General features: G+C 32.3%; 2 protein-coding genes across 3 annotated transcripts; both read right to left on the reverse strand.

The window, feature by feature from the left end:
- Positions 1–1,411: 1,411 nt before the first annotated feature.
- On the reverse strand, positions 1,412–8,499 carry LOC132628865 (protein DETOXIFICATION 18-like). Its single transcript, XM_060344624.1, has 7 exons — positions 6,699–8,499; positions 5,583–6,130; positions 4,603–4,689; positions 4,433–4,489; positions 3,277–3,515; positions 2,412–2,530; positions 1,412–1,663 (listed from the first exon to the last, which is right to left on the reverse strand). The coding sequence occupies exons 1-7, from the start codon at positions 6,966–6,968 to the stop codon at positions 1,532–1,534; spliced, it is 1,452 nt and encodes a 483-aa protein (XP_060200607.1). The 5' UTR covers positions 6,969–8,499; the 3' UTR covers positions 1,412–1,531.
- A 28,203-nt stretch (positions 8,500–36,702) lies between these two features.
- On the reverse strand, positions 36,703–48,063 carry LOC132628871 (protein DETOXIFICATION 18-like). 2 transcript variants are annotated; one of them, XM_060344629.1, is made up of 7 exons: positions 47,673–48,063; positions 42,722–43,269; positions 41,761–41,847; positions 41,616–41,672; positions 38,932–39,170; positions 38,066–38,184; positions 36,703–36,978 (listed from the first exon to the last, which is right to left on the reverse strand). In XM_060344629.1, the coding sequence occupies exons 1-7, from the start codon at positions 47,940–47,942 to the stop codon at positions 36,883–36,885; spliced, it is 1,416 nt and encodes a 471-aa protein (XP_060200612.1). In that variant the 5' UTR covers positions 47,943–48,063; the 3' UTR covers positions 36,703–36,882. The 2 variants fall into 2 exon arrangements, 1 of the variants encoding a protein (XP_060200612.1); XR_009578127.1 differs by having other exon boundaries at positions 36,949–36,978; positions 38,066–38,211.
- Positions 48,064–72,089: the final 24,026 nt, after the last annotated feature.

Below are 72,089 nucleotides of genomic sequence, written 5' to 3' on the forward strand. Positions count from 1 at the left end.
CATATGACAATTTTAAATTATATTTTTTTCACTTGCACTGGTATAACGATATTCAACATTTTCGAATAAGAAAGATAACATTTTATCAGTTTTATATCATTAAAATGATTCGAGAAATTACTACTATTTCGTTAAGTGTATTTAAGACATATTATTTTTCGGTAATCTGTGTGTAACTTCTTAATTAGATATTGAAGTCATATAAACATAATATTGCTCAAGTGGAAATGGAAACAAAAGTTCAATATTGTTTTCAACCACAGGCAAATGGTTTTGGATTTTTTTAGGTTTAAATAATCTATTACTCTTTTTGACATTTAAAACAGGATATGTGGGTCCCATGTCCCTATTGCTCTTACATAGAAGATGTGATCTCAATTTAGTTCAAGCATACGTGACAGATGTTGTACCGTGTTTGGTCTATTCTTTTGCTCGGTGTACAACTACTCTATGCTTCTTGTTTAAAATTTATGATTGTACCTTGGTCGTTCTTAATGTATTAAAATATTCTTTGAATTTTGTTATTTTAAATTCACCATACAAGATATTTGAATAATCAATTTACTAAATATAAAAAGAGTCATTCATTTTAGGACAGACTAAAACGAAAAGTAAGACACTTAAATTAGAATGGAGGGAGTATTTTTTTTTTCCTAAAATAAAAGTAAGCAGGGTAGCATAATATGTTTTTATATTATCCACTTTTTAGAATAGTATAATAATATTTAAATAATACTCGGATAAACAAAAGTGATGAATTATTTTCCAAAAAAATAGAAAATCCAAAATAAGAACTTATATTTGTAACTTTAAGTTAATTCAATTCATTTTTCCTTAAAATGCATCAATTTTGTAGGCTGCGAAAATTTCCTGAATGAAGTGACGGTAATAAAAGAAAAAAAAATATCAACTAAATTTATAGATATAATAGTATACAAGCTAATTATATATGTTGAGAAATTTCAAAAGGCTATATGTCTGAGCAGCCATCACTTTCATGTGACATCAGCAGCTATAGTGCCTTTTGGGCATTGAAAGAAAGCTCAAACTTTTGTTGGATTTACAAAAATGTACAGCTGCATTTATTGTAAAAAAGTACAAAAGTAGGGGTAAAATGAAACTTTAGAAAAAGGCTTGCTAGTCAATCAATTAACAGTATAAGGGTTCAATGGAAATTACACGAAAAATCCCAGTCAACACAGGAAAACGTTAAGTCCCTACAACAAACGCTGCAATACAGCTCAGCAAGATAAACCTGTAATTCCAAAAATAACCCTAATGCAAGCACACGTGTTTACGTGGGGCCCACATAATCAGAGGAAGTTGTCCAATCACTTTTTGCCTAAACAGGCGTGTTGACGGAGTACTGCTATTAAAGAATAGTGGTAATAGTAAAGTAATAAAGTTGATGTAAAGAAAAGTAAAGTAAAGTAATACTAGTATTTGAAATCTCAAAAGAAAAGACCATGCACATAATTAATAATGATAACTAGTGTCGCCCAATAAGAAAGTGATTCTTATGAAGTCATGCTTAAGCTAGAAGTTCATTTTCTCTATTACTCTTCGTTGAGTCCTCTACTTTTTCCCATCTGATCCACAATGTCAGTAGCAATAAGCCAGAAGCTTGGCAAGCTAGACCACATATCAAGCCCATCCATAAACCCTGCATCATATTTTTTTCAAAAAACAACAAAGGATTAATTTTAGACATGATAATTTTTCGGCGAAACGTTATGGAAAAAAAAAATCAGATGTAAAAAGATCATATCATAGAGAAAAGAACAAGAAGCCTAATAGTAAATTGTTTTCACTCTCTTTACTCTAACTTGGGCTTACTACGGCGTTAGCTGCAAATAAATATATTGAAATCCAAAGGATATGTTAAATCAACTAGTTAAATTCGCCGAATGGTTACGTGATACCCTCTCTGTTCACTTTTACTTGTCCACTATTCTTAAAATAGAATTTTATTTTTATTTGTCATTTTTCACATATCAAGATAAGACAAGTTCTTTTTTTCTATTTTACCCTTAATATTAATTACTCATTTTAAATCATTTTTCAAAACCAATACCATTATATACCAATTAATATGGACATCATGGTAAAATACACACTTTATTTATTATTTCTTAAACAACATGAAAAATATAAAAATAAGTAAAAGTGAACAGAGGGAGTACTAGCATAGAGGCAGATGAAGCCTATCTTCAACAGGTTCAACAGAACTCACTATCAACTTTCGATATGCAACATAGATATATATGTTAAAACAACAAAATGTTCAACAAATTTTGGATTCTTAACTCATAGTTTCAAAATACAAGGAGTTTAATATAGAAAAATTTAAATTCGGAAATCCGTCTTTTAATAAACGGGCAAAAACAAAACATGGCATGCACTTGAATTACCTGAGCTAGTAGGTTGAGCTTGAAAGCAAGGAGGCCAGCCATTGGCATGCCAATGAAATAGAACGTTGCCAAGTTGATGCACATAGCCCAATGTTGCCATCCACATCCCCTAGCCACCCCTAATGATCAATTCATTTACTATCTCTCTTTTAGAAAGGTCGTGTTGAATGAAAAGATTAATACTTTTGTTTTATTTTATATAGCGGTGTTTAACTGAACAGGAAGTTTAAGAATGATAGATTTTTAGAACTTGCGATTTTAATCTTGCCATTTAGTTGTGTGGCCAAAAAATCATATCATTTAAAATAAAAATAAAAAATAGATTTTCTTTCTTTCTAAATTTATAATTCTTTATAAAATAAAACAAATCAAAAAAATTGTCACATAAAGGGTGTATTTGGTATGAGGAAAAATATTTTCCATGGAACATTTATCCCAAAAAATATTTTGCTGGAAAATAGGTCATTTTCTTACTCATTTTCTAGTTTTCAATAAATAAAAAATATTGCTCTGAAAGTATTTATACATAATCTACGCAGACTCTACGAGTGGGAATGAGGAGCGGTCTGTGGACTGTGGGTGGTGGATGTGAGGACTATAGGGTGGGGTGGGGCCCGTTAGGACGAGTGAAATGTCACTCATGAAACTTTTTTTCCCTATTTCAACCGATAAGTCATTTTTCTCATTTTAAGGAACTTATTTTTTAAGAGAAAATATTTTTCAAAAGCTTAAATCAACCAAACATGAAAATATTGGAAAATAATTTTTACTGGAAGACATTTCTCCATACCAAACACATCCAAAATGGAATGAGAGTATATGATATGTGCAGGATATCATGCAATTACAACAACAAAAATCTGACCTGATAAAATTCCTTGAAAGAAATCCAGTGCAAATGAGACTAAGAGAAGTGGCATCATTGTGGCAAACTTGTTTATTATTTCTGTGCTATTACTAAAGAGGCCAGCCCAGACATTATGACCAAAAAATAGAGCCAAATCAACTATAAGAGCAAAAAGAACGGATAGCTTGAGAGTAACAACCATAGCATGCTTAGCTTTGCCAGGATTTCCAGCTCCTAACTCATTTGCTACCCTAGTGCTACACATAAATTTTAAAATGCACATTTGGTATTAGTAAAAAACTGAGGGATAATAAAAAATATATAAAAAAAAACCAGTGTAAGTAATATACATTGATATTGCAAAAAATTCTATACTTTCATTGCAATTTAACTGGTCGTTACTTAATTTCTCAAGTTATCATATCAGACTTGATATACAACGTGACCTATTATTGTAAATCAACTTAAAATAATAATAACATATCCAGTGTAATATCATAAGTGAAGATTATTGTAAATCAACTTGATAATGTAAAAGTACTCTACATTGTCCGTAGTGACAGAGCCACATGTAAGACAAGGATTCAATTAAATTCCCTTCATTCCCAAATTACACTCTGCAGTAGGTTAAAATCAAATTCTTTTGTGTACAAATAAATTTTAGAATCCTTTTGAAATAAACAAAACTTTGAGGTGTGGTTTGATTAAAGAATAAATTATCCCGAGACTATAATACGAGAATATATAAAATAATGATGTGATTTTAGTGGATATATTTTTATTGGTAGATGATTGGTTTATTGAACTAAAAATGGGATATATATCATATAATACAAAACATGTGTTTGGTTTAAATTAGATAAATTAGGATAAAACTATTATGTCCAATTGTAACCATGTCTTTCTTGAAAACCTTAGGGAGAAAATCTTGGAGAATTGTAACTGTGTTATTTTGTTGTTTTATTCCGAGATCAATAATTCCAGGATTGTTATCCTGCATAGAGTGTGGTACAAAAATAATACCATAATGATGGTAGTCCATAAACAATTCAGGGATTGATAATCCCGAGATAAAATTTGTGCCAAACATGAAATAAAATAATCCTACAATTTAAACCATAAGTATAATCTCTTATACTGCCAACCAAACAACCCCTTAGAGTAGTCACATTACCTTGCAGCTGCACTCAGACCATAAGACATATAGTAGGCAATGGCTTCAGTATTAACACTGTAAAGTCACAACCCAAAATACTTAGTGTGAGTTAGCCTTTAAGAATGTGAAAATGTGATGGTTAAAAGCAAATGAAAATGTGATGGTTAAAAGCAAAGAAGCTTAATTACCTGATTGCAATCACAGAAGTAGTTGTTTTCGAATTCGGCATCAAACCAGCCAATAGCACAAGAAGCTCAAAAGCCCAGTACTCCAAACTGTATACATCAAATTGGGAGAATTATGGGTTCGAATCGGGCGAACATAGGATCAAGCAAGCCTTGATTTGCCTAAATAGAATTCATATCTCATTCGTCTAGTCAAGAAAGAAGGGGAAATGGACTCCGCCTATTCTAGTACAATTACGTTCAAAGGGTAGACTAGAAATCTCTAGTAAATCTTGCACGTAATCTAGAAAAAGTACATGACATAGTCCACGGATTGACGACTTACCAATTCAATGACTTTGGCAATAGACATTATGATCACTTACAATACACAAACTCTACGGAGAAAAGGGTTAAAGGTAGGAGCATTTTCAATATAATAAAGTACATTACATGGTCCAAGGATTGACAACTTACCAATGCAGGGACTTTGGTGGTAGACATTTAGATCACTTATAATACACGAACTCTAAGATGGAAGTGGTGGGTGTGGAGCGTTTCAACATAATTGTTTTCTTTAATTTGACTTGGATCGCAATGGGTTTTGCTAGTGTAAATAAATGAACTTTAGGCCTAACTCAACAATCGAAAATCTAGTTCATGATGTGAGGATTGACCAATACCATACGTAGAAACTAATTTTCCATTCCACAGAATGTGGGACTTCTAACACCTTACACCTCTTGCATGCTCCAGACATCTGGAGCATGGATCGGGCAGTATAACATGTGAACCCAACATCGGGTAAACCAAGAATTGGAATTAGTCTAACTCTAATATCATGTGAAGAAATAGACAATGGGTCAAACTCAATCCCAAAAGCTAGTTTATGAGAAGAGGATTTTTCAAAATTGTATAAGGAGACCACAACTCATTTCCTCAATTTATTGGAACTTAATTAACAACTAGAATAACAAAATTAAGAGATATACGAGGTTACTCACCACACCATGGCAGCAGAGGGCAATGACAACTTCAAGTTTGTAACGACATGATGAAACGGCTCGAATGAGAGACCGTCCCTCCAGATATGCCTAAATCTCTCCGAAAAAAGCACGTATATACCCAACGTGAGGACCGATATCCAAAGCGAAATCGAAGCAGCTAATGGTGCTCCTTTAAAACCAAGACTTGTCCAATGAACCAAGCCATAGGCAAGGCCAATGTGAACAACTAAAGTGGCAACTGAACACACAACAAGAGGCATTATAATTGACTGAGCTTGAAGAAACCTCAAAATATTTTGTAAAAAACCATGTCCAAACAATCCTGGTATTAGGAACTTCAAGAATACCCCTGCTTCTTTAGCTATTTCAGGATCTTGATGAAGTAAAATCAGAATTCTATCAGAATAGCACCAAATTATAGCGATTACTGTAGAAAAGAAGAATGATATGATGCATGATGTTTGAAGATGTATCCCCAGCATCCTGTACATCTTTGCTCCATAACCTTGGCCACATAATGTCTCAAGTGCGCCACTTAGGCCAACCTATATAGATTAATTATTGCATGCATCAACATAATGGAGTAAAATAGTCAAATATTATATGTTAGTGTAAAGAATTTCTCACCCAATCAAATTACCCAAAAGATATCTATAAATAACCCTCTTTAGAAAAAATAAAAATAAAACGCATCCCGTTTAGCAAGGTCCGGGTAAGGGCCGCACCGGAAGGGGTGTGATGGAGACGTTCCTTAAAATGTGGGACTAGTAATCTTGATAAGAAGACAAGTTACCTATTACAATATGTTAAAATGACCCGATGAAGTAAAAAGTCCTTAGAAATACGATGTATATATAACTTAAACTCATACTCCAAAGTTATGTACATCGTCAATGTAAAGAATTTCACACTATGAGGTCACTCAAATGATATCTACGGGCAAGTCTCCTTATGACATGAGATTTTCAATCTTGAAAATAAGATAAGTTTTTCTGTTACAACAGATTAAAATTATAAAATTTCTTACACTAAGATATATATATAACAATGAAATTCATAATATACACGTATGGAAGTTATTGGAACTCTTATAGGAGGAAATTAGGTACGTACCATGAAAGAGATACCAGAGACCACAGCCCAAGAATTACCAAGATTTGAGGCAGCAAGTTCAAGTTTGCCAAGATGACCAGCAAACATAACAGAGACAATGTTGATGAAGTAGAAACAAGTAGTCACCACAATCATTGGCAAAGAGAACAATATCTGATTCTTGGCTTCTTCAACATCTATTACCTTATCAATCAAACACCACCTGTTTGTGTCCGATGATGCTGGTGGCAACATGGGACTTTTGAGACTACTTGATGTTGAGCTATCCATAGCCCTATTCTATCTCTAACTCTACTATGATCGCTCCTGTTAGGAATTAGGAGTACTATTCTTGTTCACTTCATTCTGTACCAGTTATATTAATGAAAGCTTATCTCTATATATTGACTATGCATTGTTATTTTTTTTTTTGGTACTATAGTGTAATTTAAGTTGTTGAGGAGTAAATTCTTACCTACCATAATAAAAATAATAATAATACTCGTGTAAAATGTTTTACACAATTTTATAACAATTATCTGTTGTAATTGATAACTTGTCTTATCGTGTAAAAAAAAGTTATATCATTGGTGCTGATAAGTTAAACTATACTATATACACTAATGATGTAAGTAATTTAGATACTTTTCGGTCATCTTCACTTGTCATGTCAAGTAACATATCTTATTTTTGGGATTATAAATTTCATATTTTTATGGAGAGTCACCTACTAATATCTTTTGGATGATCCGATAGTTGTATCATATTGTCGATATATATATATATATACTTAAAACTCACTATAAATAGAAAAATTGAATTTAAGTTATATACACTGACAGTGTTGTTAGCCTATGGGCTTAGTCAAAGGCCCATATTGTAACAACTGTGTTTTACTAAATATAATTAGCTGATATGTAGCATTAATTACGTTGCATAATTAGCTAGGGTTGAGTAAATATACGTGTATAAATGTACTACCTATTCTATGGTGAATAATATTCAGAAAGTGTGAAATACATATTACTTTACAATTCTATCATGGTATCAAAAGTCTAAGGTGACTCTTTTTGTTCTTGTTTTTTTTTTTTTTTTTTTCTCGATCAGTTTCCTGCCCGTCTCTAGAACTTGCTTCCATGCTCTGGGTTCCTGTTTTTTCTCTTGATTCAGTAGTTCCTGCTCCTAGTTATTATTTTCATTGATCTTGTTCATGATGGAATCAAAGCTCTCCTCATCATCTGAGTTGGTGATGACCAAGCTCACCGGTAAGAACTTTGTAGGCTGGGAGTTTCACTTTAGGGTGTTTATCCAAGGGAAAGGTATCTTTGGATTTCTCGACGGTTCGTCCAAAATGCCAACTGATGCAACAAATAAGGAGGCTTGGATTGCATCCAATGCTAAGGTAATTAGATGGATGGTAAGCTGTGTGTCCGAAGACATTGTTGCAGGTAGGGGTGTACATAGACCCGGTTGGTTCGGTTTTTTTAAACACCAAACCAAACCAATTGCATCGGGTTTTTTAATTTATACACCAAACCAAACCAATAAAATTCGAGTTTTTCAACCTCGGATTTTTTCGGGTTATTCGGTTTTCTCGGGTTTTTCGGGTTTTTTTTTGAAATAGTCTTGATACAAAATATATAACTTTTACTTCAAATATTTCTTTAGTCCTAGTAAGATATAACTATATAATTAAGGTGTTTCATAAGAAAATAACACAAAATGCGAGAAGAGTGATAACATTGTAATAAAATATTCAACAAAAGATAATAAAATCGTATAAAATAAATATTGCTAATTAATAAGCAATAAAGAAAATGACCATAATCTAAAAGTACTTAGTCATGCTAAAATAAGTACGACTAATAAGTATTAATTACATGACAAGAAAAAAAACTTAAGTTATGTATTTTCACTCTCTAAACTAATTATACAAAACTAAAGAATAGATATCCAACATTATTTTCATTCCTAGTGGTAAATTGAATTTCTTTTGTTAGTATTAGTGTTGAGTTGGTTTTGGTGGACTTTAGATGAGTTACTAACATCTATAAGATATAAAACTTATTGACATTCAAAATTCTAAGTTCAAGCTTGAATAATATTATAATAGATAAAAACTACGAAAAAATTAAGAAATATTTATGAATTACATTACAAATAAATATTTTTATGTATAAAATATTTTAAAAATTGAATACATGTAATGTCTGGTTGGTTTGGTTCGGTTTGACTTTTTTTTAGCTAAAATCAAACCAAACCAATTATGATCGGGTTTTTTTTTTCAACACCAAACCAAATCAAACCAAATCACTAATTGAGTTTTTTTCTCGGTTTGACTCGGTTTATCGGTTTGGTGCGGTTTGTCGGTTTACTTTGTACACCCCTAGCTGCAGGGTCTCGGATGTATGAGTTATCGATAACAGTTCGATTTTGAACAGCCCTAGGAAATATGATGAAATCACGTGAAGACGTATGGTGGACAAAATAATTGTTTTTTATATCGTAATATTATTGGAAAAAGTTATCTAAGCAAAAATTACTTTCTAAAATGTAGAAATCCACGTAAATTAGAGTCCAAAGTCCAAGAAACATAAAATCTATCACATTATGGTCAATTAACTTGCTTATCGATCTCCTTGAGACTAATAGCCTGTTTAACAAGTTTATTTTTCTCCAAAAGTGTTTTTTAATAAGTGCTTATTTTTTAAAATTGAGGTGTTTGGCCAAGCTTTTGGAGAAAATAAGTGCTTTCGGGGAGTAGCAGAAGCTAAAAAAATAGCTTTTGCCCAAAAGCACTATTTTTTTGAAAAGCACTTTTTAGAAAAATACACTTAAAACCACTTATTAAAAGCTTGTCAAACACTAATTGCTGCTCGAAAGTGATTTATTAATTAATTGGCCAAACACATTATTTTTGCCAAAAATATTTTTTTGAAAAACACTTTTGGAAAATACACTTTGCAAATTAAGTTGATTTCGGAAGCTTGGCCTAACGGGTTATTACTACTATGCAGCTAGTTTGTCTAAATCAACCTAACATTTTTTCTACACGTTTTTTTCAAGAAGTATAGTTTGGATTATTCATCTACCGGAAAGAGAAAGACAGAGGTAGGTGTAGTAGTAGTAATTTGTGAATCCCACATTTTTCACATTCATTTTCTGCTAATAGTCTTCAAAATCCACAAATTGGTGGAAAGAGAGGGACAAAATATAGAAATACTTTAACTGATTTTTTTTTTTCACTTGGAAGCTATATATAATAATCCTCAAACAACTATCGAATTCCTTTTCTTGTTAAGATAATTAGGAATGATTTAATTTAGTTAATAGTCATAGGTCTCCGGTGGAAATGATACTCGATATTATCACATTATTACTTGTCGATCTTGTATATTTGTGTGTCCGGACGTAACAGGCATAACAACTTTTTGGTGTCGTCGCGGGGACTTAGAAATTAACTATTTTTTTAGATTAGACTTTTACTTTTTATCTATTCAAGCTTTAAATTTTAGTTTAGTTTAGTGTTATGTTACTTGTCTTAAAATGTAATTTGGAATGATAATTGGTCAAATGTTGGTTATTCATTTTAAGTGATCCTTGTCTAATTTTTAGAGGACCCTCTTTTTGGAAAAATTGTCCAAATCTTTTCATCATACAGAGCGGGTTGTGTGACCCTATTGGAACTTCTGTAAATGGTGTGTTGATCAGTGGCATAATTGTCCCACGTGTTGTTCTCTTTCCCCAAATAATTTTATGGTTATTCTAATAATGTTTGTTATTTTGTTAGGAGTAGCGATGTGGAGATTGCGAATAAAATATGGTAAAGCAAGGCTAGGATTAGAACTATATGGGGGTCCCCATGATGGACTTACGAACATGATGACGAGATAGTTTAAATAAGAAATAGTTGAGCTCATAAAAAAAGATCGACCAATTTAGCTTGGCTATTCAGAACTTTGAGTGAAATGGTTGAGGCGTCTTAGACCAAACAACCATTTATTGTGGATAGTAAATTTGAGGTTGGTGAGATAGAAGAAGAATTTCAGACTCAATTTGTGGAGCAAAATGAAATTCCAACCATTCAATTTCATATAGTAGTCGATATTGTTGAGATTGAAAAATAGTAGTATTAGAGTCAAGTGAGGAAGCGGATAACAGTCACTACACAGAATTATGTATTTAATGGCAAATTGGCAACTGAATTGGAGAAACATGATAAAAAAAAAAAAACACAGCAATTCCAAGAATTAGCAAAAGAAGACAAAGGAGTGGATAGAAAACCAGAAAGGCAAATTTGACTTACATTTCTAGGTCTTTGCGGAGGAGGTCATCCGACATGTGATTATAGGGAGTGCTGAAGTTGTACACAATTGGGTTCCCTAATAGTAGTTGATCCTGCCAATGCTTCACGGCATGATAATCTTGTATTCCACCGGAAACGTTTGAGGATGAAGAAGTAAAGTACTGATCTTAGTAACAGTTGTAACATCTTTTAGTGGCTTTTTGACTCTCCACTAAGAGCCCGTTTGGATTGGCTTACAGCTTAAAGCTGTTTGCAGCTTATAAGCTGAAAAAAATAAGTTGGGGTAGTTCAACTTATTTTTTTTTGGCTTATAAGCTATTTTCAGCTTATAAGCTGCTTTAGATAAACTAAGTCAAATGGGTCCAATTATTTTTTTGAGCTTATTTTAAGCATAAAATGACTTTAAGCTGGTCAGCCAAACATTCAAAAAAACTGAAAACAGCTTATAAGCCAACTTATAAGCCAATCCAAACGGGCTCTAACTGACTCTTTCTCCACTAATAATGAATATTGGTCTTTTTCCAAATAATTAAATGAGAAGAATGAGTAAAAAAGACCAAAAAAAAGGAGAGAAAAAAGATTAATATGAATAATGGTCATAGAGAGGTGTCACAATCACCTTGGTTATGCCTAACTTTATAATATATATTGATATTGAATTTTTCATAACTAAATTTATCTAGTCTTGTATCACATTATCATCTTTTATAATTTTCTTAGTGCTTAAATATAAATCAATAGAAAAGAAAAATTTAAAAATCCACTAAGCCCCCGACTAGTCTCGTTTAGTGGGAAAGGACGGGCCTAGCGGTTCGTCCCTCCTGTCCCATCCCACTAACATACCTACCGATCCTCCCTATACCTTTAAGAAATTGTCCTGTCCCACTAAAATCGTCCCTTTCTTACCCATTACAGACTTAGTCACAGACTCACAAGTGAGCCCAACAAGATGTACAAAACAGGCCCGCGCATTTTTGTCTCTATTTTGTGCTAGTCTTTAATTTCATTTTTTTGCACGGATTGTCCTTCAAAGGCGTTGGTCTTTAATTTTTGTCCTTCGCTTGAAAAAGTGATCAATAATAGTCCCAGGTTTTGAGTTCAAACAACACTCAGTGAAAAAAAAAATTCTCAAGGCAAGTCTTCGCAAAAAATCTATATTATAACACAGAATTTGCTTTAAAGCAGAGGTTTGTCTTATGACAATTTTTTTTTACCCTGCTAGAATTCTACAAAAGTTAAGCTTTAAGGCCTAATTTTGCAACGAAACTCTGCCTTATAATTTTTGTTTTTACTGAGTCGGGATTCAAATCCAGAACCTCAGGGTAATTTAGGCGAAAGGCAAAAATTAAAGACCACCTCCGAATAAGGGCAATGTGCAAATTTCCCCTTTAATTTTTGTCCCTCAAGACAAACAGCTTTCGCAGGGTATAAAGTTAGGCTCTCGGTCCTTAAAGAACTTATGCCGGCTAGACATAAGTTCCATTTTGAATAGCAAAAATTAAAGACCAGACCATTTGAAGGACAAACCGTGCAATTTCTCGGTAGTAAATAGTGCTGGAAATGGTTGCCGAGTTATGCTTGAGCCCTTTAGCGAGCAAACTGGCAAATTGCAATTGGGAAAACTCAGGTTCGCAACTCTCTCTAAGACCTTTCACCCAATTTCGCTAAGTTAGTCTCTGTTACAAAACAATCGGAGCATAAATTTGAGCCTTTGTGGTAGTGTGTGTGTGTAACGAAATTGCTAGGATCATTTCTGTTGGATATCTTGATGTATATTCACTGTATATCAGTGTATATCGGTTTGTTTATGGAATAGTAATGGGATATCAACAACAAGGATAGACAATTCTAGGATTCTAGTCGAAGAATTGTAACTAGCAATTCAAAGAATAATCCGAGAGAAAGCTAAAATAGAAATATAGAGATAATTTTTTCTTCCCTTTTATTTTCGACATGGATAGACGCAATAAATAGTTTATGAGTTCATCCGAATTTAATAATATTTACTCAAATTCTATATATGTGTTAGAAACTTACTAAATAAATATAAAGAATAATCTGTAATCCAAAAATCATTATAATAGAGTGCCAACCCATAATTTTAAGATCCTATTAAACATGTTTGATTGTGTACCACAGAGCATTCCGTGAAGCCATTAGGAACTGAATATACTAAGTAGGCTAACAACAACTTTATTAAATTAATAATAATTGACAATGGTATATTGTGAGTTGTGAGATATGTAGAAATGACTATTAAAATATATTTTTATAATCAATTAAAATAAATGACCATTCTTTTAAATCTTAAATTAAACATCAAAGTTGTTTAATGGCTTAACCATAAGAGACACTTCCGAAGATATCTTACTTCGTATAGAATTCTACAGTAAATAGCAAAATATTAACTTTAATTTATGTGGCTTTTTTACTATTTCGAAAATTAGAGTTATTTATTTAACGATGTTTTATACTTGACATCAGACCATTTGAGGTTTCAAAAGTCCTAAAACCTGATTAGAGTTATGGGAAGAGTAGAAGTACAGCTAACAACTAAATTAAAGAAAAGGGACGAAAGATTTTAAATTCTGTCCCTGTCACTTTCTTGTGGAATTGTAATGTTTAGGATATCCCTTCAAAGATGGGATGACATGGAAAATTACAGTAAGAAATAATTTTTAACTGCCACGTCAGATTGCTACCCCTCAGATAAGCTAAACACTGAGAAAAAGTAAGAACAATTATTCTCTGCCTGGCACAAACCTCGAAGGTTTGGCACAGTTGATGAAAGGAAAGTTATTGTGTTTTTTGGTCAAATAATATGTGATGTCCTCCATTCTAAGCTGGTTGTAGAATAGCAGCCTTTGCCTTAAATATGCAAAATCCCAGATTGCCCTTTTAGTCGGCAATCAAGACAACGGGAACCACCTGAAACTCTCTCTTATATGGTAGTACTAGTAAAAAATAGCCCGTGCTCCAATAACACTATGCTAAATATTATTATAACTTTTAACACTTTGGAGAAATGGTTAAAGAAAAACAAAAAAATCAAGACAACAATAATGCATTATTACATGAATTGGAGTGTTATTTGGAACAACTTCCTCAATGCATTGCATGAATTGAGTGTTATTTGGAACGACTTTCTCTTTTGGAGATATGGTTATTCCAAATATCAACACTTCAATATGCAATTATACTATAGTTCATAATTGTTTAGGGAAGAGGTAATATATAGTTTAAATTCTTTTACTTTTGACTTATTGCCTTGAAATTTCCTGTAGGTGGAAAAAAATTGAAATTAGATCAACTTTAATGTAAATGTTATAAAATAATAAAGCAAAGAACAAGAATATTTGTAGAGAAAGAGAGAAGAGGGGAAATTTCTTATTTCTCTTGATGAAATTCTATACAATGAAGAGAACATCTCTATTTATAGGAGAAAGTTAACTTGGTGCCAAAGTCACAAACCCTAAAGCTTCTCCTAAAGATAGACATCCATAATTAAATAATATTTATAACACTCCCCCTTGGATGTCTATTTGGTAGATAATGTGCCTCGTTAAAACCTTACTAGAAAAAACCCAATGGGAAAAATCTAGTGAAGGAAAAAGAGTACACATTTCTAGTAATACGTTGTTTGGTTGCCTCATTAAAAACCTCACAAGGAAAAACCCAGTGAGACAAAAACCTTGAAAGGGAAAAAGAGTACAACGCGTATTAACTCCCCCTGATGAGAACTTCAATCCAAAAACTTGAATCTTCACATCTTCACTCGAGAGTTGCAGTTGGTATACACTTGGTGAATAAATCAGTCATATTAATGCTCGAACAAATCTCTTGCACGTTGATATCACCATTCTTTTGGAGCTCGTGTGTGAAGAACACTTTGATGAAGCATGACTTGTGCTTTTATGAATCCTCTCTTTAGTTGGGCTATGTATACTGTTGCTTCTTCAGTCTTTGAATAAAGTTGTATTATTGAAATCACTCCAAGTGCTTTCCCAACTTGCTTTATAAACATATATTATCTTTATATGACTTGACTGTCACGTAGAACAACATCGTATGACTATAATCCCCCATAGTCATAGCAAAATATATAAATGCATCAATTGCACAAAGATATGACACTTCTGGACCAAAACATTCTGCAAGTTTCTCATTTCAACTTCTTTCAGCAGATAATCTATTTATTTTCAAAACTCTTCAAGAGTTTCAATAATTCTCAAGTCATCAACTTGCACTAACAATATGACAGATTTTGATTTCCATAAAAACGTAGGGATAAATAGACCCTTAATCATTAAACATTCATTAAGATGATTAAATCACATTCACCTTGCTTGATTTAATTCATAAGAACGAACAAAACTTCTAGAACTTGTATATGCTTCAGGCATTCAAAATTCTTCATTCATTTTGTCAAGTAATTCATATAGGATATGACAACATCTATTTCTATTTAAATATATGACATCTTTTGGTGTCCGGACAGCAGGTCCAACAAACTTTACGCTTACCAAGTTGCGTCATTTCACTTGATAATAATTTCTACGTTAGCATGCTTTAATAGACGTAGAATTTAGATCCTCACAATCTTTTATAATATTGCGCTCTATTGTACCAAAGATATTATTGTACCAAAGATATCGTCGACGATATATCATTTGTATCGGTTCGCAATGTGACATAACTTATTGAGATCTCATCACTTCCATTATTTTTAGGTACCTAAACTTCTCATGAGGTTTCATGAAGTATTCTGTCGTAGGCTCTTCAAGAGCACATTGCCTCTTTATAATGATCATTGTCTCCTTATAATGATCATTGATCATTTTGCTCCTCTTTATTTTCAATGATTATTGCGTTTGGAACCGATTAGTCTACCACGCTTCATGCATGCTGTAGACTCTGTCCTTCAGGGACATGAATTTAATAGGAGCATTTTGCAGCTGAAATTAGAAATTAACTTTGGGTCAGCAAATGCTTCTAGCGTTTGAGTTGAATTATCTTTTGAATGAGGATCATACTAATGATAATTCATAACATATTTCTCAGCTGCTGCTTCTCTCCCCTTTATGTTAGAAAAACTAACATATATCCCATCTTCTTTAGGGGAATCCATCTGTGTGCATCACGGTAGATTAATTAATCATATACCACACATAAAAATTGTTAGATGGAAATATCTGGTTCATGACCTTGAACCAATCGTGAGGGGAGAATTTATCATAATTCTTTGGTCTGAAGCATATAAGTGTTGTCGTATGCAATATATCATATTTCAGATCAACACATGAAGCTTTGTTCTCATAAACAATGATTTAGCTATTTAGTAGAGGCATTTAACGCCAAACCAGCTCGGATATAAACCAGCATTAACAAGATGAATTATCTTGATTACATAATCTGAAAATTGTGCTCTCAACTCAATTATTTTGAGCAAGTAACTTTGCATATGTCAAACTGCGGGTTGACAATAAAAGCACATGTGACCGTCTTATCGATGCATCTATTTAAGATATCACATAACAGGTGAACGGGCCCATATTCACTTTTTATATTTTTTCAAAATTTAGGGAACTCAATCCCAACTTTAGCCAGTACAATCAACTTATCATGAGAACAAGTAACAACAATAAATTCTTGAATAATCTTCTAGTTCTTCCATATGTGCCAAATACTCAATTTTCACATCATATTTGAATCGGGATGGCCAATCGCTCATGCCGACTAATAAAATTATTTATACTATTAAACTTCATGTTTACCATACCATGTGTTATATGTTTTACTAAATTTCTGGTTTACTATGACATGAATTATTATTTTTGCACCAATAAACTTCTGGTTTACCATGTGATTCATCATGCTTATATTTGTGTAGTACAATTTGGAGAATAAAGAGGGTAACCATTCACATACATATTTCTTACCCAATATGGTTTTGAAGATATTTAATACTCCAATCATTTATAACTTCAATATGATGGCCACTTACTTTAGTAAACTTCAGGTTTACTACAACTTGTGTTTCGATCATAACAACTTCGTATATTACAATCTAGAACGAATTACATAATAGTATATAAGCTCTTCAGGAGCCTTTAATTTATTCCCCATAATCACACATTGTTTGGACAGTAGTAGTGCCATGATCTTCTAGATAAATAGTTAGCTCTTCTGGAGCCCTTAATTGATTTTGTACTAACAAATATTACCTTCACATCGCTGGTATCATGAAAAAGAAAAAAAAAACGTTGCAACCAGATGAATATCATAATGACATTCTTAAATTCATATATGACAAAACGTAAACATTAAGTTATACAGTCTTTGGTACTTCTATCATCAACTTCTATGGTAAATATCTCCTCAAGGAGAATACCCACTAACATCCGAATATTTTATATCAGCGACAACTACATAGTTATTTCTTTCTTCAGGAAAGTTTTTGTATGAATTGTTATTTCCTTCTGGAAAATCAGTAAGTAAAGATAATATCTTGATATGGTTATAGGAGAATGTATTCTACAAAATTTGTATCCTTTTGCCTTAGATTGATACATAGATTGATACATAATAAAAATATCCAAGATGATTTGACGTACGACAGGTACGTGCAGCAATGACCTTCATACCACAAAATAACATTTTTATCCTTCGTTGTTTTATCTCTCCAGGAGGTGTGTCGTGGTATTTCTTCATTCACTTCGGCGAATGAAACTTGATCATTTAGATGAACTTTATACATAATTTTCAATAGCTCATTATTTTTCTCAACCACAAGAAACATATTGAAATACCACCACTTCTGATGATTATGAGCATAAATTTAACACTACGTCTATAAGAAAATTCAAAATTAACAATTATGGATAAGCAAATCAAAATAAACTTCAAGCACAGTAGAAAGTAGCACAAGCATATTTTGATCTCAATTAATAAATTGGTCCTCACTTGCAACTGCTTCTAAGAATAATTATATAGGACTACTGATCAAAAGAGTCAATATTTGAATTGGTTCTATCCTCGCCTTTTGGCATCTACGTTGTTGCCTTTTGGATCTGCCTGAGTTATTCACCTCGATTACAAGTTTCTATATCTAGATGAGACCTTCACACCCGTGCAACTTATTGGTGCACTCGTCACAGAGGCTGCAATATAAATGGCTGTCAACGAAGTTAACTTCCTCGATACGGTTCAAAGTCTTACTACAGTCGAGAGTAAATTTCAAAATCTTATTACTTTAGGAGTAAATTTCAAACATACTACTTTAAGAGTAAAGTTTAAAGGTTTACTACTTCAGGAGTAAAGTTTAAAAGTTTCTACTTCGGGAACAGATTTTAGAGTTTGCTACTTCGGGAGCAGATTCCTGAGTTTCTTACTTTGGGAATGTAACATAGAATTTTTTTTTTCTTCTCAATTATTTTATCTCTTCTGGAGACGAGTCGTTATAACTCCCCAAGCAAACGCACATCCGTATTTATAAGCTTTATTACATGCTCTCACATTCACTTCAGGGATTGGATCTATATTTGTAATATTTATCAAAAGTTCTCATTCTCCGAGAATGTAATATAATCATTTGAACATGCCTTAACCATATCATATATATGATAGTGTAACACGCCGTAAACTTGAACTAGGTGTGAATATGTAAAAATCTAGTGTTAAGATGATATTTTATCTATATGAATCCATTCTTGATGAATTCGGGTGGAGGATGGTCGTTTTGAAGTCAAACCAACTAGTGAAGTTCTTAAGGGCTCTTAAATTCGCCTAAGTTTTGGTAGGTCTGTCTTCTGGGCGATTTTCATGAAAATGTGTTGCGAATTTGGAAAAACTTCCTTGCTGAAAGTTGTAGATCTTTGAAATATCTTTCCAACGATAGGTTGCCCAGCCCAAACAAAGCTACATACAAAAAGTTATGCCCGTTTTACTGAAGCCTGTCTTCGTTGGAAATTTAGCCTGTGTTACGGGTAACACGTGTTACGGGCCGTAACGTGGAGCCGTAACGTCTCAAAAATTTCTAGAACTCTCTGGAAATTCCCACTAAGGGACGGTCCAAAAAACGGTCCATAACACGAAGGACGGTCCGTCCTTCAGGGGCGTCCTTTGGCCCGTTTTCACCAGAAAAATATAAATAAGACCCTTGTTTTGTTTATTCCTCCACTTCCTAAACAACCCTAAGGACGAAAATCATTCCCCCAAGTCTTCAAATCAAAGGTAAGGGCATCCTTAACATTACTAAATCAGTTTAACATCAAACCCATGATTCTTAACATGATTTTGTGACCAAAACCTAGGGTTTGCAACATAAGTCTTCCCAAAGTGATTCAAGCTAGGGTTTGAGTGTTCTTCATTAGAAAAGTGATTTGTTAAACCTTGTTTACAAATTAAGGTATGTCTCTTTTGAAAATCTTATTTTGGAATGCATGACTTCTTTTCTTGAAAGTTCTTTATTGAATAAAAAGGGTGAACTTCTCATACAAAACCCTAATGTATGTCTCCCTTTTAAAAACCTTATTTTGGATGTATGTCTATTTTGGAAACCCTTTCGACTATGAAGGTAATTTATATGTCTCTTTTGCAAACTCTCTTGAAAGATTGATTCTTTATAAAAGCATGTTTTGAATGATATGATGAATTAGTTTTACACTCTTGAAATCTATTATAGGTTTGATTAATGGTTAATGTGTGTGAGTGGACAAACCCACATTAAACCTAGATTGTAACAAACCCTACATATGTATGTGATATTATGAATGTTTTCCTCTATAGGAGATGCTTAATAATGATGGTTAAGGGTTTGTAATGATATTCTCATTGATGAATTAGGACATGGAATCTTTCGTAAAGAAGTTATACGTTTTCAAAACATTCTTTGAAATGATTTATCTTTACGATATGGCATAATGAACCTTAATGGTAAATGGTGATGTGATTACCTTGGGATGAATTGTAATTCGGCTTTTATGCTATGAACTCTGTGGATGTGATTTTGCCTAGCCATTTGGGAGGATGAGTGGTCACCGGGGATTTCATATTCCGGTATGCTTACGCCTAGCCATTCGGGAGGATGAGTGGTCACCGGGGATTTCATATTCCGGTGTGCTTACGCCTAGCCATTCGGGAGGATGAGTGGTTGTTGCACCCCATTTTAACCGAGGGCTAAACAAAGCACAACTTATGGAGCTCTAAAATAATTAATTATGTACAGAGTCGCCACCTAGCATTTAAGGTATACTAGGGTACCTATGAATTATTAATATATGCAGCTTAACATGATCTACGAAAATAAGTGAGATTCTAGGTAAGAGTTCAAATTATTCCGAAGGGAAGGTGTTATGCATCCTTCAGAATCCACAAATGTGGTTCCCGACTGGACCAATTTAACTATACGAGGGATGTGTAAAAGGCATGATTATTATTTACAAAAATTAATAGAATTTAGACTAAGAATAACTAACATGAATGTTTATGTAGTAAAAGGTGTAAGTATTTACATATGTATAAGAATACGTATTACGTGATAATTTACAAGTAAATAAAGTGCACAATTACAGTGACTAAAATTTTTAGCTTTAAATGAATATATTATAAAGGTATTTACTTAACAATGAACGATTTGCTTTTGAATGAAAAAAAAAACAGATTTAAACATATGTGATATAAACAATTATTTTAAAAGGTTATCTACAACTTAAGAGCTTGAGTATGTGAAAAGGTGTAAGGAATGTACATGAAATTATTCTGCACGCAAGGTGTGTTAACTAATTTAACTAGCTAAGTATGTACACCTAATCAATTAATTATGAGAGTACATTTTAAAACCTAAATATTGAGGCAAATCACCCTATTTATTTACTTAAGTGTGCTAAGCTACTAAATTAAAACTCTAGCGAAACATGGTTACTATAAAAATATTAACTACAAAAATAATAACTGTCTAATGTTAATTTATCTAAAACACATAAAATTTAAATCACCTAAGCAGATCATAAATAAATACCACTAGCCTACACCCTAAAAAGTAAAGTTTCACTATATTTTATGCTTGCATAATTTAAGAATGTAAAAAAATATATAAAAACAAAGAATTTAAGAAGCTATTTGAACTTCTTTTGAGTGCCATCTTTCAAAAAATAACTTCAGATACCTGCATGAGACTTAATAAAAAATGTTAATAAGAAAATAAATAATTATCGGATGAATTAAAAATAATGAATAAACTTAAAATAAAAATCCGTCTTTGTACATGGAAGGCCTTGGAAATCGACGGAAATTTCTTCATCGGCCATTTGGGTTTAGTATTCGCCCAAATGATTTTAAATAAAGGGTAAAAAGGGTAAAAGTATCATTGGCCACAGGAGTATTTTCCGGACACAAAACTAACATTTATTTAGTAATAGAAAAAATAGTCTAAGAATATGGCGTATCAATTTAATAAAAACGGCTAAAGGCAAAATGGTCAAACAATCCAATAGGTAGGAGTAACGGAGTAATAGTAGTGACAGTAGTAGCAAAAAGTTACAAACTATCATGGCGAACAGTGATGAAGCTGAACAAAGCAACAACAACTACATCTCATAACAAATAAAATGTCAAAAATAAAACAATAACAAGAGTAAAACATCCTGACAAAGTGGTTTCCATGGGATCACTGTACTGTAGATATTCGTAGGAATAAACCATTCTCAACAACCCACCAGATCTATTTTTTAAATCCAGGACAAGAGAAAAACAAATAAAACATCATGAAGCAGCAAGAAGATAGAAACGAGAGGGAAAATCAGTTTCTAGGGAGAATTTTCAGGTGGGGTCCAGTTCTTTCTAAAGTCTTTCTCAGTACCCTTTCACCCCTAGAGATAAAAACTGACAAATATCAAGAAAAGTGAAATTTAAAGGCAAAGGGTAAATGCATTGTGGATTAGATCAAGAATTGATGATAAAGATCTACCGTGGGCAAAAAAAAAAAAAAGATTCTTATCTGAAAAAGGAAAGCAAGTTTGAAACTAGCAAAAGATTACTAATTTACAAAAATGAAAAGAAAAAATATCCTAAGTTTGAAACCCAATGAAACAGAAGAATAATTAGGAACGGAAATTAAAGAAAACAAATTACAAAATGACAATTAAAATGCAGAGGTGAAAAGTGCTAGACAAACAAGAGAATAAAGCATTGAAATTACTATCAAAACAGAAAACTTTGTTTTACGTGCATTGGTTTTAGTAGAATTTTAGACATGAAAAAATTGAAAGCAACTTCTAAAGAGCAGTCCTTGTTTACAGCTCAAGAATTACTGTTGAAAGCTATAGATTATGTGATATGGGGTTTGTTTGTGGTTTGGAGTTCGTGGAGGAGATGACTGGTGTGGTTACTGTGGTGACAGCGTGAGGAGGGAGAAAGGGCTGGAGGGTGTTGTTGTCGTGTTTGTTTGTGCTGCTCCGGTTCGTCGGAGCTTGAAGCTCCTCGCCGGAGCAGTTGATTGGAGTGACGTGAGGAGAAAAGAGAGGCGTGAGGGCAGTGGAAAAAAAAAAGGAAAAGAGTGGGGATATGGTATGGTGCGTCGCCGGAGCTCCGAGCTCCGGCGTGGCGGCAGCGGCTACGAGAAAAGTGGGGGGAAGAAAGAAAATGTTTAGGGTTTAGGAGAGAGGAAAAAATGTGATGTTGGAGTCTGTGTAAGTGTTGTGTCTGTGTAATAATGAGGGGAAAGATGGGGAGAAATAGTCAAAAGGGTAGGAGACATGTAGGGCCTGCAGAGAAAAGAGGAAAGGAATAAAATTTGGAGAAAAAAAAAATGAGAGGGAAAAACAATAGGAGAAAAGTTAAAAAGGAGAAAACGCGTGGAATCCCAATAAAATTAAACCCCTCCCCTTATTTTATAACATAAAGTCCAAAATAAATGTGGAGCCATACCCCCTTGTCCCCTTATTTATTTTAATTAATCAAAACCTAACCCATTACCTCAAAATGTTCACTTTTAAAAAAAATGACGAGACCTTGATTTGATCGAATTTTTGCTCTGCATTTAAAAATTAATTGCTCTAATTTTCTCTGCACTGTCGGACTACACTAAAATATAATTAATTAATACATGTATAAATATTAATGTGCAAGATATGAAAATGTATTGCTATAAAATTAAGAAACAATTATTAATTGCACGAAAAAGGTAGTATTACGCTATACATGTGCAAAATAATGATTCTTGAAAAAAAATGACAATAAATTGATAAAATTTCCAAAATAATGATAATCATCAATAAATTGTTGAAAAAGTGTAAAAATGTATTTCGTGCTCTTTAACGAATCAGGGCCCCCCAAAACGTTAATTTTAAGCACGTCGAGCCAAAATTAGGTGTCAACAGTGGTCACCGAGGATTTCATATTCCGGTGTGGAGGATGAGTGGTCACCGAGGATTTCATATTCCGGTGTGTTTATGCCTAGCCATTCGGGAGGATGAGTAGTCACCGAGGTTTTCATATTCCGGTGTGTTTATGCCTAGCCATTCGGGAGGATGAGTGGTCACCGAGGATTTCACATTTCGGTGTGTTTATGCCTAGCCATTCGGGAGGATGAGTGGTCACCGAGGATTTCATATTCCGGTGTGTTTATGCCTAGCCATTCGGGAGGATGAGTGGTCACCGAGAATTTTATAATCAGGTGTGGTGCGTTGTGACAAGGGAACCCTACGGTTATCCCCTCGATGTGATTGATTTTTGGGCCTGTATCGGCATGTGTGATATTCGTAATCTCTCATGGAACTGTTGTTGACAATCATGATCAATTGGAAAGGCATAATCGAAAGTTGTAACTTGACAAAAGACTTTATAATCGGTTTTGATAATTCTTATTGAGATACACATGCTGAATACCTGTTTTCATATTGGTTAATAGCTTTGTAAACTATTTAACAAATGATATTAAGAATCACAAAGTGGAATGACTGTTTTTATACTATCCTTTCAGAACTGATTTCTTTATGTATTATTATATTTTATTTTTATAATACTTGTTGTCCCCGAGGCACTCACTGAGTACGAAAGTACTCAGGCATACCATTGTTGTTTTTTATGGTATGTTAGGTAACAGAGAAGAGCAGGTTCGTGATACTTTCGACGATTAGGAGAACTTGCTGCTGTTGATTTGGTGAGCCCATATCCTTGTTAGTGGGACACTTCCTGTTTCATTTATTATTCTAGATTTTCGGGCTGCGTCCCGAAGTTAGACGATTGTTGTGTCTCTTAGAAGCTCCATAGATAGTTGTCAGAATTGTGGGTAGATTATCAAAAGTCTCGTACGACTTAATGGGTGTTTGCCACGTTTTAGACTATTACTTATAAAGACTTCCGCTGATTTAATTCATGTATTCATGATTTGTTACATTTAATTTATTAATTGTTGGAGGCGAATGTTGAACCTGGCGGGTTCAAGTATCATTATTGTGTTGCTTAGGTTCTTCCGATGTTGTTCATGACGTCGGATGCCGGTCACGTCTAGGGTGAGTTTTGGGGCGTGACAGATAGCTTAGTGCCTCTTTAAAGATGTTGCTACTTCTGGAGCAAATCGAGGCACACATATATAATATAGAGAATTTCTCTTTAACATGTCACGATAAACCAGAAGATGAAATACTGTGATAATAATCTTACTTGCCACATCAGTACTTGAAGAACAATGCGTGACAACAAAATTTTAAATGTATCACACAATAATCATATAGCCATAAAGTTACTGTCATAAATATGCTTATGGTTGATTTATCATACTTACCTTCATAATAGTCCGATGTCCATTGCAAACATATATTTACATAGTAATGACACAGTAAGATGTAATTGGGGCTGTTAGAATGCATCAAAATACATGACCACGTAGATCCAAATACTGCAGCATATAGCTTATAAAATTTAACATGACAAGGAATATATTTACTCCACAAGAGAATTAGCATAAATAATTAATGTTGAACCTTTACGTTAAAAACAACAATTAGGAGATAAAAATATACTACTAATTATCACACTGAATAAGATATGTCATTAGAATCAACTACTTTATCAACAAATTCTTTGGCAGACATGCGCTGACAAAATATATATATATATAACCCATTATCAAATTAAAATGGATTTCTGGGAAGCGTACCAGGCATAAGGATGACAAACCGAATTGTTGGCCGATATGCTCAACCAATACATCACGGTGGAGATTGAAAATTAATAGAGACTCGTGCTGATAACGTGTTATAAAATAATAAAGCAAAGAATAAGAATATTTGTAGAGAAAGAGAGAAGAGGGGAGAGTTCTTATTTCTCTTGATGGAATTCTATACAATGAAGAGAACATATCTATTTATAAGAGAAAGTTAACTTGGTGCCAAAGTCACAAACCCTAAAGTTTCTTCTAAAGATACACATTCATAATTAAATAATATTTATAACAGTAAAGATGAATTTTAATATACAAAAATGAGCTTCTCTTGTTAACTCAAAAAAGGACTTTACTATTATTTTTATTTAAGATTTTACAAATGAATATGGTAAAGTAAGATGTATTTGTTATATATATATATATATATATATATATATATATATATATATGAATGTCCATATAGTCTAGGTTTTTCACATGTCCTAAATAAGAGTAGGTACATGTACATTTGGTGGCATGTATGAAATGAAGAAAATGAAGCAACACAAGTTTGATTTTAACTCTTGGTGTTGTCATTGATGACTTCATCAAGAGATTTACCATCTCTATAAATAGATGGTTAAGTTCTCAATTTGAAAAGAGATATCAACAAGAAGTGAATAAAATCTCTCTCTCCTTTCTACAAAGTTATTAGTTTGCTTCTCTTGTTTATTTCCAATTATTTAGTTTTATAACACGTTATCAGCACGAGTCTCTAATATTTTATTTGAGTTTAGCCTATATCGAAGTTTTTGTTATTTAAGGGGTTGCAATTTTAAATCATCCAGGAAACGGTTCACGACGGTGTATGTAATTAAGTATTGTTTGCAATTCTTCTTGAGGTTTGGGTATCTAGTAAGTTATACTTGTATCTTATAATAAAAACAGTTTCCATCACAGGTAAAGTGATTTGAGCCGTTTTGCTTATTATTGTTGGTTTAATATTTTTAATTCACTTCTAATGTTACATGCTATGTTTATATATGCGTATATCGTGATTAATTTGATACTTGTTTTTAGAATGATCCCAGAAGTGACATTCATACTTCACAAGTCTAAAGTATCACTAAATTTATTTATATTTATGGATCATGATCACTGGAAGTGATGATTCATATATAGGCCTCCATATTGTGATTTATATTGAAAATATGTTAGAGAAAAATCTCTACATTATATGCATATCCCGATTTGCTCCTGAAGTAGCAATATCTTAAAAGAAATTTTAAGCTATCACAATTTGATATGCTTAAGGCCTGCACGTTCAGATGATTGTGTTCCATTTTTGAAGAATGAGAACTTTTGATGTAAGCTATAAATATAGATCCATTCCTTGAAGTGAATGTGATAATATGTAGTAAAGCCTATAAATATAAACGTGCATTTGATTGTGAAAATATCATGATCCATCTCCAGAAGAGATAATTATTTATTTACAAGTATCATGACACTAGCAATGTCCAAATAATATCTGATTATAATAAATAAATTGAAGTCTCTTGAAGATGTTATATATGATAATACCATTCATCGTAGATGATAATTGGTACGATCGGAACACTGTAGTAGACCTGAAGTTTACTAACAATAAAAATGGTTATCATATTGAGACTGCAAATGATCGGAATATTAAATATCTTCAAGTTACTATGGGTAAGAAATACACAAGTGCAATGTTACCCGAGCATGATGAGATCACATACCACGATAAACCAGAAGTTTATTGATATACAATTTCATGCAATAGTAAACCAGAAGTTTATTAAAAGAAATAAACTCGTCATAGTAAACTTGAAGTTTACGGGTACAGATAATTTTATCAGTTGACAAGACCATTTTGATCGTCCTGATTTAAATCTGATGTGCTAATTGAGTAATAAAAACATATTGAATAACTAGAAGATTCTTTAAGAATTTGTTTGTATTGCTAGTTCTCATGATAAGTTGATTACACCAGCTAATGTTGGGACTGAATCCCCAAAATTCTGAAAAATATAAAAGGTGAATGTGGGCCCCTTCACCTATAATGTAATGTCTTAAAGAGATGCATCTATGAGACGGTCTCATGTATGTTTATTGTCAACTGGCAGTTTGACATTTACGAAGTTGCTTGCTCAAAATGATTGAGTTGGAAGCACAATTTTCAGAATATGTAATCAAGACAATCATCTTGATAATGCTGGTTTATATCTAAGTTGGTTTGGCATTAGATGCCTCCATAATACAGCCAAACCATTGCTTATGAGAACAGAGTTTCAGATGTTGGTCTGAGATATGATATATTGCATACAACAGCACTTGTGTGCTTCAGATCAATAAATTTTGATAAATTCTCCCCTCATATTTGGTTCAGGGTCAGGAACTAGATATTCCATCTTTTAGCATTTGATGTGCGGTACATGATTAATGGATATACCATGATGCACACAGATGGATTTTCCCAAAGACAATGGGGACATATGTCACTAAAATAAATGGGAGAGAATAAGCAGCTAAGAAATATGTTGTGAATTATCATCAGTATGATCCTCAGATAATTCAAGTCAAATGCTGGAAGCATTTGCTGACCCAACTATTTCATATTTCATCTGCAAAATGCTCCTAATGTCCCTGAAGGACAGAGTCTACAACATGCATGGAGCATGGTAGACCAATCGGTTCCAAATATAATAATCCTTGAAAAAAGGGAGGAGCAAATGATCATAATAAGGAGGCAAAATGCTCTTGAAGAGCTGACGACATAACACTTCATGAAACCTTATGCGAGGTTCAGGTACCTGAAAATAATGAAGTGATGAGATCTCAGTAAGTTATGCCGAATTACGAACCGATACAACATGATATCTTGTCGACAATATTTTGATACAATATAGCGCGCAATATTGTATAAGGTTGTGAGGATTTGATTTCTACGTCTCTTAAAGCATGTTGATGTGGAAATAATTACCAAGTAAAATGATGCATCTTGGTAAACGTAATGTTTATTGGGCCAGCAGTCCAAACATCAGAAAATGTCACATTATTTATAATGATGGAAGTTGTCACAGCCTATATGGCTTACTTGACAAAATTTATATGAAAATTTCTGAAGGATTCAAAATGCCTGAAGCATATACAAATTCTTGGGAAACTTGTTTAGAATCCTAAAATGGATTAAATGAATCAAGGTTGATGTACTGAAATCGCCTTAATGAATATTTATGGACGAAGGGTACAAATAAGATCATGTTTACCTTTGTCTCTATATGATAATCAGAACCTTTCAAATTATTATGCAATTTGATGACTTGAATATTATTGGAGCTCTTGAAGAGCTTCCAAATGCACTTAATTATATCTACTGAAATGAGAAAATTGAAATGGTCCTGAAGTACCATATATTTGTGCAGTTGATGCATTTATATATCTTGCTATAACTACAGACATGATATAATTTACTCCAACATGGAGTTATTGAAATAGATCAACTGCATATTGCAAATGAAAGCCCTAACATGAATGTATTTGTCCTAACCAATACTGTCAAGCGTTTTAGACATACAGGGCATTCATCTTATCGACATAAGAATTCAATCCAGATGTGTTATCTATTTCCATAAAGGATTATTGTCATGACAGTCAATTCATAGAAAGACAACAACAGATTATGAAGCAAGTCATGATGTACTTGTCCTGATTGCAACAATATTATACGGCGATGATGCAACTCTATCTGAGAAAGGAAGATGCAGATCATCAACCAGTTTGTCAAATGATCATTTCACAGCTCTGATAAAAGCTCTGTCAATCTCAAGATATGATAAGTTGGTATACAAGATTTGTCACATCATCGTCAAGAATTATGTGATGCTTTAATCAAGGGGAGAAAATACGCACTGTACTCTTTTTCCCTTGACCAAGGTTTTGTCCCATTTGGGTTTTCCTGGCAAGATTTTTAATGAGGCAGCTCTCAAAGCGTATTACTAGATATGTGTACTCTTTTTCCTTCATTAGGACTTTTTCCCACGGGGTTTTTTCCTAATAAGGTTTTAACGAGGCACGTCATCTATTAATGGTTTAAACCAATCCGGGCGCAGGTGATATAACCGCCTTAGTGAATATTTGTTAAAGGAAGGCTATACAAATGATGCAATTTGCCCATGTGTTTTTATAAAGAAAGTAATATCAGAGTTTGTTGTACTTGTTGTATATGTTGACGACATAAACCTTATTGGAACTCCTGCAGAGCTCAAAAAGGCAATTGATTATTTAAAGAAGGAATTTGAGATGAAAGATCTTGGAAAGACAAAATTATGCCTTGGTTTGCAAATTGAACATTTGACAAATGGCATTTTTGTCCATCAATCTGCATATACAGAGAAAGTGTTGAAACGATTTTATATGGATGAAGCACATCCATTAAGTACTCCGATGGTTGTTCGATCACTTGATGCGAATAAAGATCCGTTCCGACCTTAAGAAAAGAATGAGGAAATTCTTGGTCCAGAAGTACCATATCTTAGTGCAATTGGTGCACTAATGTATCTTGCCAATACCACAAGGCCTGACATAGCATTTTCAGTTAATGTGTTAGCGAGACATAGTTGTGCTCCTACAAGGAGACACTGGAACGGAATTAAACACATATTGAGGTATCTAAAGGGGACTATCGATTTGGGCTTATTTTAACTGCAGTTCCGATCTTGTTGGTTATGCCGATGCAGGGTATTTATCTGACCCACACAAAGCTAGATCTCAAACAGGCTATGTATTCATTTGTGGGGGCGCTGCCATATCTTGGCGATCTACAAAGCAGTCTATTGTGGCTACCTCATCAAATCATGCTGAGATAATAGATATTCATGAAGCGAGCCGTGAAGTTGTGTGGCTGAGGTCAATGATACATCTCATTCGAGAAAAGTGTGGTTTGAAATGTGATAAAATACCCACAATCTTATATGAAGATGATGCAACATGTATTGTCCAATTGAAAGGAGGATTCATAAAAGAAGATAGGATAAAGCACATTTCACCAAAGTTGTTCTTCACACACGAGCTCCAAAAGAATAGTGTTATCAACATGCAACAGATTTGTTCAAGTGATGATATAGCTGATTTGTTCACCAAGTCTCTACCAACCGCAACTTTTGAGAAGATAGTGCACAAGATTGGAATGCGAAGACTCAAATACTTGGACTGAAGTTCTCATCAGGGGAGTTAATACACGTTGTACTCTTTTTTCCATACAAGGTTTTATCCCACTGGGTTTTTCTTGTAAGGTTTTTAATGAGGCAGCCAAAATGTATATTATTAGAAATATGTACTCTTTTTCCTTCACTAGAATTTTTCCCACTGGATTTTTTTCTAGTAAGGTTTTAACGAGGCATATTATCTATCAATGGACATCCAAGGGGGAGTGTTATAATATATATATATATATATATATATATATATATATATATATGAATGTCCATATAGTCTAGGTTTTCCACATGTCCTAAATAAGAGTATGTACATGTACATTTGGTGGCATGTATGAAATGAAGAAAATGAAGCAACACAAGTTTGATTTTAACTCTTGGTGTTGTCATTGATGACTTCATCAAGAGATTTACCATTTCTATAAATAGATGGTTAAGTTCTCAATTTGAAAAGAGATATCAACAAGAAGTGAATAAAATCTCTCTCTTCTTTTTACAAAGTTATTAGTTTGCTTCTCTTGTTTATTTCTAATTATTTAGTTTTATAACAGTATTTTAAATTTTCTTAATTTTTCTTTAGAAAGGAGCCTTTTTTGTTAGATACTACTCCATATGAAGAGGAAGTCCACTTTAGTAGAAGAAAATTTGAAAGCAGTGTGAATTTGTCTGAGCACCATCACTTTCATGTGACATCAGCAGCTATTGTGCCTTTTGGGCATTGAAAGAAGGCTCAAACTTTTGTTGGATTTACAAAAATGTACAGGTGCATTTATTGTAAAAAAGTGCAAAAGTAGGAACAAAATGAAACTTTAGAAAAAAGCTGCTAGTCAATCAACAGTATAAGGGTGCAATGGAAATTACATGAAAAATTCAATAGGGGTTGTTTGGTGCACGATATAAGCTGAGATATTTCTAACATTAATTTTTATATCATATAAAGTAGAAGGTATAAATTTATCTTGAGATAAATTTATATCTTGTACCAAACAAGATATAAAATGCATCCCAACTTAAAAGATGGAATATCTCTTCTTATCCCACTTATCCCGGAATTATTTTATACCATCTAAAAAATGATATAAAATAATCTCAAGAGATAAAATAAATTAGTCCCGAAATTATAATTCCGGAATAATTTTGATTACCTACTAAACGACCACTAAGTCCCTACACCAAAATGCTGCAATACAGCTCAGCAAGATAAACCTGTAATTTCAAAAATAACCCTAATGCAAGCACACATGTTTAGGTGGGGCCCACATAAATCAGAGGAAGTTGTCCAATAGTAATAGTAAAGTAATAAAGTTAAAGTAAAGTAATACTAGTAAAGTAAGTAGAGTAAAGTGAAAAAGCAAAGTAGATTAAAGTAATACCACATGCTGAAATCTAAAAAGAAAAGACCATGCACATAATTAATAATAATAACTAGTGTCGCCCAATAAGAAAGTGATTCTTATGAAGTCATGCACTCATGCTTAAGCTAGAAGTGTTATAAAATAAAACTATGAAGTAAATACACAAAAGAAATATGTAGAGAGAATATGTAGAGAGATATCAGATTATCTTACTTCTGCTCTTTCAACATTGCATCTGTGCATCCTATTTATAAGAGCAACATACAAAGGAGATATTTTGGGATATTTTGGGATATTTGGGATATTTTGGGATATTTCCAAATTAATGGATATCCACTAGTTGGATATTTATAACACTCCCCCTTGGATGTCCATTAATAGATGATGTACCTCGTTAAAACCTTATAAAAAAAAAACCTGTGGGAAAAAGTCCTAATGAAGGAAAAAGAGTGCACATATCTAGAACTACGCTTTGAGAGCTGTCTCATTAAAAACCTTACCAAGAAAACCCAATGGGACAAAACTTGGTTAAGGAAAAAAGAGTACAACGCGTATTTCACTCCCCCTGACGAAGACCAAGATTCAGATGTCGGAGTCTTCGCATTCCAATCTTGAATATCATCTTCTCAAGAGTTGAAGTTGGCAAAGATTTAGTGAACAAATCTGCAGGATTGTCACTTGAACGGATTTGTTGCACATCAATATCACCATTCTTCTGGAGATCATGTGTGAAAAATAACTTTGGTGAAATGTGCTTTGTTCTATCTCCTTTTATGAAACTTCCTTTTAATTGAGCTATGCATGCAGCATTATCTTCATATAATACTGTGGGTATTTTTGTATCACACTTCAAGCCACATCTTTCTCTGATGAAATGTATCACTGATCTCAACCACACACATTCTCTACTTGCTTCATGAATAGCGATTATCTCAGCATGATTTGAAGAAGTAGCAACAATGGACTGCTTGGTCGATCGTCATGATATAGCAGTACCTCCGCATGTAAACAGATAGCCTGTTTGAGATCGAGCTTTATGTGGATCAGATAAATAACCTGCATCTGCATAACCAACAAGATCTGTACTACCTTTGTTAGTATAAAACAGACCCATATCGCTAGTTCCCTTCAGATATCGCAATATATGCTTAATCCCGTTCCAATGCCTCCGTGTAGGAGAAGAGCTATATCTTGCTAGCAAATTATCAGAAAATGCTATGTCAGGTCTTGTAGCATTAGCAAGATACATAAGTGCACCTATTGCACTAAGATATGGTACTTCAGGACCAAGTAGCTCTTCGTTTTCTTCCTGAGGTCGGAACGGATCTTTGCTCACTTCAAGTGAGCGAACAACCATAGGAGTACTTAAAGGATGCGCATTGTCCATGTAAAACCGATTTAAAACTTTCTCAGTATAGGTAGATTGATGTATAAAGATCCCTTTTGCGAAATGTTCAATTTGCAGACCAAGACAGAGTTTTGTCTTTCCGAGATCTTTCATCTCAAATTCTTTCTTCAAATATTCAATCGCCTTTTGGAGCTCTTCTGGAGTTCCAATGAGGTTTATGTCATCAACATAAACAACAAGTATAATGTACCCTGATTTTGTTTTCTTAATAAAAACACATGGACAAATGGCATCATTTATATATCCTTCATTTATCAAGTACTCACTTAGGCGATTATACCACATACACCCTGATTGTTTTAAACCATATAATGATCTTTGTAATCTGATTGAATACATTTCCCGAGACTTTAAACCAAATGCTTCAGGCATTTTACATCCTTCAGGAATTTTCATATAAATTTCATCAAGTAAGCCACATAGGCCGTGACAGCATCCATCAGTATAAATAATGTGACATCTTCTGTTGTTTGGACTGCTGGCCCAAAAAACATTACGTTTACCAAGATGGATCATTTTACTTGGTAATTATTCTACGTCAACATGCTTTAAGAGACGTAGAAATCAAATCCTCACAACCTTATACAATATTGCGCGCTATATTGTATATTGTCGACAAGATATCATGTTGTATCGGTTCGCAATTCGACATAACTTACTGAGATCTCATCACTTCATTATTTTCAGGTACCTGAACCTCCTATAAGGTTTATGAAGTGTTATGTCGTAGCTCTTCAAGAGCACATTGCCTCCTTATTATGATCATTTGCTCCTCCCTTTTTCAAGGATTATTATATTTGGAACCGATTGTTCTACCATGCTCCATGCACGCTGTAGACTTTGTCCTTCAGGGACATTAAGATCATTTTGCAGATGAAATATGAAATAGTTGGGTCAGCAAATGCTTCCAATATTTGACTTGAATTATCTGAGGATCATACTGATGATAATTCACAACATATTTCTTAGCTGCTTATTCTCTCCCCCTTATTTTAGTGACATATGTCCCCATTTTCTTTGGAAAAATCCATCTATGTGCATCATGGTATATCCATTAATCATGTACCGCACATCAAATGCTAAAAGATGGAAATATCTAGTTCCTGACCCTGAACCAAATATGAGGGGAGAATTTATCAAAATTTATTGATCTGAAGCATACAAGTGTTGTTGTATGCAATATATCATATCTCAGACCAACATCTGAAACTCTGTTCTCATAAGCAATGGTTTAGCTGTATTATAGAGGCATCCAATGCCAAACCAACTTAGATATAAACCGGCATTATCAAGATGATTGTCTTGATTACATATTCTGAAAATTGTGCTTCCAACTCAATTATTTTGAGCAAGCAACTTTGTAAATGTCAAACTGCCAGTTGACAATAAACATACATGTGACTGTCTTAAATAGATGCATCTATTTAAGACATCACATTGCAGGTGAAGGGGCCCACATTCACCTTTTATATTTTTCAGAATTTTGGGGATTCAGTCCCAACATTAGCTGGTGTAATCAACTTATCATGAGAACAAGCAACACAAACAAATTCTTGAAGAATTTTCTAGTTCTTCAATATGTTTTTTAATACTCAATTAGCACATCAGATTTAAATCAGGACGATCAAAATGGTCTTGTCAACTGATAAAATTATCTGTACCCGTAAACTTCAAGTTACTATGACGAGTACTATTTCTTTTAATAAACTTCTGGTTTACTATTGCATGAAATTTTATGTCAAAACTTCTGGTTTATTGTGACATGCGATCTCACCATGCTCGGGTAACGCTTTACACACGTGACCCTACCCGTAATAAGTTGGAGATATTCAATCTTCCAATCATCTGTAGTCTCAATATGATGACCATTTTTCTCGCTAGTAAACTTCAGGTTTACTATAATTTATTTTTCGATCGAAATAATTATGATTTGAGATGAATGGTACTATCATATATAAGCTCTTCGAGAGACATCAATTTGTTCACCATAATCATATATTATTTGGACACTGCTAGTGTCATGATACTTGTAAATAAATAATTAGCTCTTCTGGAGCCTTTGATCATTAATTTCTATTACCAAATATTTCTTAAATACTTCTGGTACCATTAAAGCAAATTTCGACACTACTGGTGTCACGAAATAAACATTGAATTCTAAACTTCAATATTTCAAACATCTCCTTCAGGGAGATTCATGATTAACTGAGTATTTTGTATCTAAGCTCAAACACATAATAATCAAATCCTTCATAAAGAAATATATTAATTGTTATTTCCTTCAAGGAAATCAATAACAACTAACCATAATGTATTAATGTGGTTATAGGAGAAAGCATTCTACTCTACTTCCTTTTGCCTTAGAAATATGTTTCGACGTACGACAGGTACATGTAGCAATGTCTGAATTTCATACCACCAGAATATAACATCTACATTCCTTGTATTTTATCCCTCCAGGAGATAAGTTGTGGTATTTGTTCATTCACTTCGGGGAATGAAACCTGATTATTTAAATGTGCTTGAAATACGACGCTCATCAATAGCTCGTTATTTTGCTCAAACACAAGAAAACATTGCTTCAGAGTATTTCTCAGATATTTTGGTAATTCTTTCTGCTTCGGGAGTAAAGTTTCACAGTTTTACTGCTTCGGGAGTAAAGTTTCAAGTTTACCACTTCGGGAATAAAGTTTCAAGTTTTACCACTTCGAGAATAAAACATATAATATTCAGAATATTTCTTCTCAATTATTCTACCTCTTCTGGAGATGGATCATGATATTTTCATAATCAAATGCATGTTTATATTTATAGGCTTTACTACATATTATCACATTCACTTCAGGGAATGGATCTATATTTATAACATTTATCAAAAGTTTTAATTCTTCAGGAATAAAACATAATTATCTGAACGCGCCTTAAGCATATCAAATCGTGATAGCTTATAGCCTCTTTTATGATATTGCTACTTCAGGAGCAAATCGAGGCATACATATAATGTGGAGAATTTTTCTCTAACACATCTTCAATCATAAACACAATAAGCCCGTAAAAATATTACCACTTCTGGTGTTCACGGATATAAACTCATTTAATCAATTCATATTTGCGAACTAACCTTCCAGTAGAATATTGGCATAAGGCCTTCAGCAACTTTGGTTTCAAGATATTTTGGCAAAAAGAGGCTGAAGTGCTATATTCCATAGTAATATTTAAAAAAAGAAAGGCCATGTTTCTTACTACGTTGATGGTGAGCTTCTCCCAAAAATCAGTTTAAAATTTTCATAGTTGTTAAAGTCAACAACAATCAACCATCAAAACAAAGATAGAAAAATACTTGGAACATGTTACCTGAACTGTTTAGACTAAATAAGTACTGCAAGTCCTTTACTTTATCTCCAGGAGGCAACGACTTGTACTCGGTGTAATTCCAAGAATTGCACCTTCGAGACTTTCAAAGTTTTTCCTCAAGATGGCTGAGGCTCGTGCTGATAACGTGTTATAAAATAAAACTATGAAGTAAATACACAAAAGAAATATGTAGAGAGAATATGTAGAGAGATATCAGATTATCTTACTTCTGCTCTTTCAACATTGCATCTGTGCATCCTATTTATAAGAGCAACATACAAAGGAGATATTTTGGGATATTTTGGGATATTTGGGATATTTTGGGATATTTCCAAATTAATGGATATCCACTAGTTGGATATTTATAACAAGAAGTTCATTTTCTAGATTTCTCTGTGTTTATTCCTCTACTTTTTCCCATCTGATCCACAATGTCAGTAGCAATAAGCCAGAAGCTTGGCAAGCTAGACCACATATCAAGCCCATCCATAAACCCTGCATCATATTTTTTTAAAAAAACAACAAAGTGTTATGAAATATTAAATGTGGATGTCCACCACTTTAGAAATAAATTCCCACTTCCACTACACAAATATAATGCCTCTTCCATTATCTTCCACCATTTTAATGGTTCTTCCATTATCTCATATTTTGAATGACATGTTTATTGTTACCCTTTTGTATGCCTCTATGCACCACTATAAATAGAGGCATAGGGATTCATATTGTATATACTTGAACAACACTTGAAATATATTGGGATGAATAAGAAAGCTCTCATCTCTTGTCTCTCTTTATCTCTTTATTGTTCTTACTTCATCTTTTGATATATTGTACTAACTCTTTCGAAAGATTTTATAACACAAAGGATTAATTTTAGACATGATAATTTTACGGCGAAACGTTATGAAAAAAAAAAAACTGATGTAAAAGAGCATATCATAGAGAAAAGAACAAGAAGCCTAATAGTAATTTGTTTTCACTCTCTTTACTCTAACTTGGGCTTAGTACGGCGTTAGTTGCAAATAAATATATTGAAATTCAAAGGATATGTTAAATCAACTAGTTAAATTTGCCCAATGATTACATGATACCCCTCTGTTCACTTTTACGTGTCCACTATTTCTAAAATAGATTTTTATTTTTACTTGTCATTTTTCACATATCAAGATAAGACAAATTCTTTTTTTCTGTTTTACCCTTAACATTAATTACTCATTTCAAATTATTTTTCAAAACCAATATCATTATATACCAATTAATATGGACATCATGGTAAAATACACACTTTATTTATTATTTCTTAAACAACATGAAAAGTCAAAAGATAAGTAAAAGTGAACGGAAGGAGTACTAGCATAGAGGCAGATGAAGCCTATCTTCAACAGGTTCAACAGAACTCACTATCAACTTTCGATATGCAACATAGATATATATGGTAAAACAACAAAATGTTCAACAAATTTTGGATTCTTAACTCATAGTTTCAAAACACAAGGAGTTTAATATAGAAAACTTTAAATTCGGAAATCAGTCTTTTAATAAAAGGGCAAAAACAAAACATGGCATGCACTTGAATTACCTGAGCTAGTAGGTTGAACTTGAAAGCAAGGAGGCCAGCCATTGGCATGCCAATGAAATAGAACGTTGCCAAGTTGATGCACATAGCCCAATGTTGCCATCCACATCCCCTAGCCACCCCTAATGATCAATTCATTTACGATCTCTCTTTTAGAAAGGTCGTGTTGAATGAAAAGATTAATACTCTTATTTTATTTTATATAGCGGTGTTTAACTGAATAGGAAATTTAAGAATGGTAGATTTTTAGAACTTGCGATTTTAATCTTGCCATGGTAATTGTGTGGCCAAAAAATCATATCATTTAAAATAAAAATAAAAAATAGATTTTTTTTCTTTCTAAATTTATAATTCTTTATAAAATAAAACAAAACAAAAAAATTGTCACATAAAGGGTGTATTTGGTATGAGGAAAAATATTTTCCACGGAACATTTATCCCAAAAAATATTTTGCTGGAAAATAGGTCAGTTTCTTACTTATTTTCTAGTGTTCAATAAATAAAAAATATTGCCCTGAAAGTATGTATACATAATCTACGCAGACTCTACGAGTGGGAATGAGGAGCGGTCTGTTGACTGTGGGTGGTGGATGTGAGGACTATAGGGTGGGGTGGGGCCCGTTAGGAAGAGTGAAATGTCACTCATGAAACTTTTTTCCCCTATTTCAACCGATAAGTCATTTTTCTCATTTTAAGGAACTTGTTTTTTAAGAGAAAATATTTTTCAAAAGCTTAAATCAACCAAACATGAAAATATTGGAAAATAATTTTTACTGGAAGACATTTCTCCATACCAAACACATCCAAAATGGAATGAGAGTATATGATATGTGCAGGATATCATGCAATTACAACAACAAAAATCTGACCTGATAAAATTCCTTGAAAGAAATCCAGTGCAAATGAGACTAAGAGAAGTGGCATCATTGTGGCAAACTTGTTTATTATTTCTGTGCTATTACTAAAGAGGCCAGCCCAGACATTATGACCAAAAAATAGAGCCAAATCAACTATAAGAGCAAAAAGAACGGATAGCTTGAGAGTAACAACCATAGCATGCTTAGCTTTGCCAGGATTTCCAGCTCCTAACTCATTTGCTACCCTAGTGCTGCACATAAATTTTAAAATGCACATTTGGTATTAGTAAAAAACTGAGGGATGATTAAAAAAAAAAATAGTGTGAATAATATATATTGATAGTGCAAAAACTTCTGTACTTTCATTGCAATTTAATTGGTCGCTACTTAATTTCTCATGTTATCATATCAGACCTGATATACAACGTTATCTATTATTGTCTTGATATACAACGTCATCTATCATTGTAAATCAACTTATAACAACAATAACCGACCAAGTGTAATATCACAAGTGGAGATTATTGTAAATCAATTTGATAATGTAAAAGTACTTTACACCGTCAGTAGTGACAGAGCCACATGTAAGGCAAGGATTCAATTAAATTCCCTTCATTCCTAAATTACACTCTCCAGTAGGGTAAAATCAAATTCTTTTGTGTACAAATAAATTTTAGAATCCTTTTGAAATAAACAAAACTTTTAGGAGTGGTTTGCTTAAAGATAAGCTATCCTGAGACTATAATACGAGAATATATAAAATAATGATGTGATTATTTAGTGGATATATTTTTATTGATAGATGTTTGGTTTTATTGAACTAAAATTGGGATATATAGCATATAATATAAAACTAGTTACATGAAACTCAACAGATAAAAGTAGTAATATTTGTAATTAAAAAATATTCGTTATTATTAAAGTGTTCTAGTCACCTATTTATAGATAATTTTTAAACAAAAAACTATTTACGAGGGAAAAAGTCTGGTAGAAAAATTATTAAATACCAAAGGGACACAATCGACTCAACATTCTGTAAAATAACATGATTTAAATTATGTAAAATAATTACAACTCGGTGAAACAAAAATATAGCATTTTTATTAATAGTTTCTGTATTTACATATAGAAATAGATTTTTTTTATATTTATTAAGTTTTAATTTCACTTATAATATTTCATGTAGCAAGAGGTTATGCTAGTTAAATGTGGCTATTTAAACTTAGTTTTAGACTAAACTAAGGGGGGGGGGGGGGGGGGGAGGAACTAAATTCATTAAATGAATCTCAAGAATCAATTTAGTTCTTCATATATAACTTAAAAATATTAATTCTAAGTTAAAATTGCAATTTATAATACTTTTCGTATAGATATTCAATGCTCCCTTTGTATCAATTTATTTTGTCTTATTTTCCTTTTTTGTCTGTTTAAAAAAGAATGTCTCATTCCTTTTTTGGCAACTCTTTAGTTCCAACTTTCCACGTGGCATGTTTAAAATCACAAAATTAAAGGACATTTTTGGTACATTCTACATATCTTTAGTTTAAGACACTACACCAAAAGAGACTTTTAGTGGCAATATATTTTTCTTTTAGCGGCAATAGTTATTGCCACGAATACATTTACCGGCAATTGGTTAATGCCATTAGATCCAAGGTCAGTAAAGCCTTTAGCGGCATTTATTATTAGTGTTAAAATTTGGTATTACCGGTAATAATTGATTCTAGAATATAATTAGCGGCAATTAAGTTATTGCCGCAAATTAATTACCGCTAAAAGTTTTTTTTTTGTTGTAGTGAGACCACGTGTATTATGCAGGTATTAAATATTGGATAAGTAATACCACGCTTGGTAGCTGGTTAGGAGGTAAGTTATTCACGTATAAACTTAATACGGTGATTAATTTGCAATATAGAAATCCGTATGAGTAATGCATGTATAAGTTATGAGAGAATCTATGTATTACTTTATGCAGGATATACAGGTTGAATAACTAATACATGAATAACTAAACCCTGCATAAAATAATACATAAGTTTTCTCATAATAATAAAAAAGCTATAATACCTTCTTGATTATATAAAAAAAAATTACTCGAATGAAATATAAAAACTAAAAAAACAATATAATATAAACCGGAGAAAACAAAAGGACAAGAAAAGGTTTCAACAAAAAAATTACTACAATGCCAACATACATTAATTACTGAGGCTCGTATAGAGAGGACATAAGAAAAAAATATTGGATGCAAAAAATAGTAGGCAAAGGAAAAGACAACATCCTCCGCGTGTAGTTTTATCAAAGGATCAAAAGTTTTGTGAGGACGACAAAACTTTTGCATCCTCGTTTATATATACTTGTAATATGTGTTTGGTTTAAACAAGATAAATTACGCTAAAACTATTATTTCCAATTGTAACCATGTCGTTCCTGAAAAACTTTGGGAGAAAAGCTTGGAGAATTATAACTGTGTTATTTTGTTGTGTTATTCCGAGATCAATAATTCCAGGATTGTTATCCTGCATAGAGTGGTACAAAAATAATACCATAATTATGGTACTCCATAAACAATCCGGGGATTGATAATCCCGAGATAAAATTTGTGCCAAACATGAAATAAAATAATCCTACAATTTAGCCCGTAAGTATAATCTACTATCCCACCAACCAAACAACCCCTAGATTAGTGACATTACCTTGCAGCTGCACTCAGACCATAAGACACATTGTAGGCAATGGCTTCAGTATTAACACTGTAAAGTCACAACCCAAAATAATTAGTGTGATTTAGCCTTTAAGAATGTGAAAATGCGATGGTTTAAAGCAAATAAGCTTAATTACCTCATTGCAATTAGAGAAGTAGTTGTTTTTGAATTCGGCATCAAACCAGCCAATAACACAAGAACCTCAAAAGCCCAGAACTCCAAACTGTATACATCAGATTGGGAGAATTATGGGTTCGAATCGGGAGAACATAGGATCAAACAATCCTTGATCTACCTAAATAGAATTCATATCTCATTCGTCTAGTCAAGAAAGGAGGGGAAATGGACTCCGCCTATTCTAGTGCATTACGTTAAAAAAATCTCTAGTAAATGCTCGTACGTAATCCAGAAAAAGTACATGACATAGTCCACAGATTGACGACTTACCAATTCAATGACTTTGGCAATAGACATTATGATAACTTACAATACACAAACTCTACGGAGGAAATGGTTAAAGGTAGGAGCATTTTCAATATAATAAAGTATATTGCATAGTCCAAGTTTTGACAACTTACCAATGCAGGGACTTTGGTAGTAGACATTCAGATCACTTATAATACAGAACTCTAAGATGGAAGGGGTTGGGTGACTAGCGTTTCGACATACTAATTGTTTTCTTGTATTTGACTAGGATTGCAATGAGTTTTGCTAGTGTAAATAAATGAACTTTAGGCCTAACTCAATACCCAAAATCCAGTTCACGATGTGAGGATTGACCAATACCATAAATAGAAACTAATTTTCCATCCCACAGTCGATGTGGGATTTCTAACACTCTTGCGTGCTCTGGACATTTGGAGCATGGATCGACAATATAAGATGTGAACTCAACATGGGGTACACCAAGAATTGGGACTAGTCTGACTCTAATACCATGTGAAGAAATGGACATTGGACCAAACTCAACCCCAAAAGCTAACTTATGAGAAGAATTTTCCAAAATTGTATAAGGAGACCACAACTCATTTCCTCAATTTATTGGAACTTAATTAACAACTAGAATAACAAAATTAAGAGATTATGAGGTTACTCACCACACCATGGCAGCAGAGGACAATGCCAGCTTCAAGTTTGTAATGACATGATGAAACGGCTCGAATGAGAGACCGTCCCTCCAGATATGTCTAAATCTCTCCGAAAAAAGCACGTATATACCCAACGTGAGGACAGATATCCAAAGGGAAATCGAAACAGCTAATGGTGCTCCTTTAAAACCAAGACTTGTCCAATGAACCAAGCCATAGGCAATGCCAATGTGAACAACTAAAGTGGCAACTGAACACACAACAAGAGGCATTATAATTGATTGAGCTTGAAGAAACCTCAAAATATTTTGTAAAAAACCTTGTGCAAACAATCCTGGTATTAGGAACTTCAAGAATACCCCTGCTTCTTTAGCTATTTCAGGATCTTGATGAAGTAAAATCAGAATTCTATCAGAATAACACCAGATTATAGCGATTACTGTAGAAAAGAAGAATGATATGATGCATGATATTTGAAGATGTATCCCCAGCATCCTGTACATCTTTGCTCCATAACCTTGGCCACATAATGTCTCAAGCGCACCACTTAGGCCAACCTATATAGATTAATTATTGCGTGCATCAACATAATGGAGTAAAATACTCAAATATTATATGTTAGTGTAAAGAATTTCTCACTCTATCAAATTACCCAAAAGATATCTATAAATAAGCCTCCATAGAAAAAATAAAAAGAAAACGCATCCGTTCAGCAAGTTCCGGGAAAGGGCCGCACCGGAAGGGGTGTGATGTAAACGTTCCTTAAAATGTGGGATTAGTAATATTGATAAGAAGACAAGTTACCTATTACAATATGTTAAAATGACCTGATGGAGTAAAAAGTCCTTACAAATACAATTTATATATAACTTAAACTCATACTCCAAAGTTATGTACATCATCAGTGTAAAGAATTGCACACTATGAGGCAGGGGCAGACCCACATGGTCTCAAGTGGATTCATATGAACCCACTTGTCAAAAAATTACAGTGTATATATATGTATATTTATTCAGTTTGTGAAAAAATAGAATGATATATTTAATATTTGACTCCACTTCAGCCAACTGCAGTGCTCAGCGCAGTGGCAAGTGGGTTAAAAAATTTCTCAATGGTCCCGAGTTCGAAACCCAACTACAACAAATCAGAGACATTTTTATCTTTTAGTCATTTAAAATTAAAATTCCACCGCACAACAATCGTCCCTTACGGCTTACTCCTTTTCCTTTTATTTTTTTATTTTTTTTCAATTTCTAATATAATATAATAGAATTAAAATGCAAAAAGGACCCAAATCTCAATCTAAAAGGATACTGCAAATTGAAACCCCCAAATCTCAAGTTCATCATCTCTCAAGTCTCAGCCGAAGCAAATTTGATCATCAAGTTCGGCTCTTGCATCAACACAACACCAAGCATCAGATCAAGTTTGCCTCTTTGTCCTTTACTCTGTACTTCCATATAAATAAAATTATTGTGGCTGTTTTTTATTTCTTCCCTTGAGAAAAAACCCTACCACTTAAAATTGAAGAAAATTGATTTTGTGATTTTGGGATTTTGGATGCTAAATATAAGCATGTAATGGAAGGAATAGGTAGAATGAAAACAAGGTTTTCATAATAAAATAGTTCTCAAGCATGATGCCATTTTTTCTACAGTTATAATAAAACTCTATAATAGAATAGAAGAGTTAATGATAATGAACATTTTTCCTATGTCTTAGCTTTTTGTTGCTGCCCTCTCTATTCTGTTATATTATTGTTCTAACTTCGAATTAGAATTTTAATTTTGTAATCCAGTTTCAAAGTCCAATGAAGAGATATTTCTCTACGGTATCGTCCAAGTTTCCACAACCAAGTTCATCCGCTCAAAATGTTCCTCGTGTGGAAGAAAACTTGAACCAGTTAGAAGAAAATCATCATTCTGCTAAAAAACAAAAGCAAGGAGTAGATTTGGATTCTCTACCAGCAGATCCAAATAAAAGAATACCCATTTTGGACTATCATCCAGATGAACGTGATGAGATTAGACGAGCATATATCCAAAGGGGTCCTCATCAACCTCGACTTCCTAGGTTTCCTCAAACAGATTTTTACGGATATAAACGTCGTTTTAATCGTAAATGGTATAAAAAATATCATGATTGGTTGGAGTATAGTGTGATAGAAGATGTTGCTTATTGTTTGTGTTGTTATTTATTTAAAGATGAAAGCATTCATCAAGGTGGAGGCGAAGCATTTTCAAGTATAGGGTTCAAGAGTTGGCACAAAAAGAAAAGATTAGATACGCACGTTGGTGAGTTGAACAGTGATCACAACCAAGCAAAGAAGAAGTGTGAAGATCTAATGCGACAAGAACAGTCAATTCAAGTTGCGTTTGTAAAGCCGGATAATAAAGCTAAGCTTGAGCACAAAATTCGTTTAAAGGCTTCAATTGAGGTGGTGAGACTCCTCTTGAATCAAGGATTGGCATTTCGTGGACATCGTGAAGATGAATCATCATTAAACAAGGGTAACTTTCTTGAAATTCTTTCATGGTATGCGAAGCGATGTGATAAAATTAGTGATCTTGTGTTGAAGAAGGCTCCAAAAAACAATCAGTTGACTTCTCATAAAATTCAAAAAGATATTATCACCGCATGTAAGTTGGAAACAATTAAAGCTATTATGGAGGACCTAAATGGTGACTATTTCTCATTGCTAGTTGACGAATCTTGTGATGTGTCACGTAAGGAGCAAATGGCAATTGTTTTGCGATATGTTGATAGATGGGGATCTGTGGTGGAACGCTTTATTGGGATTGTTCATGTTCGTAATACTAGTGCTCTATGTTTAAAAGAAGCAATTGTTAACTACCTTGCTCAACATTCTTTGAGTTTATCTAATATACGTGGACAATGCTATGATGGAGCAAGCAATATGCAAGGGCGTCTAAGTGGCCTTAAAATTTTGATTCAACAGGAAAGTAGATCAGCTCATGCGATTCATTGTTTTGCTCATCAACTTCAATTGACTCTTGTCGGGGTATCTAAAAAATGTCTTCCAGTTGGAGAACTTGTATTGTTGGTTTCTAATGTCTTAAATGTAGTAGGAGGTTCTTTTAAACGCATGGATGAACTTCGAGAATCTCAAGCAGAAAAAGTTCAAGAGGCACTAGATATGGGCGAGGTTGAAACTGGTAAGGGCTTGAATCAAGAGCTTGGTCTTGCTAGAGCTGCTGATACTCGTTGGGGTTCACACTACAAATCATTTAAGAACTTCATTAGTATGTTTGGCTCTATTACTGATGTTCTTGATACTATTGTTGTTGATTCCGAATGTGTTGAAGATAGTTGTAAGGCAACAGGATATCTTAGAGTTTGTCAAACATTTGAAATTGCATTCATATTGCACTTAATGAGAGATATTTTGGCGATTACAAATGAGCTTAATGAATCCTTACAAAAGAAGGAACAAGATATTGCAAATGCCATGTTACTTGTTAAAGTGGCGAAGAAACGATTGCAAGATCTGAGAGAGGAAGGATGGGATCCACTTATCGAGAATGTGTCCGCATTTTGTGTCAAGTATGATATCTTGATACCTAATTTTGATGAGTTCTATATTAATTTTGGAAGATCTCGACGCAAAGTTGCGGAGCATACTTTCTCACATCACTATCATGTCGATATATTTTTTAAGATTATTGATTGGCAACTTCAAGAACTCAATGATCGTTTTAATGAGGAGAGAACATATTTGCTTATTGGAGTTGCTTGCTTGAATCCAGTTGACTCATTTTCTAGTTTTGACATCAATAAAATATTGAGAATGGCTGAATTATATCCTGATGATTTTGGTGAAGATATAATGGTTACTCTGAAAAATCAGCTTGAGACTTATATCATTGATGTCCGTGATGTTGATGAAAGTTTCTCCAACTTGAAAGGTCTTGGTGATCTTTCTAAAGAGCTAGTTAAGGCAAAGAAACATTTAAATTATCCCTTTGTGTTTCGCCTTGTAAAATTTGCATTGCTCCTACCGGTCGCCACCGCTACAGTTGAAAGAGCTTTTTCGGCGATGAAGTTGATAAAGAGTGAATTGCGAAATCGAATGGATGACGACTTCATGAGCGGTTGTATGGTGCCTTATGTAGAAAAAAATATATTTAAGACTGTTTCTGATGAGAGTATTATGAATAGGTTTCAAAAAATGAAAACTCGTAGAGTACAATTGTAATAATATATTTTAATTAATCAAACTTTATTTTGGTACTACTATCAATCTTATGGTCAAGAATTTGGAATTCTCTGTAACTTTCTATAGCTATCTGTTTGGAAGTGGAGAGCCTGCTAATAATTCTCAGGCTACTTGCAACCAGGAAAAGGCTTCAACTAATGATCGTGCCCCAAAGCCAGCTGCTTCAACTACAATGGAGGCATCCTATTTGATGGACAAACAAGGAAGGAAGAATCTGCTGCTCATAAGCTTTACTAGAATGGTATGTCATTTTTACTTTTTTAGTCCTTGATGGAGTTTGTTACGTGAAAATACAATACAACTTGGTGAACTGCACACATCTTTTTAGATTGATCTATCATGACTTATTCGCTTCCGTTGTTTTTTTTTTTTTTTTGCATTGATTTGAATTGCTTGTCCTTGTGCCGAGGGTCTACCGCAAAATAATATCTCTACCTCCCATTTGAATGTTTTTGTCCACTCTATTTTTTTCATATATTGAACCCGCTTAGTAAAAATCCTGGGTCCGCCACTGCTATGAGGTCACCCAAATGATATTTACAGGCAAGTCTCCTTATCACATGAGATTTGTAATTTTGAAAATAAGATAAGTTTTTTTATTACAACAGATTAAAATTACCTTAGGAAGTAAAATTTCTTACACTAACTATATATATAATGAAATTCATAATATACACGTATGGAAGTTATTGGAACTCTTATCGGAGGAAATTAGGTACATACCATGAAAGAGATACCAGAGACCACAGCCCAAGAATTACCAAGATTTGAGGCAGCAAGTTCAAGTATGCCAAGATGACCAGCAAACATAACAGAGACAATGTCGATGAAGTAGAAACAAGTAGTCATCACAATCATTGGCAAAGAGAACAATATCTGATTCTTAGCTTCTTCAACATCTATTACCTTATTAATCAAACACCACCTGTTTGTGTCCGATGATGCTGGTGGCAACATGGGACTTCTGAGACTACTTGATGTTGAGCTATCCATAGCCGTATTCTATCTCTAACTCTACTATGATCTCTCCTGTTAGGACTTAGGAGTACTAATACTGTTCGCTTCGTTCTCTACGAATTTATTTATTTATTTTACCTATTATAGAAGCATGAGTGGTATCGTCATCAGTGGTCAATCAAAAAAAAAAAAACTCCATGCACACCTGACGAGTATAGTACACACATCACATGGGAAAGCAAATAGAAAAGGGGACTCACATGTTTTGCCTTTTTAGAGCCTATTTGGATGGACTTATCCTTTTATAAGCCGCAAACAGCTTATAAGCTAAACTAAATAAATTAGGATATTCTAACTTATTTTTTTTGGCTTATAAGCTGTTTTCAGTTTATAAACTGCTTTAGATAAGTTAAGTCAAATGAATTCAATTATTTTTTTGAGCTTATTTTAAGCACAAAATGACTTTAAGCTGGTCAGTCAAACACTCAAAAAAGCTGAAAACAGCTTATAAGCAACTTATAAGTCAATCCAAACGGGTTCTTAACTGTTCAACCCATTTCTCCATGGACAGACACAACTCTAGAATAATGTGAGATGAAATTGTGAATCCACCGATTGTTTTTAAATTATTAATTTTGCCTTTTAAGCTTACAATTTGATCCACATGTATGCTGTGGGTCCTACCAAAACTTTCTCTCTCTAAAAAGTCCTCACATTTTTTAGGCTCATTGTCACTTATGCCCTTATTTTGTGTTGCTGTTTGATCTTTGCCCCTCAAAAAAAAATTGTGGAGTATAAATTTATATTTTTGCATCATAATATCTCACAAGTTATGTTCTGCATTATTAAAAACTTATGGCCACTAGGCATAAAATTTAGAAAAAATAACAGCCTAAGTCTATTTGGAAAAAATATTTACCTGAAATGACTCATATTTTTAATATGACCCTTTTATACATTATTATTTACAATTTTATATAAGATCGACACATTATTTACAGTAAGTGTATAATGTTGTATATCGTGTGTATAAACACTATTGTAAAAAAAAAGTTGGCTATATAGATGTAAATTAAAAATATAACTATGTGGATGTAATATTTTATGCTGGATTGTATATTATTGAATTTATTCCTAAAACTAATTGCTAAAGGCAAAAATTAAATACCAGCCCATTTGAAGGACAGTCCGTGCAATTTCTTCCATTTTTTAAGTTTTTAATTTGTAATAGACAAATTCCCATTTTTAAAACTAAATTCAATAGTGAGCTATAATGAAGAAAATTGTATTACGCCCTATCTCAATCATGTTAATGACGAGAATCACCTCACTAATTTACCAATTTCAAATATTTGCTTATCAAATTTTATTTTAAGGTCAATTTTTTATGTCAATTTGATCAACTTCTAGAGCAAATGAGGAATCAATTTACCTTTATTTGACTTAATAAATGTTTCATTAAAAACAAAATATCCTATAAACCTCATACGTTATAAACGGTACAACATATTTATTTTGAAAGATGGAATTTTTTTCTTTCAACAATTTGTGAAAAATATAATGAATAAGGCCCATAATAGTAATATAAAAATTGAAATGATTAATAGTGTGCTTCAATATTTTTGCAATGATAGGATCAAAATATTTTATTAGGATAAAGTTTTAAATTTGTAACAGACAAATTCCCTAATAGTTTAAAAGATAGGAGACAATTGCAAAAAAAAATAAAAAAAAATGGACATCTAAATAATGATAATAAGTTCAGAAAATGATAAAGGTACGCTTAGAGAAAATTTAAAGAAGAGAAATTCAGGAAAAAAAATAACGGTTTAAATTGAACACAAAAACCGCTAAAGAAGTCATAAAAATAAAAGATTAAAAACTTATACCTTTGGGTAAGTATAAAAATGCACTAATTTTAGACACATACGTCTCACACAAATAATGAGGAATAACATTAAGAAGAAGAAATATAAACTGTAAAGAAATGTATACATATATTTTTTTAAAACAATAAAGTTGGTCTATACTTAAAAATTTAAGACTACAACAGATGCTAACACGTGAAAGATTTTTTCAATGTTGTTGAGTAGAAATAGATGATGACATGAAACTCGGTAAGAGAACGTGTATTTCAAATCTTTCAATTGGAGAACCAAACCAGGAAAGTCATATATGGGAGAAGCGGACTAAGTAAAATAATTTATTGATATTTTCAATTAATTGAATTAATACTTTCTATAATAGAAATACCATAATTATATTACTAAAAGGTACTCTCTATGTCCTAATTTATGTGACATAGTGAAAAGTCAAAAGTAACAAGTAAAACTGCACGGAGGAAATAAATATGGTGTCGAAGAATTAAAATTGAAGTGCATATGTATATACATGAAGAGAAAATAAATATTCAGTACTATGACATATATCCACCTGAGATAAAAAAAATATTTTAGTAATGTGGCCAAGTAATATGAGACGGGAGGAGTATTTCATTTATTAATTCTGAAAGAACTTGAAAACCCAAAAATTAACAAGTATAAGTACACCAAGAAAATAAATGTGTCGGAGAATTAAAATTGAAGTGCATAAGTCTATACATGAGAAGAGATAAATATTCAGTACTATGACATATGTCCACGTGAGATAAGAACATAGTTGGTTATGAAATGAAAGATCTCTGAAACTTGTGGTCTAAAACAAGTCATAGATATTTGTGTGGATTTAAATCATTTCATTAAAGGTAAAAAAAGGAAGTTTCAAGTTAAATGATTTCTAAACATAAAAATATATCATTCTTTTTTAGACAGACTAAAAACAAAAAGTGTGGTACTATTTTTTGTGTTGGGCCCGTGCACAGCATGGGCATACGCCGTCTAGTATATATTAGAAGCACCGGTTGGTGCTCCTTTTTCGTCATCCGTTGTGGACCCCCCCCCCCCCCCCTAAAAAAAAAAAAATTGGGCCCATATTAAACAGGCCCATAAAAAATAAAAATAAAACAATTTGTAAAAACAAAATGTGGGCCCCATATTAAACACCATCCAGAATTAAAAAAAAAAGTGTAACCCACCACATCCAAGCTCACGGGAAAAAAAAAGTGGACCCCATATTAAAAATATCAAGCAATATTGAAAAAAAAAGTGAATCCCATATTTAAAAAACAAACAATGTTAAAAAATATGTGGGCCCCATATTAAACACCATGCGTATTCGTAGCAAACACTAATATAATAAAGTTTTAAATACGGAGCACAAACTACAATGTTATATTAATCGTGTTTTGAACATAGTATCCCATATTGACAAAATCAAGAAATATATAAAAAAAAAATGAATCCCATATTAAAAAAATAAACAATGTCAAAAAAAAAAAGTGCAGACTTTGTATTCTTAGCAAACACTAATATAATAAAATTTTAGATACGGAGCACAAATTACAATGTTATATCAATCGTGTTTTGAACATAGTATATATAAAAATAAAAATAAAAAATTGGGCCTCATATTAAACAGGCCCATAAAAAAAATTGTAAAAAAAGAAATTGTGGGCCCCATATATATTAAACAACAACTAATATTAAAAAAATTGTGGGCCCCATATTAAACACCATCCAGTATTAAAAAAAGAAAAAGAAAAAAAGTGGAACCCACCACATCCAAACTCACGGGAAAACAAAAGTGAACCCCATATTAACAAAATCAAGCAATATTAAAAAAAAAAGTGAATCCCATATTAAAAAAACAAACAATGTTAAAAAAAAATTGTGGGCCCCATATTAAACATCGTGCGTATTCGTAGCAAACACTAATATAATAAAGTTTTAAATACGAAGCACAAACTACAATGTTATATTAATCGTGTTTTGAACATAGTATCTCATATTGACAAAATCAAGCAATATAAAAAAAAATGAATCCCATATTAAAAAAATAAACAATATAAAAAAAAAAGTGCAGACTTTGTATTCTTAGCAAACACTAATATAATAAAGTTTTGAACATAGTATATATATAAATAGTACAAACTAATAATGTCCAAAAGGGTGGGCCCCATACTAAACAACACCAAGCAATATAAAAAATAAAAAATAAAAAAAGAAGTAACTATATAAAGCATGGGTTTAGACCCATGCTTCATCGTCCGTTGTCCCTAAAAAAAAGGGTGGGCCTCATACTAAATAGCACCAAGCAATAAAAAATAAAAAGTGGAACTCGCCACATCCAAACTCACGGGAAAAAAAAAATGGACCCCATATTAACAGAATCAAGCAATATTAAAAAAAAAGTGAATCTCATATTAATAAAACAAACAATGTTAATAAACAAATGCTTAGAAAACCAAACAATTAAATCAATAATGATAGACTCATTGTCACATGCGTATCAACCCATTAGTGGAATCAAATGAAATTATTGTACAGTAAGATACTTAAAATACTTATATATTAAAATAAGATAGAATTTAATTACTTTTTTATTTTTTCCTTACTCTAATAAATGTGAAAATAATTGTGGGCCCCATATTAAACACCATGCGTATTCGTAACAAACACTAATATAATAAAGTTTTAAATACGGAGGATAAACTATAATGTTATATTAATCGTGTTTTGAACATAGTATCCCATATTAACAAAATCAAGTAATATATATTAAAAAAAAAAGTAAATCCCATATTAAAAAAATAAACAATGTCAAAAAAAAAGTGCAGACTTTGTATTCTTAGCAAACACTAAATATAATAAAGTTTTAGATATGGAACACAAATTACAATGTTATATCAATCGTGTTTTGAACATAGTATATATATATATATTATATGCATAAAAATAGTGCAAACTAATAATGTCCAAAAGGGTGGGCCCCATACTAAATGACACCAAGCAATATAAAAATAAAAATAAAAATAAAAAAAGAAGAAACTATATAAAGCATGGGTTTAGACCCATGCTTCATCGTCCGTTGTCCTTTAAAAAAAGGAGTGGGCCCATACTAAATAACACCAAGCAATAAAAAAAAGGAAGAAAAAAAAGTGGAACTCACCACATCCAAACTCACGGGAAAAAAAAAGTGGACCCCATATTAACAGAATCAAGCAATATTAAAAAAAAATGTGAATCCCATATTAATAAAACAAACAATGTTAAAAAACAAATCGTAAAAAAAATATATCAAATGCAGATCAAATAATGAATAAGGTAAATTAGTCAAATTCTAATTCTAATTGACGTTTTCTTAAAAAACCATCCAAAAGACAACATGACAAGTAAAATGAGCTAAACCGAAAAGATTTACCAAAAATTAAAAAATAGTATTTTTCTTCGTTTAAATAGAAAATCAATTTAGAAAATGAGTTTCTACCTTGTTTCGTTTTAAACATGTAAAATTAATTTAATAATTTGAATTACAATTATCTAAATCAAAATTTGATAAAAATAATGAGTATTTTACACCTTCAAATTAATCAAATTAAAATTGAAAGTATCAACTAATACTTAAATATTGCTATTATTTTATGTCAAAGAGAGAAAAATAGTTTCCTTTTAAACAAGTCTTCTCTTTTAAAAAGTATTAATAAATTTTTCTAGCAAACACGAATAAAATAAAGTTCTAGATACGGAGCACAAACTACAATGTTATATTAATCGTATTTTGAACATAGTATATATATATATATATATATATATATATATATATATATATATATATATATATATATATATATATATATATATATATATATATATATTATCATTATCTAAACACAACTACATATACATAGATACTCTATAATCCGAAGTGTTGGGCCCGTGCGCAGCACGGGCATAGGCCATCTAGTTATATATATAATTACTACTATATAGAAGCGTCGTCCGTTAAGCATTAAAAATAAAAAAAATAGAAAATAAAGTGTGGTCCCATATTAAACACCAACCAATATTAAAAAAAAACCAACCAATATTTAAAAAAAAAAAGAAGTAAAAAAAGTGGAACCCACCATCTCCAAACTCACGGAAAAAAAAAGTGGACTCTATATTAAAAAAATCAAGCAATATAAATAAAAAAGTGAATCGCATATTAAAAAAAATAATGTAAAAAAAAAGTGCAGACTTTGTATTCGTAACAAACACTAATATAATAAAGTTTTAAATACAGAGCACAAATTACAATGTTATATTAATCGTATTTTGAACATAGTATCTTATATTGATAAAATCAAGCAATATAAAAAAAAGTGAATCCCATATTAAAAAAACAAATAATATAAAAAAAAAAAGTCAAATTTTGTATTCGTAGCAAACACTAATATAATAAAGTTTTAGATACGGAGCACAAACTACAATGTTATATTAATCGTGTTTTGAACATAGTATCCCATATTCTCAACCCATGTTTCGTCGTCCGTTAAGCATTAAAAAAAAAGTGTGGTCCCCATATTAAACACCAATCAATATTAAAAAAAAAAAACACCGACCGATATTAAAAAAAAAAGTAAAAAAAGTGGAACCCACCATCTCCAAACTCACGGGAAAAAAAAGTGGACCCCATATTAACAAAATCAAGCAATATATAAAAAAAAAAAAAGGTAAATCTCATATTAAACAAAACAAACAATGTAAAAAAAAAGGTGCAGACTTTGTATTCGTAGCAAACACTAATATAATAAAGTTTTAAATATGGAGCACAAACTACAATGTTATATTAATCGTGTTTTGAACATAGTATCCCATATTAACAAAATCAAGCAATATAAAAAAAAAAAGTAAATCGCATATTAAAAAAATAAACAATGTCAAAAAAAAGTGCAGACTTTGTATTCGTAGCAAACACTAATATAATAAAGTTTTAAATACGGAGCACAAACTATAATGTTATATTAATCGTGTTTTGAACATAGTATTCCATATTGACAAAATTGAGCAATATAAAAAAAAAGTGAATCCCATATTAAAAAAATAAACAATGTCAAAAAAAAGTGCAGACTTTGTATTCGTAGCAAATACTAATATAATCAAGTTTTAGATACGGAGCACAAACTACAATGTTATATTAATCGTGTTTTGAACATAGTATATATATATATATATATATTATATGCATAAAAATAGTGCAAACTAATAATGTCCAAAAGGGTGAGCCCCATACCAAACAACACCAAGCAATATAAAAAAAAAAAAAAAACTATATAAAGCAAGGGTTTAGGCCCATGCTTCGTCGTCCGTTGTCCCTTAAAAAAAAGGGTGGGCCCCATACTAAATAACACCGAGCAATAAAAAAAAAGGAAGAAAAAAAAGTGGAACTCACCATGTCCAAACTAATGGGAAAAAAAAAGTGGATCCCATATTATCAAAATCAAGCAATATAAAAAAAAAATGTGAACCCCATATTAAAAAAAAATAAAGTAAAAAAAAAGTGCAAACTTTGTATTCGTAGTAAACACTAATATAATAAAGTTTTAGATACGGAGTATAAACTACAATGTTATATTAATCGTGTTTTGAACATAGTATATGTATATATATATATATGCATAAAAATAGTGCAAATTAATAATGTCAAAAAAAAAAGTGCACCCTATATTAAAAACTCAAACAATATTCATGTAATTTCCAAAGTATCTCATTAAGTCAATAATGATGGATTCATTGCCACGTGTGTATCAGTCCATTAGTGGGAGCAAATGAAATTGCTTTTCTTCAAAAGGTTAAGTAGTCAAACCATACAATTTTCTTTCCTTTTTTATATTAGCCTGAGATCTAATCTAGATATTAAACTGTTGTATTTGTTATTCCGCCATGTCATTTATTTGTTATGTTTACTAAAATAAATATACTTAAAATATTTATATTTTAAAATAAGATAGAATTTAATTACTTTTTTATTTTTATTCTCACTCTAATAAATGTGAAAAGAGATTAATGTCGTAAAAAAAAAAATCAAATGGAGATCAAATAATGAATAAGGTAAATTAGTCAAATTATAATTCTAATCGACGTTTTCTTAAAAAATCATGCAAAAGACAACATGACAAGTAAAATGAGCTAAACCGAGAATATTTACCAAAAATTAAAAAATAGTATTTCTTCGTTTAAATAGAAAATAAATTTCTACTTTGTTTCGTTTTAAACATGTAAAATTAATTTAATAATTTGAATTATAATTATCCAAATCAAAATTTGGTAAAAAATAATAAGTATTTTATACCTTTAAATTAATCGAATTAAAATTGAAAGTATCAATTGATGCTTAAATATTGCTATTGTTTTATCTCAAAGAGAGGAAAATAGTTTCCTTTTAAACAAATCTTCTCTTTTAAAAAATATTAATAAATTTGTCGATTTTGTATTCGTAGCAAACATTAATATAATAAAATTTTATATACGGAGCACAAATTACAATTTTATATTAATCATGTTTTGAACGTAATATATACTATATATATATAATTACTATTCCAAGACAACTACATACACATAGATGCACTATAATCTAAAGTGTTGGGCCCGCGCGCAGCACAGACATAGGCCGTCTAGTAATTTTAACTATATAGAAGAGACGATTGGCTCACTTTTTCGTCGTTAGTCCATTAAAAAAAAATTGTGGGCCCCATATTAAACACAAATCAATATTTAAAAAAAAAAAGTGGAACCCACCTTCTCCAAAGTCACGGGAAAAAAAAGTTGACCCCATATTAACAAAATTAAACAATATATAAAACAAAAAAGTGTATCACATATTAAAAAATCAAATAATATTCACGTAATTTTCAAAGTATCTCATTAAATCAATAATGATGGATTCATTGCCACATGCGTATCAACCCAATAGTGGGAGCAAATGAAATTATTGTACAATAAAAAACATAGACCCCATATTATTGCTTTTCTTCAAAAGGTTAAGTAGCCAAACCATACAATTTTTTTTTTTTATATTAGCCTGAGATGTAATTATCTAGATATTGAACTGTTGTATTTGCTATTCCGCCATTTTATTTATTTGGTGTGTATACTAAAATAATATACTTAAAACACTTATATTTTACTACTATATAGAAGAGCCGGTTTATAAGCAAGATCATCGTTCGTCCTTTGGACCCACTTTTTTATTTAAGGGCAAAAAAATCCTTTGTGGTCCCACCCACTTTTTTATTTAAGGGCAAAAAAATGACATTTTATACTTTATTTTACCAACACTTCTAAAAAGTAGATAGAAATACTTTATTATATTTCTATTTTTCGACTATATAGAAGCATCAGTTTACCCATGCTTCGTCGTCAGTCACTCTTAAAACAAAAAATAAGGTGGACTCCATACTAAAAATACTTAGCAATATTTAAAAAAAAAAAAAAGAGGAAAAAAAGTGGACCCCATCCTCTCCAAACTCATTAAAAAAAAGTGGACCCCACCCTCTCCAAACTCATGAAAAAAAAAGTAAACATCATATTAAAAAAACAAGCAATGTCAAAAAAAAAAAGGAGAAGGGTTCAAAACACACTCAAACTATGGCCAAAGTTGCCATACACCTAAACTTTGCGAGGATCCTATGACCCCCCTGTACTTATTTTTTGTGTATTTTGTACGCCTTTATATGGTGACCTGTACAAGCGATTGTACCTACTCTCTTTGAGCGCGTAAGATTTCATATAAAAGTGTATATAGTACACAAAAAATAAGTCCAGGGGGATCATAGGACCCCCGCAAAGTTCATGTGTGTTATGGCAACTTTGGCAAAATCTGAGCAACAAATTACTGTTCATCTTCTTCATAGAGAACTAGACTGAAATTTGATCCTAATGCACTTAAATCTCAACCAAACATCACCAAATTTCATATTCGAATTCCTCTCGACGTTCCGGTTCTTTTGATATATCACCCACTCGAAATGGAGCTCATTTGTGGCAACACGAAAATTCGAGTTCGAAGCTTCAAGCTTTGTTCATGGCAGTCATGGAATCGTTCAGTTCTTCTTCACGTTCCAGACGACTTCTAAGCTCGAGTTCAGCTTCAAACAATCAGCAACCAAAAAATTTATTCATCAAATCCGGAATTTGAAGATCCAGATCTGAAAGCTTCAAGTCGAAACTCGACGTCCCTAATGGAGTTTTTGTTTACTGATTCTACTATATTAAGCCACTATTATTAATCATATTTTCAATGTCGACAATGTCACAAATTCTATATAATATCGAAAAAGACCCGTTTGATTTGGTCGTTACAATGGAGTTTTTTTGGGTTTGAAATTTTGAAAAGTGGAGATATGAAAAATACCCAATTGAAGAATAATTAAATCTTTTAAACTCAACACAAAGGAAAGCAAAAGACACAAATTCTTGAACAGGCACAAACTCAACACAAAAGGCACAAAGCAAAAGGCACGATAATTGAAAGAAAAATTAGCTCTAACGATTGGAAAAAAATTTGGTCACTATAAGTGCACTTATAATGACCGGATTCATCTCCCTTCGTTAAGAAGTGGTAGCTAAAAATCAAATTTTCTATAGTGGAGCGCGTGCATACACTCAAACGAGTTTGGGTGACTTTGACGATTTGAAAGCTTAGATAATACACAAAAAATAAGTCCGGGGGGGGGGGGGGGGGGGTCATACGACCCCTGCAAAGTTCAGGTGTGTTATGACAACTTTGGCCATAGTTTGAGTGTGTTTTGAACCCTTTTCCCAAAAAAAAGAGTGCACCCCTTATATTAAAAAATCAAAACAATATTCATGTAATTCCCAAAGTATCCCCATCAAGTCAATAATAGTGGATTCATTGCCACATGCATCAACCCATTAGTGAGAGTAAATGAAATTAATGCACAACAAAAAATATGGACCCCATATTATTGTTTTTCTTCAAAAGGTTAAGTAGTCAAATACATACAATTTCCTTTCTTTTCTTATATTAGCATGATATCTAATCTAGATATTTAACTACTGTATTTGCTATTCTGCCATGTCATTTATTTGTTATGTTTGCGAAAATAAATATACTTAAAATATTTATATTTTAAAATAAGATAGAATTTAATTACTCTTTCATTTTTATTCTTACTCTAATAAATGTGAAAAAAGATTAATATCAAATGAAGATCAAAATAATGAATAAGATAAATTAGTTAAATTATAATTCTAATTGACGTTTCCTTAAAAACCCATGCAAAAAACTAAATGACAAGTAAAATGAGCTAAACCGAGATTATTTACCAAATCTTAAAAAACAATATTTCTTCGTTTAAATAGAAAATCAATTTCAACTTTGTTTCGTTTTAAAGATGTAAAATTAATTTAATATTTTGAATTAGAATTATCCAAATCAAAATTTGATAAAAAATAATAAGTATTTTACACCTTTAAATTATTCGAATTAAAATTGAAAGTATCAACTGATGTTTAAATATTGCTATTGTTTTATCTCAACGAGAGGAAAATAGTTTCTTTTTAAATAGTTTCCTTTTAAACAAGTCTTCTCTTTTAAAAAGTATTAATAAATTTTAGCCGACTTTGTATTAGCAGCAAACACGAATATAATAATGTTTTAGATACGGAGCACAAACTACAATGTTGTATTAATCGTGTTTTGAACATAGTTTATATATATATATATATGTTATCACTATCCAAACACAACTACATATACATAGATACACTATAATCCAAAGTGTTGGGCCCGTGCGCAACACGGGCATAGGCCATCTAGTAACTATATAGAAGAGCCACTTGGCCTAACTTTTTCGTCGTCCGTTCCAATAAAAAAAAAGTGTGGCCCCATACTTTTCACCAACCAATATTTAAAAAAAAAGTGTGGACTCCATACTAAACACCAACCAATATTAAAAAAAAAAAAAAAGTGGAACCCACCATCTTCAAACTCACGGGAAAAAAGTAGACCCCATATTAACAAAATCAAGCAATATTAAAAAAAAAGTAAATCGCATATTAAAAAAACAAACAATGTCAAAAAAAAAAAGTGCATCCCATATTAAAAAATCAAATAATATTCATGTAATTTCCAAAGTATCTCATTAAATCAATAATGATGGATTCATTGCCACATGCGTATCGACCCATTAGTGGGAGCAAATGAAATTATTGTACAACAACATACTTAAAATATTTATAATATATAGAATTTAATTACTTTTTCATTTTTTCCTTACTCTAATAAATGTGAAAAAAGATTAATGTCGTAAAAGAAAAATAATATTAAATGAAGATCAAATAATAAATAAGGTAAATTAGTCAAATTATAATTCTAATTGACATTTCCTTAAAAAAAACATGCAAAAGACAACATGACAAGTAAAATGAGCTAAACCAAGAATATTCACCAAAAATTAAAAAAATAACAGTTCTTCATTTAAATAGAAAGTGAAATTTCTACTTTATTTCATTTTAAACATGTAAAATTAATATAATAATTTGAATTAGAATTATCCAAATCAAAATATAGAAGAGCCACTTGGCCCAACTTTTTCGTCGTCCGTTCCAATAATTAAAAAAAAAGTAAGTGGGATCCATACTAAACACCAACCAATATTAAAAAACAAAGAAGTGAAAACCACCATCTCCAAACTCACGGGAAAAAAAGTGGACCCCATATTAACAAAATCAAGCAATATTAAAAAAAAGTGAATCCCATATTAAAAAAACAAACAATGTCAAAATAAAAAGTGGATCCTATATTAAAAAATCAAACAATATTCATGTAATTTCCAAAGTATCTCATTAAATCAATAATGATGGATTCATTGCCACATGCGTATCGACCCATTAGTGGGAGCAAATGAAATTATTGTACAACAACATACTTAAAATATTTATAATATATAGAATTTAATTACTTTTCCATTTTTTCCTTACTCTAATAAATGTGAAAAAAGATTAATGTCGTAAAAGAAAAAATAATATTAAATGGAGATCAAATAATAAAAAGGTAAATTAGTCAAATTATAATTCTAATTGACATTTCCTTAAAAGAAATATGCAAAAGACAGCATGACAAGTAAAATGAGCTAAACCAAGAATATTCACCAAAAATTAAAAACTAATAGTTCTTCGTTTAAATAGAAAGTCAAATTTCTACTTTGTTTCATTTTAAACATATAAAATTAATACAATAATTAGAATTAGAATTATCCAAATCAAAATATAGAAGAGTCACTTGGACCAACTTTTTCGTCGTCCGTTCCAATAATTGAAAAAAATTAGTGTGGCCCCATACTTTTCACCAACCAATATTTAAAAAAAAATGTGGGCTCCATACTAAACACAAACCAATATTTTAAAAAAACAAAAGTGGAACCCAAAAAAAAAGTGTGGGCCCCATACTAAACACTAACCAATATTAAAAAAAAAGTGGAACAAAAAAAAAAGTGTGGGCCCCATACTAAACACCAACCAATATTAAAAAAAAAAAGTGTGAGCCCCATACTAAACACCAACCAATATTAATCGAATTAAAATTGAAAATATCAACTGATGCTTAAATATTGCTATTGTTTTATCTCAAAAAGAGAAAAATAGTTTTCTTTTAAACAAGTCTTCTCTTTTAAAAGTATTAATAAATTTTCGTAGCAAACACGAATATAATAAAATTTTAAATACGAAGAACAAACTATAATGTTATATTAATCGTATTTTGAACATAGTATATATATATGTATAATCACTATCTAAACACAACTACATATACATAGATACACTATAATCCAAAGTGTTTGGCCCGTGCGCAGCACGGGCATAGGCCATCTAGTATACTAAAGAAAGCTTATCTCTATATATTGACTATAGTGTAGTTTAAGGAAAAAAGCTCAAATATGTCATCTAACTATCAGAAAAGGTTCATTCATGTCAGTCATTAATAGTTGGGCTCAAATATGACGCCGTCGTTACCATTTTGGGTCATATATGCCATTACTCACTAATAGAACTTTACTATCACCAGATTTTGAGTGAAATATATGAGTCATTTCGTAGTTCAGTGGCATATTTGAGTCTTTTCTAATTCCTATATAAATCTCCATATTTTCTAATTTTATGTAACAGGTATAAGGACAGTTTGTCCCTTATACTAATAACATTATCATTTTACATATAAAAACTATATACTCTCTTATTTAGTTATATTATGAATCTAATCTCATTATACATCATTCACACTTTTCACGTACTTTATGACTCTTTAAAAAATCTTTAAAAAAACATAAATTCGTTTAAGAAAAAGAAAAAAAAAAGCGGATTTAAAAGAGAGTACACTAATGAGGTGAGATGGGTATGAAAAATACATATGAGTGTGACAAATTTGAGCCTTCTCCCAACCACTATTAACACCCAAAATTTCACTCATATTTAACTCTCCATACTCATCTACATCTCATTAGTGTACTCTCTTTTAAATCTATCTCTTTTTTTTCTTAAATAAATTTTATGTGTTGTTTAAATTTTTTTAAGAGCCAAAAAGTACGTAAAAATTGTGAAGGATGCAGAATAAGATTAGATTCATAATCCAACTAAATAAGAGAGCATAGTTTTTCCATGTAAAATAATAATGTCATTAGTGTAAGGGATAAACTTGTCCTTATAAGCTTACATAAAATTAGAAAAGATGGCGATTTATATATGAATTGGGAAAAAGGCTCAAATATACCATTGAACTACGAAATGATTCATTTATGCTACTCGTAAAATGAAGGGTTTAGATAATAACACGTAGCAAAATCTGGTAGTAGTAGAGTTCTGTTAGTGAGTAATGATATATATGACCCAAAATGGTAAGGCAGTGGCATATTTGAGTCCAACTATTAAAGAGTGGCAATGAACCTTTTCTGATAGTTCGATGACATATTTGAGTCTTTTTTTCCTAGTTTAAGTTGTAATGGAGTAACTTTTTTTCCTAGTTTAAGTTGTAATGGAGTAACTTCTTACCTACCATTACTTTATTTTAGGTAATCGCTCAATATTAATTTGATTTAACTTATATACATATAACAACATACCTAGTGTAGTCTCACAAGTGGGGTCTGGGGAGGGTGGGATGTACGCAGACCTTACCCCTATCTTTATGGGGTAGAGAGGTTGTATCCAATGGACCCTCGGCTAAAAAAAATTCGTGTTTTGGAACAGGGTGGAAAAAAATGCACGAGTAAAAATCTACGATGATATACTAAAGAAAAAAAAGTACAAACAGTAAAAATAGTCCAGATAACCAAAATAAAAGAAACATCAGTAGTAATAAAATTGAAGAATAAGCTAATGCTAGCATTAATAATACTCGTGTAAAATGTTTTACACAATTGTATAACAATCATCTGTTGTAACTAGTAACTTGTCTAATCGTGAAAAAAGAAGAAGTTCTATCATTGCTGCAAATAAGTTACACTAATGATGCAAGTAATTTAGCCCGGTCATCTTCACTTGTCACGTCAAATAATATATCTTATTTTTGAGATTATAAATTTCATATTTATGGAGGGTTACCTGCAAATATCTTTTGGATGATCCGATAGTGGTATCATATCATTGATGTATATATATAGGTAAAAATCACTATAAATATAAGAATTGAATTAAATTATATACATTGATGGTGTAAGGATTAATTTTTACACAATCAATATTGTTTGTTGTAACAAGTTAGTTATCATTTTTATCAGGTTACTAATTAATGTTTATTATAAAGATATATTTATAATTACTGTATAAATGGCCCGATTATGTAAATAATTCTTCTATCATTAGTGCATAGAATTAAAACTCAACAAAATTACATGCGATTAGTTTTAAAATGATCTTATTATCTAAAAATATACATACCAGACTCCACTTTGTGAACTTTTACTGGGTACGTTGGTGTTGTTGTTCCATCATAAAATTATATCTAATTACTTTTCAAGTAATTTAATTGTACAATACACCATACAGAGAATTAAAATCATCCTCTTAATGAGGCCCAACCATATTGTTATAGTAGTTATTGAAGGCGCAAAGTCCTGACATTTTTCCAAAATGAGAGTGAGATGTAGCAGGTTTGCCAATTTATTATATTGCCCAATTGATTATTGATGGAAAGGGAAATATGGTGTAATCACGCGAAGACGCATGGGGGACGAAATAATTGTTTTCTATATCGTAATATTATTTGGAAGAAGTTATGTAAGCAAAAATTGCTTTCTGAAATGCAGAAATTCACGTAAATTAGAGTCCCAAGTCCAAGAGACATATAATCTATCACATTATGGTCGATTAATTTGCTTATCGATCTCCTTAAGACTTATAGCCTGTTTGACAAGTTTATTATTTTTCAAAAGTGTTTATTTTTCTAATAAGTGCATATTTTTAAAAAAATAGAGGTGTTTGACCAAACTTTTGGGAGAACATAAGCGTTTGTGGGGAATAGCAGAAGCTAAAAAATTTTTTTTTTTTGCCCAAAACACATTTGAGAAAAATATACTTAGAAACACTTCTTAAAAGCTTGGTCAAATACTAATTTCTATTCAAAAGTGATTTTTAAATTAAATATTTTTAAAAATAAGTTAATTTCGGAAGCTTCGCCTAACGTGATATTTTATTACTGCCATATAGCTTGTTTGTCCAAATCAACCTAACATCTTTTCCACTTGTTTTTTTTTCTTCTCTTTCTTCAAGAAAGTATAGTTTGGATTATCCATCTACCGGAAAGAGAAAAACAATGAGGTCGGTGTAGCGGCAATTTGTGAATCCCACATTTTTCACATTCATTTTTTATTGACCACCTGTTTGGATGGTTGTTTTCCGAGGTTCATTATTGTATGATTTTTTATCAAATTATGTCGGTTTCTATTATTTTTAAAATTATGTCGTATTTTGTTGTAATTCCGTGGTTGTATAATCATAAAAAAGCTCAATTTTTATAATCACAAATTTGATGATTTTTGCGTGGGTAGGTATTTCATTTTCTCATTATAACTCACCCCATCCACCCTCTTTCATCCACCTAAACATGGTGCAGCACATGGTGACAGAGAAATTGGCACAACCTGCGATTAGCATGTTGAATCTGCGACACAACCCGCGAGTAGCACTTGGTGCAGCACATGGTGACAGAGAAATTGGCACAACATGCTACGGTTTTGGCACAACATGCGACTAGCATGTTGCACCTGCGACACAACATGCGATTAGCATGTTGTGCACGAGGGTATTGTTGTCCAGATTTTGTTCCCGTTTTTGGAATGATATAAATACTCTTTTAGGGTTTGTAATAGACATCTTTGGCAGTTATCTACAAGTTTTGGAGGCTAGGGTTTCACCTACACCATTGGAGGAGAAGATTGGAACACTTTAATGAGATAATTCTTAAAACCTTTCTTCAATTCCTTGTTTTGTATTGTATATCTAAGTGTGTAGTAGTTATTACATTACTTGAATCTTGTTTATGAAAATATTCTTGATTAAAGTTTGGATTGAAACTCTTGTTTTGCTTATGTATTGAATAATTTTTAATTCTAATGAAGTGGGTCTTTGTTTCTTTAATTAATCTCGTTTTTGAATTATTCTTAAGGGAGTAGCTAACCCTAAGACTCGCCCATTTACTTTGATTGAGCTCGGAAGAGAAAATCTAGGTTGGGAAAGATTAATTAATAAGAATTTGGGTCATTAAACCCATCTAATAACTTGAGCTCGGAAGAGGATAGTTACTTGAGGTTAAATTGATTGTGCCTAATATCACACTCTAAGACTTGGAAAAGCTTAGAGTGAAATTCATTGATTTGGTTGGAAGACTTTCAATGAGATTTTAGAAATCATTATTGATAACGTCCAAATACACTCCTCAAAGAGAAAGTGTACACGGTCGTATGCAATATATTTACCCAACTATGAGTCGGGGTCGATCCCACAGGGAACAATATGCTAGGCGATTAAGAAAGTAAGGAACTTTCACCAACTACGCTAAAGCCAAACGACAAATAATATTTTGGGTTTTTGAGAAAATTATAACTAATGCGGAAATGTAAAATTACCTAGAAAGCGAGTAAAATGATCAATGGCCACAAGCATGGATAATAGGATATTACACTCAAGTAACGATCCAATGTATTTCACGATTTTACAACTAAGAACGGGTTTATGTCAATAGATAATGATTTCTAAAATCTCATTGAAAGTCTTCCAACCAAATCAATGAATTTCACTCTAAGCTTTTCCAAGCCTTAGAGTGTGATATTAGGCACAATCAATTTAACCTCAAGTAACTATCCTCTTCCGAGCTCAAGTTATTAGATGAGTTTAATGACCCAAATTCTTGTTAATTAATCTTTCCCAACCTAGATTTCCTTTTCCAAGCTCAATCTAAGTAAATGGGTGAGTCCTAGGGTTAGCTAATCCCTTTGGAAACATTCAAGAACGAGATTAATTAAATCAACAAAGACCCACTTCTATAGCAATAAGAATCATTCAATACATAAGCATAACAAGAGTTTCAAACCAAACTTTAATCAAGAATACTTTCATAAACGAGATTCAAGTCTAGAAATGAAATACTACACACTAAAATATTCAATACAAAACAAGGAGTTGAAGAAAGGTTTAAGAATTATCTCATTAAAGTGCTCCAATCTTCTCCTCCAATGGTGTAGGTGAAAACCCTAGCCTCCAAAACTTGCAAAATGACCAAAGATAAAATGATATGTTGCCCTAAGCTTCTCTTTAATGCCCAGATTTTTCCAAGTCCAAAAATTGACAAAATATGCCCCAACTTTCAGTTTTTGCAGTTCTGCCCGTTTTTTGCAGTTCTGTCCCTTTTTGCAAAACTGTCCAGTTTTGACAGTTTTGCAAATCTGTCCAATTTGGCCTCTTTTTTACTTTATTTTCATTTGGTTTCTTCCGATCACTTATAAATCATATAAAACCAAATTAAAAAGTCAAAATTGCTGCAGAACATGCGGCTCGCATGTGTGACCTGCGACTCGCAGGTCGCTTCTTCTATTTTGGCTTGTTTTGCTCTATTTTGTTCCATTTTGGTCCATTTTGATCCATTTTGCTCCGTTATGCTCTCCGGGCATCTTTTCCTACAAAACAACATAAAACACACAAAAAGTAACAACAAAAGTGCTTAAAGAGTCACAAAAACTTAAGGAATTAGCATCGAATATCGCGTAATTTCACGACTCATCAATTATCTATTAACATAAACCCGCTCTTAGTTGTAAAATCATGAAATACATTGGATCGTTACTTGAGTGTAATTTCCTTTGTATCCAAACTTGTGGCCATTGATCATTTTACTTGCTTTCTAGGTTAGTTTACATTTTTGCATTAGTTATAATTTTCTCAAAATACCAAAATATTATCCATCGTTTGGCTTTAGCTTAGTGTCACACCCCAATATCCCAAGGGTGTGATGGGCACCCGACCCTTACTTAGGGCCGAGCGAACCCTCAGACTCTTGCCGCACATAAATCACATCAAACTTTTTAAGTCAAACAAGGTGAAATACATAGTAATTTTTTTTTGAAATATTCTTTCTCGTAGCATCCAAGTCGAACAAATCTATAATCAGACAGAATTCAGCACATAACACAAACCGACATATCGGCTGACGGAGCCGCTTACAGACTGACAACCAATACCCACGACGCTGTCTGCAAAGTCTCTAACGTAGTCCAGGAAGCATAACATACAAACCCTGACTCGGCAGCACTCCGGGAACAAATGGAGCTTGCCATATGCACTGGAACATCTTCTATACTGCCTTCAACTCACCTGGGAGTACCTGCGCGGCATGAAACGCAGCCCCCGAAGAAGAGGGGGTTAGTACGGAAAATGTACTGAGTATGTGAAGCGGAAATATAACAAATATAATCATAGTCCGAACCAGAAGTGCAGATATATAGCGGACATAATCACCATACGGACCAGGGCACAGAATATGGCTGACATAATCGTAATCAGAGTCAGAGGTACAGAAGTGTAACAGGCTGAATCATAGTCTGAATCAGATTTCCGGAAGTGTAACAGACGGAGTCATAATCCAACTCAGGCATACAGAAGCGTAACAGACAGAATCATGCATGCATAGTCATAAGCATATACAGATACCGATAACATATATATCAGGTCCCGGAAGACAAATACGGCAATCAGAATGCCAAACTGCTTTGCTTTCTTTTGAAAAACATTTCCGTCTCATACACACAGAAAATCAAACACACAATTACCGCGGCCAAAAGTCCAGCGGTCACTATCACACATACCGCGGCCAAGTACCCAGCGGTTAACATCTTAAACCCGACATACCGCGGTCAGGGGTCCAGCGGTCAATGTCGCAGATACCGCGGTCAGGAGTCCAGCGGTCAATATCACAAATTCGGCATACCGCGGTCAGGGGTCCAGCGGTCAATGTCGGACATACCGCGGTCAGGGGTCCAGACAGGCCTGGGACTTGGCAAAAGAGGTAATAACAGAATGCCAAATTTATTACTTTCCAAACATAATTCACACATGCCAGGAGCATGCATCACACAAGATTCATGTATGCCAAAATCGTATATCAGAAAAATACAGAAGGTAAGTAGCTTATTCAGAATATCCGAATAAGATTTCCAAAAACGTTCCAGATGTCAAAAATATTTTATAGGACTCATCGAGGTAGTCATAACACTTATCGCATAGTAAACAGAATAATAACCAAAAGCTACCCGTGCATTCCGGACAGAAATGAGTTAGCTAAAGCCATACAGAAGGTACCAGGATTTGTGGGCCCACCTTGGGCCGAACCGAGGTGACGTACGTAAATCATGGATCATAGGTCTTATGGAGTCATCCGTGAGAGTTTTAGGGCATTCCGACTTCATTTGGGATAGTTGCATACATATAGGTCATTTTGCCGATGAAATGTTACGAAACCAATTCAATCTCATTGAATGAAATGGAGCCAATTTCAATCTCGGATTTCTAGGAACAGGGTCATATCCAAGGCTCGCGGCCGAGCCTATTATGTTTAGAACATGCCAAAGAATGAAGGGCAAGACTTTACATACCTTAGTTGCGCCTTACGCTCGTCCAGATTCAATTCCCGTTTCGCCCAAAATCTACAAATGGTCATATTTATCCAAATGTTAACTATAAGGCTTTTGGTATTCAATCTTGAATTAGTACTTGTCTACCGGAATTTCGGCAGCACCTCCCCTGTAAATACAACGCCCCGAGAATTTAACTCGGCCCAGAATATCAACAACAACAACACAACAATACCAACAACATCAATAATCGTCACAAAACACACTATAACGTAAATAGTCTTCCTTTCTACATAAGACGACAACTTCCATTCTAACTGCACAATTCCAAACCAATCTCAATGTTTTTACATTCATTACTAATCAAGATCATTACAATATAATTCGAAAGCATTTCATATCATTTCTACAAAATATTCACAAGATATACAAAATATACAAACTTTCCACCAAAACCATAATCCATCCAAAACTTCTAATCTTCAATCTACATATTCTTAACATATTTCCATCTTCCAATTTCATCAACCATAATCATAATTTGCACCTTAACAATTTCATTTTCATAATTACATAAATCTACCATAAAATCACAAAACTTCTCATAACCACTTAACGACCAATCTTTCATGCCAATATGGACTATTATCCTTCCAAATTCACCAACTAACATAATAATTCACATTTAGAACTCCACTTCCATAATTACATAAAAACTTCATTAAAATCACATAATTTCCTATAACTATTTCCAATAATTTTCCATGCCAACTTGAACCATTTTCTTCCATTTCCAATATAAGGTCCACCACAACTACAACTAGAATACAACATAAAATTCAACTCTATCTTATTTATACAACATCACATACACATGCACACATGCAAACCCACTTTGTAAACTTCCATATTTCCATAAATTCTACTAATTTCTACATACTACAACATAAACCAACCTTCATAACATAATAAAAAGGAATTAATTCTTACCTTTTTCTACAATCATCTTCACTTGACCAAGTTGTCAACTTGAAGAAACAAGTGCTCTTTCTTCCAAAATAATTACACCAAGTTGTAAAAGACCCTTGAATTAGTAGGAATACCACAAAAAAATAATTTTTGGAACAATATTTCAAAGGGGCAAAGATTCATGGACATGGCCGAATGGCCTTATCTCTTTTGCTCTTGTTTCTTTTGTTTCTCTCTTTCTCAATTGTCTTGAAACTTCTAAATGTTTCAAGACAATTTAATGATCCCTTATATTAATTATCACATGGGAAATTTATTAATTTTGTGGGCTTGGGCCATAAGATGGCCGGCCACCCCTCTCTTTTGGGCTTGATTTTTCTCTTCATTTTTTTTGGGCCAACCCGGTTGGTCCCGAGTTGGGCCTAGCCCACTGACCTTTTGACCTTAAAACGTTCATATCTCCTTGTACCGACGTCACCTGAGAACCCACGACCTATGGTTGGAAAGATAATTCAATTATCTACAACTTCTATTTCTTGGTATTTTTCCAAATTCCAAACTTATAATACCGTTTTTGCCCCTAGAAGTCAGATCACCCGAAAACGTTTTCTTAAAAATATTCGTTTGGAGGACTTCCACTTTGATTTGGCCCAAGGGTCCTTCTTCAGTTGTGTTTAACTTCACATATGTGATTCATATGACTTTTCAGATGTCCCAAAAAATATCTCGATGTGTGGGCCCCACCTCAGCAAATAATCTGACGTTCAAAAATACGAGATATAACATCCTCCCCCCTTTTAAAACATTCGTCCTCGAATGTTCAACTGATCTTATGGGGTGTCATAATACTTTGGGAGGGTCCCTTTTATAGTCGTCCCTTTCCTCATGCCCATTCCTTATTCAATTTGGGGTCTTCCTTATCGTAGCACCAGTAGCTGGACGCATGTGTCCACTGATACAATCACAAACGAAATATCGTACTCATTCATATATATATATATATATATATAATTATTACCATACGATCAAATCAAACAATAATTTTTTTTATTAAACCATAGCAAATGATACAGTTTATCCAGACATTGTATTCATTAATGCAGTATAATACAATACAATATCACACCACACCACACCACACCGTACATTATAAAACCATGGGTAACAACCATCCAAATCCACAAGCATGGTTCTCATCTATTTAGCCTTGAAGAACGTGTCCAAAAACTGGTGGAAAGAGAGGGACAAAATATAGAAATACTTTAACTGATTTTTTTTTTCCTTCACTTGTAAGCTATATTTCGCATCGGAGAACAGTACCCCCGGTTAGAATAGGAATATGCCTAATCGGCCCTTTATCGAAATTATCAATGTGTTCATGTTAACTTTAATTCCATAGAAATATAGCATTAGATTAACTTGAATATACGCGTGGGAACTCGGAAGATTCCTACGAATAAAACTAACCCTATTGGTTAATAACTCAAATAATTAATTAGTCAGATTAACTGAAAAATTCAACAGGATTGGAGATATTCCATAACCTTGGAATATTATCTCCCAATAAAATCTAAATTAGTGTTCAAGTTTGTTAGTTAATTCTCTAATTTTATTATTTAATATATATATATATATATATATATATATATATATATATATATATATATATATATAATAGGAGAGGCAAAAGAATGTTGGGATGACAAGTGTCAAATCACCACAAAAAACAGAATTTAAAAATACAAAATACAAAATAAATATTAATATTAATAATAATAGTATTTTGGATAACAATGAATTTGAATTGAAAATCGGTTGTTTGGTTGTGAGTGCTCCGAAATAGTTGCACCATTTTGCCTTCTGTATAGTTATTCCAAATTTTACAGTTTTTAAAATTCAATAAAACATATTTATACCTCTTTCTTTATAGCAAATTTTATTTCCACGAAAATGTAGGCACCAAAAATCATTTTTTTTAAGGCTCCTTCTTTTTAGCAAGTTTATGGCTCCTCCGTTTTAGCAACTAAAATAGCAGTGCACTTTTTTTAATCAATACTTACAGTATATATTTTACATTGATTTTTTTTTTTAATTTGGAGAGCAGCAGTTATTAATATAAACCAATTATTAGCGTACCGGTTATTAGTGAATCAGTTATTATTATAAACCAATTACTTTAACCAGTTATAATCAATAGTTACTAGGATTTGAATCTA

This window comes from Lycium barbarum, chromosome 1 (assembly GCF_019175385.1).
Source record: "Lycium barbarum isolate Lr01 chromosome 1, ASM1917538v2, whole genome shotgun sequence".
In the NCBI taxonomy this organism is placed as follows: domain Eukaryota; kingdom Viridiplantae; phylum Streptophyta; class Magnoliopsida; order Solanales; family Solanaceae; genus Lycium; species Lycium barbarum.

Excerpts from the sequence above, each read along its gene's own strand:
- LOC132628865 (XM_060344624.1), bottom strand. The coding sequence starts at position 6,968 with ATGGATAGCTCAACATCAAGTAGTCTCAAAAGTCCCATGTTGCCACCA. Across the intron at positions 4,690-5,582 it reads CCCTCTGCTGCCATGGTGTG|TTTGGAGTACTGGGCTTTTG; the intron begins GTGAGTAACCTC and ends TGATGTATACAG. Across the intron at positions 1,664-2,411 it reads AGCTCAACCTACTAGCTCAG|GGTTTATGGATGGGCTTGAT; the intron begins GTAATTCAAGTG and ends AATATGATGCAG.
- LOC132628871 (XM_060344629.1), bottom strand. The coding sequence starts at position 47,942 with ATGGATAGCTCAACATCAAGTAGTCTCAGAAGTCCCATGTTGCCACCA. Across the intron at positions 43,270-47,672 it reads TCTCTGGTATCTCTTTCATG|GTTGGCCTAAGTGGTGCGCT; the intron begins GTATGTACCTAA and ends TAATCTATATAG. Across the intron at positions 41,673-41,760 it reads ACTTCTCTAATTGCAATGAG|TGTTAATACTGAAGCCATTG; the intron begins GTAATTAAGCTT and ends GTGACTTTACAG.